General features: G+C 42.6%; 3 protein-coding genes across 4 annotated transcripts in view; 2 read left to right on the top strand and 1 right to left on the bottom strand.

Moving 5' to 3' along the window:
• The window catches only part of prkcz (protein kinase C, zeta), a 151,832-nt gene extending 133,491 nt beyond the window's left edge, over positions 1–18,341 (bottom strand). The window contains exon 1 of the mRNA XM_055930865.1: positions 18,050–18,341. Coding sequence (XP_055786840.1) covers positions 18,050–18,120 — 71 coding nt within the window. The 5' untranslated portion in view covers positions 18,121–18,341. The remainder of the gene's footprint in view (positions 1–18,049) is intronic.
• A 21,665-nt stretch (positions 18,342–40,006) lies between these two features.
• LOC129860465 (serine--tRNA ligase, cytoplasmic) lies at positions 40,007–56,133 on the top strand. Its single transcript, XM_055930861.1, has 11 exons — positions 40,007–40,223; positions 43,489–43,559; positions 43,747–43,827; positions 43,948–44,106; positions 44,279–44,422; positions 44,545–44,700; positions 47,027–47,248; positions 47,469–47,598; positions 54,550–54,707; positions 54,844–54,973; positions 55,222–56,133. Exons 1-11 carry the CDS (start codon positions 40,088–40,090, stop codon positions 55,374–55,376), a joined length of 1,542 nt encoding a protein of 513 aa, XP_055786836.1. The 5' UTR covers positions 40,007–40,087; the 3' UTR covers positions 55,377–56,133.
• Positions 56,134–56,277: 144 nt separating this feature from the next.
• Positions 56,278–65,161, top strand: LOC129860466 (PTB domain-containing engulfment adapter protein 1-like). 2 transcript variants are annotated; one of them, XM_055930862.1, is made up of 9 exons: positions 56,278–56,370; positions 56,512–56,605; positions 56,771–56,842; positions 60,587–60,685; positions 60,907–61,044; positions 61,158–61,265; positions 62,459–62,518; positions 64,776–64,890; positions 64,999–65,161. In XM_055930862.1, the coding sequence occupies exons 2-9, from the start codon at positions 56,558–56,560 to the stop codon at positions 65,067–65,069; spliced, it is 711 nt and encodes a 236-aa protein (XP_055786837.1). In that variant the 5' UTR covers positions 56,278–56,370; positions 56,512–56,557; the 3' UTR covers positions 65,070–65,161. The 2 variants fall into 2 exon arrangements, with proteins under 2 accessions (XP_055786837.1, XP_055786839.1); XM_055930864.1 differs by lacking the exon at positions 64,776–64,890.
• The last annotated feature ends 6,928 nt before the right edge of the window (positions 65,162–72,089 follow it).

The raw sequence follows: 72,089 nt of genomic DNA, 5'->3' as shown, positions 1-72,089 counted from the left end.
TCTCCTTCCAGACTCACATCACACATCTCCAATCCAAAGTTAAATCTAGAATTGGCTTCCTATTTCGCAACAAAGCATCCTTCACTCATGCTGCCAAACATACCCTCGTAAAACTGACCATCCTACCGATCCTCGACTTTGGCGATGTCATTTACAAAATAGCCTCCAATACCCTACTCAATAAATTGGATGCAGTCTATCACAGTGCCATCCGTTTTGTCACCAAAGCCCCATACACTACCCACCATTGCGACCTATATGCTCCCATTGGTTGGCCCTCGCTTCATACTCGTCGCCAAACCCAATGGCTCCAGGTCATCTACAAGACCCTGCAAGGTAAAGTCCCCCTTATCTCAGCTCACTGGTCACCATAGCAGCACCCACCTGTACCACGCGCTCCAGCAGGTATATCTCTCTGGTCAATTCCTCCTTTGGCCGCCTCTCCATCCAGTTCTCTGCTGCCAATGACCGGAACGAACTACAAAAATCTCTGAAACTGGAAACACTTATCTCCCTCACTAGTTTTATGCACCAGCTGTCAGAGCAGCTCACAGATTACTGCACCTGTACATAGCCCATCTATAATTTAGCCCAAACAACTGCCTCTTCCCCTACTGTATTTAATTATTTATTTTGCTCCTTTGCACCCCATTATTTCTGTTTCTACTTTCCACATTCTTCCACTGCAAATCTACCATTTCACTGTTTTACTTGCTATATTGTATTTACGTGATCTCAACAAAACAACTTTTTTTTCATGTCGTGATCATGAGATAATTTGTGATCTCGACAAAATTAGGATTTTATTTATTTATTGATGTGTCCTCTCTGGACTCCTCTAGGTTAGCCTAATTATAAGTGGATTGCAAATCCAGCTAACATTCATTGGCATGTGGTGAGCAGACCATTCATTATAACTCTAATGTTTCTCAGCTATTGATGTGGACACCCGTGATTGTTCTTTGTTTATGACTCCAGTCAATAGCAGGGCTGGGCTCCAAACACTTAAGAGACACACCCTCGTCCACTTACCCTGGCCTTATGCCCTTGAGGGAATCCCCGTCGCCATTTTGGAGGGTGGTCCAAATGATTAGCCAAGCTAGGGAAGTTTGCAACGTAAGCCCCTCAGCCCTCGTTTTCAGTCGGCTTTGTGAGTGTATAATTATGTTCCCTCCGGGCCTGAAACTCCCCATGATTCAATTCGAGACAATCCGCTTAGAAAAGTCCGCGAAAACTTAAAAACAACATCAATGGAGAAGTCAACATACATGTGTAGGTAAAAACAAATGCAAATAAGTAAGACATTTTGCTACTACGTAAAAAGTAAATATGTTTTTGTTTAGTTATCTTTTGGAAATTGTAGAAATAAAACATTTCCCTTCTTCAGAAGTTCCAGCTAGGCAGGCTAACGTTAGTTGGATAATTAATTTGCTAGCTATCATACAGTAGGCGTATATGAATCATTATATATTTAATATAAGTAGACATGCACTCATAATTGACTGTAGCGCATATAAAGCACCCACAAGCTACCGGTGGCTGAAAACACAATCATCACGAGATGAACGAGTGACGAATTTCCGGCCAAGGGTGGTCCATTTAAAAATCATTCCTTCCTCCCTCGCTCCTTGCCCTGCAAGTGTATACTCGTCAGACGTCATCAGAAGTGTCCACTTAATTTGAGGGCTGAGGGGATAGGGTGCATCTTTTAAGTGTTTGGACCGTAGCCCAGGACTGCTCAGGAGCCTTGTGGTTTGAGTGTCCGTCCTGCGATTTGAAGGCTGGGAGGTCGATCTCCGGCCGAGTCGGTGCGTCTCTGCTTGGCATTCAGCATTAAGGAGATAGACTAGCGTCCTGTTCAGTGGGTGTGTTTGTACATCAAGCTGCCTCACGCTACAGAAATATGAGATCGGCTCATTGGAGCCGTTCCGGCTCGCACAATGTAAACGTCTTTAGCATCCACTGAGTACTACACATACAATCCATTATTACTAATGCGGTATCTTTCCATATTGCATTTTATTATGATTTGAACTCGTGCCATTAGAACCACCTTCACCTGTCTGTCAATGACCCTGTAATACAGTGTGTGTGTTCATATTCAACATCAAGCGTCATTAGGCCAACCTAACCCCCCACTGTCTGAACCAGTTACTGTTGACAACACACAACCCCTATTCAGGATCATTCTAAGATCAGGTCCCCCCTGTCCATAATCTTCCTCATTCTGAATTGAAAGGCAAAACTGATCCTAGATCAGCCCTCTTACTCCCCTCAATAAATATGGGCAATGATCTAGTTCAGTAATTATATTTTCAGAAGATCATTTTTGGGTAGCCAGTGTTCAAATCATATAGTTGGTATTTGACCGGTTGTGGTGTGGTTTTTGGGGGTTGTTTTGTGACTCTGACTCCTCTGGGGAGGGAGACAGGAACAGCTTGGGCCTCAGCAGCAGGCACGACTCCAGTTCCCCTCACAGGGCACATCCTCTGCCAACATGGCACTCCTCCCACACTGCACCAGCAAACACACTCTCTTGTACACACGGACACACGTATACACACATATACACACACACACGCTCGCTACACAGAGACACAGACACACGTGTAAGCAAGCACGCACAAACCGTACAATACATGCATACATACGCAGATGGTTAGATGTGCATGCTGACAATGGAACATATACTGTATCAATTGTGTGGAACTGTAGAATTCAAAATGCTGCTTATATAAATGCTAATCAACTGTAGCCCAATATGGCTTGATGGTGGGTCCCACCTTATCTTGGCTTTAACCTCAGAACCTGGAACCAAATCTTGCACACGCTAAATAAATAGTTCCACATCTGTCACGAGAGATTATTTAAGCATACAAAAATGTAAAATACAATCAAGTCAATATGTCAACAATAGAAAATTCTAAACTCAATTATTTGTAGGTGGACTTCACATTTGACCTTGTCAGCATTTTCACTTTGACCTATTTTTTTGTAGCAGAAACAGCAGACACTGCTCAAGGTGATTAAAGCCCCCATGCAGTTTAAACAAAATGTGTCTATTAAATCACTGTATATATACACACAGTGCATTTGGAAAGTATTCAGACCCCTCGACTTTTCCACATGTTCTTAAGTTACAGCCTTTTTTAAATCTTTTTTTTAAATCAATCTACACACAATACCCCATAATGACAAAGTAAAAACAGGTTTTTAGACATTAACAAATCTATTAAAAATAAAACAGATATACCTTATTTACATAAGTATTCAGACCCTTTGCTATGAGACTCAAAATTGAGCTCAGGTGCATCCTGTTTCCATTTATCATCCTTGAGATGTTTCTACAGCTTGATTAGAGTCCACCTGTGGGAAATTCAATTGATTGGACATGATTTGAAAAAGGCACACACCTGTGTAAGGTCCCACAGTTGACAGTGCACGTCAGAGCAAAAACCAAGCCATGAGGTCGAAGGAATTGTTCGTAGTTCTCCGAGACAGGATTGTGTCAAGGCACAGATCTGGGGAAGGGTACCAAAACATTTATGCAGCGTTGAAGATCCCCAAGAAAACAGTGGCCTCCATCATTTTTAAATGGAAGAAGTTTGGAACCACCCAGACTCTTCCTAGAGCTGGCCACCTGGCCAAACTGAGCAATCAGGGGAGAAGGGCCTTGGTCAGGGAGGTGGCCAAGAACCCGATGGTCACTCTGACAGAGCTCTAGAGTTGCTCTGTGGAGATGGGAGAATCTTCGAGAAGGACAACCATCTCTGCAGCACTCCACCAATCAGGCCTTTATGCTAGAGTGGCCAGACGGAGGCCACTCTTCAGTAAAAAGCTGAGGATATGACAGCAACGCTTGGTCAAAAGGTACCTAAAGACTCTCAAACCATGAGAAAGAAGATTCTATGGTCTGATGAAACCAAAATTGAACTCTTTGGACTGAATGCCAAGCGTCACGTCTGGAAGAAACCTGGCACCATCGCTACGGTGAAGCATGGTGGTGGCAGCATCATGCTGTGGGGATGTTTTTCAGCAGCAGGGACTGGGAGACTCGTCAGGATCGAGGAAAGATGAACGGCGCAAAGTACAGAGAGATCCTTGATGAAAACCTGCTCAGGACCTCAGACTGGGGCGAAGGTTCACCTAACAGGACAATGACACTAAGCACACAGCCAAGACAACGCAGGAGTGGCTTCAGGACAAGTCTCAATGTCCTTGAGTGGCCCAGCCAGAGCCCAGACTTGAACCCGATCGAACATCTCTGGAGGACCCGAAAATAGCTGTGCAGTGCAAAATAGCTGTGCAATAGCTCCCCATCCACCCTGGCAGAGCTTGAGAGGATCTGCAGAGAAGAATGGGAGAAACTCCCCAAAATACAGGTGTGCCAAGCTTGTAGCGTCATACACAAGAAAACTCAAGGCTGTAATAGCTGCCAAAGGTGCTACAACAAAGTACTGGAGTAAAGGGTCTGAATAATTATGTAAATTAATATTTCCACTTGTTTCTTTTGCAAAAGTTTATAAAAAGCTGTTTTTGCTTTGTCATTACGGGGTATTATTTCAATGTCTTCATTCAGACTCAATCATAGACACTCTTACTGACAATTGTGGCTGCTTTGTATGATGTATTGTTGTATTGTCTTAACCTTTGTGTTGTTGACTTTGCCCAATGCTTGTACCATGTTTTTGTGCTGCTCCCATGTCATGTGTTGCTACCATGCTGTGTTGTCATGTGTTGCTGCCATGCTGTGTTGTCATGTGTTGCTGCCATGCTGTGTTGTCATGTGTTGCTGCCATGCTGTGTTGTCATGTGTTGCTGCCATGCTGTGTTGTCATGTGTTGCTACCATGCTGTGTTGTCATGTGTTGCTGCCATGCTGTGTTGTCATGTGTTGCTGCCATGCTGTGTTGTCATGTGTTGCTACCATGCTGTGTTGTCATGTGTTGCTGCCATGCTGTGTTGTCATGTGTTGCTACCATGCTGTGTTGTCATGTGTTGCTACCATGCTGTGTTGTCATGTGTTGCTGCCATGCTGTGTTGTCATGTGTTGCTGCCATGCTGTGTTGTCATGTGTTGCTACCATGCTGTGTTGTCATGTGTTGCTGCCATGCTGTGTTGTCATGTGTTGCTGCCATGCTGTGTTGTCATGTGTTGCTGCCATGCTGTGTTGTCATGTGTTGCTACCATGCTGTGTTGTCATGTGTTGCTGCCATGCTGTGTTGTCATGTGTTGCTACCATGCTGTGTTGTCATGTGTTGCTACCATGCTGTGTTGTCATGTGTTGCTGCCATGCTGTGTTGTCATGTGTTGCGCCATGCTGTGTTGTCATGTGTTGCTACCATGCTGTGTTGTCATGTGTTGCTGCCATGCTGTGTTGTCATGTGTTGCTACCATGCTGTGTTGTCATGTGTTGCTACCATGCTGTGTTGTCATGTGTTGCTAACATGCTGTGTTGTCATGTGTTGCTGCCATGCTGTGTTGTCATGTGTTGCTACCATGCTGTGTTGTCATGTGTTGCTACCTTGTTGTGTCTTAAGTCTCTATGTAGTGTTGTGTCTCTTTTGTTGTGATGGTGTGTTTTGTCCTATATTTATATTGTATTTATCTTTTTAAAGCCCAGGCCCCCGTCCCCGCAGGAGGCCTTTTGGTAGGCCGTCATTGTAAATAAGAATTTGTTCTTAACTGACTTGCCTAATTAAATAAAAGTATTGTGTGTAGATCCAGAAAAAAAACTATTTTATCCATTTTAGAGTAAGGCTTTAACAAGTCAAGGGGTCTGAATACTTTGTGTGGGCATGGGGATACGAATGTGAAATATTTTCATACAGCCCTGATTGGCTGATAGACTTGTCTAAAGCCCTCCCCCTTATCCCTTAAAAGAAAAACGTGACAAACTTCCAGAGGTGTGAAGGATACTTTGTTTTGTCATCAAAACAAAAAAGGCATACAGCACGCATCTTAACTTGCTATATCACTGAATTGTTTTCAATAAATCATCAGAAGATGCAGGACCAGAACAGCCTTCTCGCATGGTGGACCATCCTGGCCTATACCCTGTCTATTCATTGCAGAATGCCATGATCATCTGCTGAGCAGATTATAGGCCTCTGCATCTCAGAAGCCTAACATGGCAAGTAATACTTCACTAGCTGTGTTAGGCCTCTGAGACGCAGAGGCCCGTGATATAATCTTCAGCGTCATCAAAGTCCAAATGATCATTTTGCAAAATAGACTGATACTGGAGATGACTCATTCTAAAAAATTGAAATAAATTAACACTCTTGAATTATATCATTTGGAATGTTTGTTGCTGAAAGTAAATAAAGGAATGAGACTGCAACGTAAGGTTGTCTTGCTTCATAAATTCTTGTCAGTTATTACATAACATCCAGATCATAAACAAGGTTATAATGAAAGTCAAAATCATGGCATGTAAGTATCTTTTCAAGTTATTGTTTTACAACTCAAGCTCTGGAAGGTATAACGCACAGTAAAAGGAACTTCTATTCTGATCCTTACAAAATAAGGAACACGTGTTTTAGTGAATGATTTTTATTTTTTTTTACTCTGGAATTTTCTGTGATCAGACACTTTCTTATCCATATGGTAAATTAAACATATCTGGACCAAAACAAAAAAACAGAAACCATTGAGTCTTAAATGTGATGAGGAAATAAATACACAAGTAATATAATATTAATAAAACAATACATTTATTGAAAGATGAACATAAGGGGAATACATTGTCTCATTCAAAGATGAACACAAAAGTGCAAGTTACCTCACTATCATAATCATAAAATCATACACAACTACCTGCCCTCACATTCACACCTGGATTGTAGTGGATTGTATGTGTGCCATTCAGTGGGTGAATTGGCAAGACAAATTGTTTTTATGGAGTATGATAGTAGGTACGTATATACTGAGTATAACAAACATTAGAAACACTAATGTTTTTGCCCTCAGAACGGCCTCAATTTGTCGAGGCATGGACTCTACAAGGTGTCGAAAGCGTTCCACAGGGATGCTGGCTCATGTTGACTCCAATGCTTCCCACAGTGGTGTCAAGTTGGCTGGATGTCCTTTCGGTGGTGGACCATTCTTGATACACACGGGAAACTGTTGAGAGTGAAAACCCAGCAGCGTCGCAGTTCTTCACATAAACCGGTGTGCCTGGCACCTACTACCATACCCCGTTCAAAAGGTACTTCATTTATTTGTCTTGCCCATTCACCCTCTGAATGGCACATATACAATCCATGTCTCAATTGTCTCAAAGCTTAAGAATCCTTCTTTAACCTGTCTCCTCCCCTTCTTCTACACTGATTGAAGTGGATTTAACAAGTGACATCAATAAGGGATCATAGCTTTCACCTGGATTCACCTGGTCAGTCTGTCATGGAAAGATATACTCAGTGTATAGCCAATGCCTATGTATCAACTGCTATGGTAACATGGCATGACAACTATCCTACATTAACAGTTAACAAGACAGCATAACAAGACCAGGCTAGATCATTTCTATGACCTGCACCACCAGCTTGGTATGTACAATAGCCACCTCCACCAGAATCAACCTCGGACGGTTACGAGGGAACAAGTGCAGCTGCTTCGTTGCCAGTCGATGTTCACCCGTCTGTCCCGTGTGTGTTTGTGTCTCACACATCGTCCTCTTCTTCACAAAGTAGCTCCTCATCAAAAGCCTCCTCCTCCTCCAAGAAGTCCATGACCTCATGGTCCTCATCCTGCAGCTCCTCATCAGCGATGACCCTTCAGCACGAAATACAGGGGATCATGAATGGAGGGGAATTGTGTAGCTACAGGTTATCAACCTTCTGCAAGGTGACAAAGTTACATTTTACAATCCTAAAGTTATAATCCGAACATTTGAGAAAACATGTAACAACTTCCTATCCGACGGTCCAAAACTTAAAAACGTAAATAATATGATCATGTATGCCCGTAGCAAAGTCAAACCAGCTAGACCGCTAGCCTAAGCTTTCATTAGTCATATGATGTATCATAAAGGTTATACATTCATTCTTGCATTCAACAGCCAGAAGGCAAATTATTTTTTAGGAATCATATCACAGATAAACATACACCTATTGAGAGATCTAGCCATGTAAACGCAGCAAAAAAAAGAAACGTCCTTTTTCAGGACCCCTGTCCTTCAAAGTCAATTCGTAAAAATCCAAATAACTTCACAGATCTTCATTGTAAAGGGTTTAAACACTGTTTCCCATGCTTGTTCATTGAACCATAAACAATTCATGAACATGCATCTGTGGAGCGTTCGTTAAGACACTAACAGCTTACAGACGGTAGGCAATTAAGGTCACAGTTATGAAAACTTAGGACACGAAAGAGGCCTTTCTACTGACTCTGAAAAACACCAAAAGAAAGATGCCTAGGGTCCCTGCTCATCTGTGTGAATGTGCCGTAGGCATGCTGCTAGGAGGCATGAGGACTGCAGATGTGGCCAGGGCAATAAATTGCAATGTCCGTACTGTGAGATGCCTAAGACAGCGCTACAGGGAGACAGGACAGACAGCTGACCGTCCTCACAGTGGCAGACCACGTGTAACAACACCTGCACAGGATCGGTACATCCGAACATCACACCTGCGGGACAGGTACAGGATGCAACAACAACTTCCCGAGTTACACCAGGAATTGCCAATCTGTCCATCAGTGCTCAGACTGTCCGCAATAGGCTGAGAGAAGCAGGACTGAGGGCTTGTAGGCCTGTTGTAAGGCAGATCCTCACCAGACATCACCGGCAACAACCTCGCCTCTGGGCACAAACCAACTGTCGCTGAACCAGACAGGACTGGCAAAAAGTGCTCTTCATAGACGAGTCACAGTTGTCTCACCAGGGGTGATGGTCGGATTCGCGTTTATTGTCAAAGGAATGAGCGTTACACTGAGGCCTGTACTCTGGAGCGGGATCGATTTGGAGGTGGAGGGTCCGTCATTGTCTGGGGCAGTGTGTCACAGCATCATCAGACTGAGCTCGTTGTCATTGCAGGCAATCTCAACGCTGTGCATTACAGGGAAGACATCCTCCTCCCTCATGTGGTACCCTTCCTGCAGACTCATCCTGACATGACCCGCCAGCATGACAATACCACCAGCAATACTGCTCGTTCTGTGCGTGATTTCCTTCAAGACAGGAATGTCAGTGTTCTGCCGTGGCCAGCGAAGAGCCCGGATCTCAATCCCATTGAGCACGTCAGGGACCTGTTGGATTGGAGGGTGAGGGCTATGGCCATTCCCCCCAGAAATGTCCGGGAACTTGCAGGTGCCTTGTTGGAAGAGTGGGGTAATATCTCACAGCAATAACTGGCAAATCTGGTGCAGTCCAATAGGAGGAGATGCACTGCAGTACTTAATGCAGCTGGTGGCCACACCAGATACTGACTGTTACTTTTGACCCCCCCTCCCCCCCCTTTGTTCAGGGACACACTATTCCATTTCTGTTAGTCACATGTCTGTGGAACTTGCTCAGTTTATGTCTCAGTTGTTGAATCTTATGTTCATACATATATTTACACGTGTTAAGTTTGCTGAAAAGAAAAACGCAGTTGACAGTGAGAGGATGTTTATTTTTTTGCTGAGTTTAGATAGCTAGTAGCTACTAAGCCAATCACAAGCCAGTTTGTTTTGGCTCAAATACCTGATGGCAAGTACACTTCAATTTGTCAATTTCAGCATGTTATTTGGTACAGTCAAAGAAAACAAATCAAGTAGCCTACCTTGGTTCGTTTTGGGTAACTGACTGACTGCAGTTTGAACAGCAGACAGTTTGGCTCCCCCGTTTGTTTGTGAGCTATCAGTACCTTTATGTTTGCTAGCTAGCTAACCCATTCATAGACGTTAACTACCTTTAGCGCCTATTGACGACAGTATCTTCTGGCAGGGGGAGTTTTGTAAAGAGCCCCAGCACTCATTCTGAATGTTAAAACGCATCGCTTACGGTAAGGTTATGAAAACATACGGAATGTATCTTTCACATCAGCGAGAAATAATACATTTTTAAAAACTCAAGGTTAATTTACTAAACACCTTTATAGGGCTATTAGGGCTCTCACACAGCCATATGTCCATGTTACTGCGCTTGTTTACGGAAAACAGACTAAGACAGAGGCGTACCTGCGCTAATTAGCTATCTCCAAACACCTGTGTGTAAATGGAAGACAGACACTACAAACGTGTTGTCACTAAAACAGTACTGTCGGCTGCAACTGTGTTAAAACAGTAAGTGTATATTTTTACATTGTTTTTATGTGACATAAAAGTAGAGGACTTTGTTTCTAGAACCATAGCGTAATTGAGAATCGGTTCACGTTTACACATTTAGATGGAGTATTTGGTTGTTTTAGCTGCCAGGCTCTAAAAATAACATGTAAGGTCCTTGGACTATAAGGAGTAACTTTAGGCTCCTTTAGTTCATTATTGAGCTAGCTAGCTAAGTTAGGTAGCTAACATTACACTATAGTGGCCTGAATACAATGACATTGCTAAAGTAAGCAAATAATTAGTAGGAAAAACCTGTCATCATTATGTTGTAAAATTTACTTTGCTAGCTAATGGCAACATTGCCATCTATCTAAAGTAACGTAAACTCGTACATCGCCTTGGTCCGTACAATTGCCCTTATTTTAGCGCCCCAAAAACGTAACACTTCCAGATCAACTGTAATGTCAATACCATTGTAAAGCACAATTTCTCCCCTTTCCAACATTATCAATTACATGACCTAAACACTGCCCGTTTCTGCATAATTCAAGCAGGCAATAAGCCCCGTCGGGTACTTTTAAAAATGGCGGGTGGGGAAGCGAAACTAATGCGTGGTAGTGAGAAGGAGAGAGGTTGTGTGGGAAAATTGCTTTTTTTCACTCGATCTGTCCAACTTATCACCTTATCGCCTCTAAAATGTAAATAAAACACTATAAAGAGTTTATATAATGTGTCATTACATACCTATTTGGAGGTTTGTGTCGAATTTGAATCGGGTTTTTAGGGCGGTGCTAAAGTGATCTTAGAAGTAAACAGCGGCTTTGAGAATGATCGCATGCAATGATGACGCGGAAAATGACTAGGTATCCCCCCCTTACCCCCGTCACTGTCCATTTCTTGTTTTTAAACGATGAGAGAAGTGCTACACCTGGTGGAGAGAGAATGTAAGACAGAAATAGTTGCTTTATGCGTGCTGTACGTTACGACATGACACGATGTAACGGAGGGTCCATCTTTTCAACTTTTCTCCAATACTATAGAGCCATTACCATGTCGATCAACGCTTGAATAGAAACCTAGTTCCCACCCCCGATTTTGAAGTGAACACAGTCGCTACAGTCCCATTAGTTTTCTCTGTAGCCTCGTTTGAATGTTGCGGTTGCGCACATTTGTACGGAATGGGGTGAGTTTACGTTACGTCTAAAATAGCTGATGTTAACTAGCTAGCTACAATCTGGTCCTCCTGTCCCCTCAATCTTAGCTAGCTAGCTACATTTTTACTGTGAATACATTTTCTGGCGACATCACAATGACAAAAAGGTTTTACTGCTAATTATTCGCCTCCTTTATTAATATCATGTTTCTCAAATTCAATTTAAATAATTGCATTGAGTAGTAGAATGTTCATTCAGACATCGGCCCTGAAGATAACTTTCAAAAGAATATTGTGCAAAGCGTGAAACCCATGACTAGCATGTCCTTTACTTTTGATAATAGAAAAATAACTATCTAGACACTTACTTCATGAATGGTTGCTGCTGCCGGTTTCAAACTCCATGAGGCACAACCTTGATGGAGCTGCTGTGAAATCCACGTAAGTACCCGCTGACTAAAGTTAGTATGCATGCATCGCGTACACACGCTTGCTTATGACCGAAGGCACTTGTACAAGACGGAAGAAGTACATGGACGCAATGCATGCATATCAACTGAAGTCAGCAAGTGTTTACATGGTTTTTGCGCATGAGCCTGGTGATAGAAATTTTTACTTTAGTACCGGCGCTCTGAAAAGTCGGGTAAACAATACTTTCCTGTGGTTATTCAGTCTCATATTTCGACCATCTGAAGGACCAACACCACGGACAACCAGTCCAGTAGAGTAAGTTCAACATTGTAGCTTGTAAGGAACATTAAGATTTTGCAGTCATTAGTTTCAGGCTGTATATACCAATGAATAGTGTATTACAGCCTGATTAATCAGACTAGGACCACACATGTCTGACATAAATACAGTTGAAGTCGGAAGTTTACACAACCTAAGTGTTTCAACCACTCCACAAATTTCTAGTTAACAAACTATAGTTTTGGCAAGTCATCTACTTTGTGCATGACAAGTAATTTTTCCAACAATTGTTTACAGACAGATTATTTCACTGTATCACAATTCCAGTGTGTCAGAAGTTTACATACACTAAGTCGACTGTGCCTTTTAAACAGCTTGGAAAATTCCAGAAAATTATGTCATGGCTTTAGAAGCTTCTGATAGGCTAATTGACATCATTCGAGTCAATTGGAGGTGTACCTGTGGAGGTATTTCAAGGCCTGCCTTCAAACTCAGTGCCTCTTTGCTTGACATCATGGGAAAATCAAAAGAAAATCAGCCAAGGCCTCAGAAAAAAAATTGTAGACCACCACAAGTCTGGTTCATCCTTGGGAGCAATTTCCAAATGCCTGAAGGTACCATGTTCATCTGTACAAACAATAGTACACAACTATAAACACCATGGGACCACACGGCTGTCATAACGCTCAGGAAGGAGACGCGTTCTGCCTCCTGGAGATGAACGGACTTTGGTGCGAAAAGTGCAAATCAATCCCAGAACAACAGCAAAGTTCCTTGTGAAGATGCTGGAGGAAACAGGTACAAAAGTATCTATATCCACAGTAAAACGAGTCCTATATCGACATAACCTGAAAGGCCGCTCAGCAAGGAAGAATCCACTGCTCCAAAACCGTCATAAAAAAAGCCAGACTACGGTTTGCAACTGCACATGGGGACAAAGATTTTACTTTTTGGAGACATGTCCTCTGGTCTGATGAAACAAAAATAGAACTGTTTGGCCATAATGACCATCATTGTGTTGAGGAAAAAGGGGGACGCTTGCAAGCCGAAGAACACCATCCCAACCGTGAAGCACGGGGGTGGCAGCATCATGTTGTGGGGGTGCTTTGCTTCAGGGGGGACTGGTGCACTTCACAAAATAGATGACATCATTTGGTAGGAACACTATGTGGATATATTGAAGCAACATCAAGACATCAGTCAGGAAGTTAACGCTTGGTCGCAAATGGGTCTTCCAAATCGACAATGACCTCAAGCATACTTCCAAAGTTGTGGCAAAATGGCTTAAGGACAACAAAGTCAAGGTATTGGAGTGGCCATCACAAAACCCTGACCTCAATCCTATAGAAAATGTGTGGGTGGAACTGAAAAAGCGTGTGCGAGCAAGGAGGCCTACAAACCTGACTCAGTTACACCAGCTGTCAGGAGAAATGGGCCAAAATTCCCCCCACTTATTGGGGGAAGTTTAACCCAAGTTAAACAATTTAAACGCAATGTTACCAAATACTAATTGAGTGTTTGTAAACTTCTGGCCCACGGGGAATGTGATGAAATAAATCATTCTCTACTTTTATTCTGACATTTCATTCTTAAAATAAAGTGGTGATCCTAACTGACTTAAGACAGGGAATTTTTACTAGGATTAAATGTCAGAAATTGTGAAAAACTGAGTTTAAATGTATTTGGGTAAGGTGTATGTAAACTTCCGACTTCAACTGTAGCTCCCAACAAACTCTGGCTGAGTCCATTGTTTCAAACTGCCTTGTTGAAATGTCCATTTAGTTTGAACACAAGGGCAACATCCCTTTTGCTACTGTTAGTTCCAGTTTATGAGCTTCAGATTTGTGACCACAACAATTGTACAAGTATGTTTTAGGCCGGGTGTGGCAGCGACGCTAATAGCATTAACATGTGCAGGTGAGAAGCAGGTCTCGAACACACTTCTGCACAGTTTGCTGAGCATTCACTCAAGGGCGTTCTACACAGGGGTTCCTATTCATAAGAACATAGGCCTAGTAGTTATCAAGATGACTCTGCCTCATCTCTCCATCAAAAGGCAGTTCTGTGAACTGTTCTCCCTGACACTAAACAATTTAGCCGACTTTCTCAAGGGCATTACACCCTCATATTCCTACCTAATGTCCTGCTTAAAACAATTCACCGGCAGCTCGAGACTCATTATTGAAAGGTGTATCCTCACTGGAGAAATTCCATTAGACCCATATCGTGTCTCAGGCATGTAATTAATAAACTAGCAATTTATCAGAGAGTAAACAAACCTATTCAGATCCTAATACCATGTAAGAACTGGACGGATACAGTTGTGGGTACTTCATGATATTTAACCATTAACGGTTTGATTCATCAAAGTAATGGCTTTGATGGAATGTCCTTTGCCCCATGTAAACCCTTCCCTGGGGACCGTTCTTCAACGCAACTTCATAAGGGCACTTTGTTTTAATTGAACATGTATAGTGTGCAGGATAATTGGGTGAGAATCAAACGCTTAAAAAAGTCACAGCATGAACCTATGCATGAAGAGATTCCCAAAAGCCTGGCAATGAGCAGGGTGTAAAATGATTCACTATGACAAATCAAAGCCCTGCGAATCTCTGAGTGTATGTAGAGGCTCACAGCATGTCTCTGTGTCACTCAGACCCCATCTCAGACAGCTCAGGAGCTCCACTACACACCAGGGTCCACTGAGTAAAAGGCATATTTCACCTGAAATTAAAGTTTGCCAGACTTGTTCCATACCTTAAATGTGGTCTAAGTCAAGCTGAACCCATATACCACACCATCTGTGGTTGTAGTCCCCATATGCATTAGGAGACCTTTACAATCTCCAAACTGGAATGAAAGATATCTATTTACATAGTGGCTTACATGGTCCCCATCTTCCCTACTCATTTTGACTTCAGTGTGAACTATCCCTTTAAGGAGAACTAATATGGCTACTCATAACAGGTTGCTAGGCAACTGAAAGGATTAGGCTGTCTGTGAGCCGACACTCAGCCCACCGGGGCCATACAATATTACCTCCCCCACCCCTTTTAAATACATTAAGAATTGGGAATTACCAATGCATCCGGAGAGCTCAGAAAGAGGGTTGACTCAATTCTGGATATTGAAATACTACCTCAGTCAACTCCCCCACATAAGCACAGACTGCATCATATCCATTGCATAACTAGAAACTGTCGATCTGTAATCTTCAAAATTTGAACAGTACTTCCTACCTGTGCATGCATGCATGCACACTTCTTTATTCAAGTTCATTTGGGTTTGTAAAGTTGATGTTATACAAAAAGTAAACATTAAATACAATGAGCAAAAGAAAGGAAGGGCTATGCAAAACAACATAGCATTCAGTCCGAGAAATAAGTTATTCGATTCAATATTCAGTCTGTGCACTGTTCCGACCATTTCAACACACCGCAGGTCTGGTTAATAAGCTAAATGGGTAATGTTACGTTACTATATAAAACCAGCCCGCTTGCCTAGACCATACAGGGACACTGCCATCTTCCCTGCCTCTCTTCTTGAAACAATGATTTGTTTAGAGCAGGGAGGGACCTCCAGAGCCTAATCAAGGAGGCTGACATTTTGTATTCAAAAACGGCTTATCAAAGGTCAGAGTATATCCTGAGCTTGGCTTGACTCCCATCCGCTGTAGTGACTGATCAGGATTCTGTCATTTATGGTTGGCAAAACATTGAGGGAACGTCCTCATCACAAGGTAGCAGCCCGTCAATAACACTCAAGTCACATCCATTCAAATTGGGAAGGGATTGGTCCATTTCATTTCGATCACTTTTTGACCGCAACCCTTTTGATTTGAACAAAACTTTCCATACATATTTCCCATGGTAGAAGTGGTCAGAAAGTGCCTTTTTGGACCTGAATGCCAAAACATTCAGGAGATATAGGTGCTCAAAGTTGATACATTTTGCATACCCCACCATATGTAACAGTATAACTTTAAACCGTCCCCTCGCCCCGACACGGGCGCGAACCAGGGACCCTCTGCACACATCGACAACAGTCACCCACGAAGCAGCGTTACCCATCGCTCCACAAAAGCCACGGCCCTTGCTAAGCAAGGGGCAACACTACTTAAGTCTCAGAGCAAGTGACGTAACTGATTGAAATGCTACTAGCGCGTACCCGCTAACTAGCTAGCCATTTCACATCCGTTACACATACATACTCTGGACGGTTCTGACTTAGAATATGTGGACAACTACAAATAGCTAGGTGTCTGGTTAACTCTTTACCTGATGCATTTGCACACACACCCTTGTCACTGTCCCATATCTCCTTTCCCATTGACATTTATGATAAACATTGTCGATGGGACCAAGTGCTAAGGCTTTATGAAGCCATTATAAACCTAAATAGATGCTCCAGAAATCATTGCAAATGTCATATGAATGCTATATAAAGTGTGACAAGTTTATGCTACTTTTGACAAAGCATCGGATATAAGGACCTTTTATGCCACCCTTTATAAGTTGCAATTCGTGCGCCCATCCCAAAATTGCCTTCGAGCTACCTAAATGGCCCAAGGCTATAATGACAATTTAGACTGTTATTTCATTCACAACATTGCTTTTCCATCTGTGACAGTCAGTGTATAGCAGTTTTGAACATGTAGCATAGGCTATCAGTGTTTGGGAGGCTACTCTGAAAATATAGTTTACAAAGCTAAACAATTACTTCACACGGGAAGAAGTTGAGCTACACTACAGCTACACTAAAGTTACCCTTATAAGTATCAACACTGACTGCTTGTTTTGTCACGAACTGAAATTAGGCAAACTATTAGAATTTTAGAAACCAGGTCTGTAATGGGGATGGTTTGGGGAATTATTTAAACTAGGCAAGTGAGTTAAGAACAAATTCTTATTTACAATGAAGGCCTACCCCGGCCAAACCCTAACCCGGGCGACGCTGGGCCAATTGTGCACCGCCCTACGGGACTCCCAATCACGACCGGTTGTGATACAGCCTGGAATTGAACCAGGGTCTGTAGTGACACCTCTAGCACTGAGACACAGTGCCTTAGACTGTTGCGCCACTCGGGAGGCCACCTCAGAAATTTAACGAGGATCCTATGGAGTTATAATGATGAATTTAGCCTTAAAATACTTTTGTGAAACCGGACCCAGGTCTATTGATTTCGTATTGAAGACTGTAAACCACCTGTGGAATGTTTAAAGTTTTAATTCCCCATTCACAGCAGGTTCAGTAGTCCAGCAGAACACTTTAGTTTATAGTGTTGGAGTAATTAACTAGTTCAACTTGTAATTTAATTACATTTTACAATTGTTTGTGGTAGTTGAACTAAATTCAAATATTGTTATTGTTTTAATGTTGCATTTGATAACGCTCGTAATCTAACGCCTGCCTAGACTCGTAGAATCGCAACATTTTTTGCCCTCCCGCAACACTTTATAACCAGAAGACTAACGCTAAACAGAATCACATGGTTTATCTGCACCTCTGTAACCACGGATAACTTCAGAACAAAGTTGACTACAAATAAAGTTGCAAGTGATACAATCGACGTATACAATTTTAAACCGAGTTGAACGCATTCAAATAAGTACAGCAAACTGTAGGCCTATTTAAATGATAGAAATACATTTCATGTTCAATCGATGAAGTTGTTTTTTGCTACTTGTAGGCTGTCTAATTTGTTTCAATATATTTAATTGTGATTTAGCGCATTATTACAGGGTAAGCGTTAGAATAAGCCGCATCAATATTTACAGCTGTAGGCGATATCTTTCTAGGAGTTGATCCGTCGTCAGTATTGTGGAATAATTTAAAGGTAAGATTTGAAAGGAGAACGCTGATCCGAGAGCAGCGTTGCCTTTCTTTCGATCCTATGTTACGAATACAATCGAGTGACGGGTCGAGCCTCGAGGACAGAACCGACTTAACAAACACTCACCCGCTGTAGTGCGCTTTAATTTTCACGTACTCCGAGCCCAGGTCCATCATGGATCCGTAACTTGAATGCATTGTAATCCAGGATATAAACTACCAGGCAACTAAACAAACCTGTATCAACAGGCCTCACTTGAAGATAAAAGTTTCCATGGCACATTTGGGATTTACCAATCGATAACTACCAGGTTACGGCGGTGTGTCATGCATGAACTATCCTACTGACTGGCATGCATGGAATTCTCACGTAACATTTAAGATTCGTCATTCTGGACTCGAGCGTTTCCGATGATTGTGTTCGCTATGGTTACCGCCGGTACTGAGCGGAGAAAGCAGGGCTGACTGGCCTGGTCCAAAACACCTGTTGATGATTTAGGAGTAAAATATTCCAATTATTTGGGCCATATATAGGCTTTATGAAATTACTGCTTCAAATTCAGGAAATGCACACATTTATTCTAAGCACTCGAGTTGAAATTTGTGACTTCTGACATTGTTCTTCATTAGCCAAAATGAAACGTAAAAACAATGTGGCTTCTAGATTGAGCTGTTCGTAATCCACAATCAGAACGCTACAACTTGTTGCAGATAAAAATCAGTGGGTGATGACAGTGCACACAAAATGTACTTTTTCGCTTAAGTTTTCATGTACCGAATAAAATCTAAAGTTCAATGTGTTTCCATCGCATTTAACTCTTACGGATAGTTTTGTTGCGTTAAATACCAAATGTGTCTACTCTGCCAACTTGCAGATGCAATGCGAGAATATTTTGATTTGTCAAACATCGATCGTCATGTCACCAGAATCAGACCCTCCATGTTTAGCCTATTCGAAAGTAGCATCATGATCAGCGTGCACTGTCATCACCCTGTTACATTCATCATAAATTATTTAATCTGTAGTTTAATAAACTTAATGGTTTCCCGAGTAATAGTGAGAGGACCACTCCATACCATCGTGACTACAAATGTGAGAGCTGATGCTGTTTTTCTAACACTTTTTTGTACTTTTCTTTAATTGTTTTTTACATTTTTATTTCTATGATTCTTATTATATCAATATTTGCGCATAAAAGCATTTCCGCCGTCATTTCTAGCATAATTAATTTTGCCGACACAAAAAGATCGCGCCATGTTGAACGAACAAATTCTGTTGGCTGTCGTGATTTTTTTAGTATATAGTATGAATTTACTTGCATAAAAACTATGTATGGAAATATGGTTTGTGGCTGTAGCCTAACTGTTACACTTGTGCGCCATCTTATGGATTGACAGTGTTAATTAATGTCTGAGAATCAAAGCATTTAGGCGACTACAGAATCAGTTAACAAGTTTATGTTACATTAGTTAAAACCAACATTTTATTTGACAATTTATTAGCAAAGAAGAAGGCTATTGTGATCTGGGCCCGGTTTCCCAAACGCGTCGTTGGAACCGTAGGAGCATTGTTAAGTATCGCTCTTTCCCCAAAACCATCGTTAACGTTCCACTTGAAAAAGCTCTTAATCTAACTCCTACCTCAGACCTAAGCTGTGTTTGAATAACCATACTAACATACTGTATACTACATACTTAATGAGTATATACACTACTAGTTCATTTTAGAATACTGTAGACTTCATATTTGGTAGTACAGCCAGCCTTTGGTCAGAATAACTGGAATCAAGAACTTCCTATAACCATCAATGAGCTTCCTGCACCTCTGTACTGGCAGTTTGGCCCACTCCTCTTGTGCAAACTGCTCCAGTTCTCCCCGATTAGAAGGGTGCCTTCTCCTAACTGCTCTCCTAACTGATCTGGACTCATTGCTGGCCACTTCAGAACAGTCCAGTGTTTTGTCTTGAACCATTCCTGGGTGGTTTATGTAGTGTGTTTGGGTCATTGCCCTGCTGGAAAACCCATGACCTTCAACGGAGACCCAGCTTTCTGACACAGGGTCCGACATTGCGCTCCAAAATACCTTGGTATTTATCTGATTTCATGATACCATGCACACGTTCAAGGCACCCAGTGCCAGAGGCAGCAAGGCAACACCAAAACATCACTAAACCTCCATGTTTGACTGTAGGGAAGGTGTTATTTTCTTTGAAAGCTTAATTTTGTTATCTGTAAACATAGAAATGGTGTGCTTTACCAAAAAGCTCTAATTTGGTCTCATCTGACCACAGGACATTCTCCCAGAAGGATTTTGGCATGTTCAGGTGTATTTTGGCAAATTGCAGTCGGGCTTTCTTATGTCTTTCTCTCAGCAGTGGGCGGGGGGGGGCAGTGCCCCTGTGACAACAATTTTTGGACCCCCTTGTGGCCACCCTAAATGTGGAGTATGAAATCATTTTTACATAACTAATTTTAGCTATCTGTCTTTTTTTACATCCGTTATTAGACAGTGGCAACGCGGAACACTAATTTAACCCACACATTTTCTAGAGGAACAGCTTTAGGCGGAACACAACAGTATCGTACCACATACATCTGCAAGTGTTTTTTATTGAATGATTATGAACATGGTCTTTTGCCTGCTAATGCCTGCAATGCAGTGAAGAAAACGATATGATAACGTCTGTGACTGGCCCCTCTAGTACAACTAGCAGTACACCTAGCCCCAGCTTGGCCCCCCCCTAACTACTTCTAGAAGGTGGCAATAAATATTATCTGGGCCATTTTAGGATTTATTTTTGGAATTAGATAAGATTTAGTAAATTATTCCGATTTTTTTTGTTTTGTTCAACTGCACACCGAAGACATACATATGTGGATACCAAAATATGTTTTAATGTCAACAGTTTTCTGGAAGAAATTGTGCATTATTTGAAAAAAGTGAAAGGGTGCCAATAGTTTTGGCCACAACTGTACTTCCAGACACAAATTAGATCACTGATAATTTTACTCGCCCTAGCAGAGCTGGTTAGGCTGTTTTCATGTTATCTAGAGCATTGGTGACGAACTGTGCTGCTGGCAACAATTTAATTACACTTTTTTTGCCGACGTTTAATGACACCGGCCATATTCAACGGGTGTTGAGCGTTTGTAAATAAATTACTCTGCATTCTGGTACACAGACGAGAGTGCTCTGAAATCGGAGTAGATAGCCAGAGCGAATTTATGAAAGCACCCGAATGTCCATTGAGAAAGTACAACGACTATATCATTTAGCTAAGATTGACGGGAATAATCAAGTCAATAAACGTTGGGTAGTTAGTTAGATAGCCTATAGTTAATATACTGGCAAGTTTGATGTATAAGTAGCCAACTAACGTTAGGTAGCTAGCTAAAAACATACCAGTACATACTGCTGTAATGATATGTGGTTCGTAAAGACAGCGTAGCTAACAAATTGTCAGCCAACATTACGTGTAAGGTCATTACTTCATTACATTGCTCAGCATGTTCTTAACATTTGTCATAATTAGTTAAAGCAATTAATTTGTACTTCGTTGTACTTCGGCTGCATATTTTCCTAAATTTTCTTCAAATCTGAAAACCAATGTGAAGCCACACCCATTTCCTGAAGAATTGCATTATGGGCCCTAAAGTATGGAAATCATGTCCTCTGCGTGTCAAATCAAATCATTTTTTGGGGTCACATACACTTGCAATAACATCTGCTAACCATGTGTAATGAAATGCTTGTGCTTCTAGTTCCGACAGTGCAGCAATATCTAACAAGTAATATCTAACAGTTCCACAACAAATACCTAATACACACAAATCTAAGTAAAGGAATGGAATAAGAATACATAAATGTATGGATGAGCAATGTCAGAGCAGCATAGACTAAGATGCAATAGATAGTATAGAATACAGTATATACATATGAGATGATATGTAAGCATTATTGAAGTGGCATTATTAAACTGACTAGTGTTCCATTTATTAAAGTGGCCAATAATCTCAAGCCTGTATGTAGGCAGCAGCCTCTCTGTGCTAATGATGGCTGTTTAACAGTCTGATGGCCTTGAGATAGAAGCTGTTTTTCAGTCTCTCGGTCCCAGCTTTGATGCACCTGTACGGACATCGCCTTCTGGATGGTAGCGGGGTGAACAGGCCATGGCTCAGGTGGTTGTTGTCCTTGATCTTTTTGGCCTTCCTGTGACATTGGGTGCTGTAGGTGTCCTGGAGGGCAGGTAGTTTGCCCCCAGTGATGCGTTGTGCAGATCGCAACACCATCTGGAGAGCCCTGCGGTTGTGGGCAGTGCAGTTGCCATACCAGGCGGTGATACAGCCCGACAGGATGCTCTCAATTGTGCATCTGTAAAAGTTTGAGGGTTTTAGGTGACAAGCCACATTTCTTCAGCCTCCTGAGGTTGAGCCTCCTTCACCACACTGTCTGTGTGGGTGGACCATTTCAGTTTGTCAGTGATATGTACACCAAGAAACTTAACTTTCCACCTTCTCCACTGCTGTCCCGTCGATGTGGATAGGGGGTGCTACATCTGCTGTTTCCTGAAGTCTACAATCTTCTCCTTTGTTTTGTTGATATTGAGTGAGAGGTTATTTTCCTGACACCACACACCGAGAGCTGTCACCTCCTTCCTGTAGGCTGTCAAGACTACTACTGTTGTGTCGTCTGCAAACTTGATGATTGAGTTGGAGGCTTGTATGGCCACGCAGTCATGGGTGAACAGGGAGTACAGGAGGGGGCTGAGCACGGACCCAGTGGGGCCCCAGTGTTGAGAATCAGCGAAGTGGAGATGTTATTTCCTACCTTCACCACCTGGGGGCGGCCCGTCAGGAAGCCCAGGACCCAATTGCACATTGCGGGGTTGAGACCCAGGGCCTCAAGCATAATGATGAGTTTGGAGGGTACTATGGTGTTGTTTGCTGAGCTATAGTCAATGAACAGTATTCTTACATAGGTATTCCTCTTGTCCGGATGGTATAGGGCAATGTGCAGTGTGATGGTGACTGCATCGTCTGTGAACCTATTGGGGTGGTAAGCAAATTGAAGTGGGTCTAGGGTCACAGGTAAGGTGGAGGTGATATGATCCTTGACTAGTCTCTCAGAGCACTTCATGACGACAGAGTGAGTGCTATGTGGTGATAGTCATTTAGTTCAGTTATCTTTACATTCTTGGGCACAGGAACAATGGTGGCCATTTTGAAGCATGTGGGGGCAGCAGGCTGAGATAGGGAGAGACAGCTGGTCTGCGCATGCTCTGAGGATGCGGCTAGGGATGCCACCTGGGCCGGCAGCCTTGCGGGGGTTAATACACAGGGATAAATACACTGGGGAAAATAAGCGACACCTGGAGGGGGTGGAGACAATCACAAGGACAGGTGAAACAGATCAAGGCGTGATAACACAGAAGAAGAAGAAGAACCCCCCCAGGGGGTACCCTGTACCCTCCTGCTTCACAAGTGTTCCCGAACGTCTCGTGAAGTTGCGTCTCTGGGTTTAGAAACTCTATGGCTTGGGGTTTGAGACATCAAGATAGTCTTTCAGTCTGTTTTTTTCTTCAGTTTGATGCCTAACTAATGAACACCACCTGGAATGGCAACTTGCAGAGGAGGGAGAGGATACACATTATTACTACACGGCTAATAAGGGATACAAAATAAAAAGCTAGCTACATTGGGCTCCGTCTTTGTTGTGCCGAGACATTTATGCTGTCGATCTGTTCTGAGTGGGTTATTTAGATTTATTTCTTAGGTACTGCCGTGCTAAAAATCTTTAAATGGCTACAGTCAGAGTTGTTTACCGTTTTGTAATTATTTCCAGTGTAAAGTCCTACAATGTGATTTTCTGGATTTTTTCTTCTCATTTTGTCTGTCATAGTTGAAGTGTACCTATGATGAAAATTACAGGCCTCTCTCATATTTTTAAGTGAGAGAACTTGCACAATTGGTGGCTGACTAAATACTTTTTTGCCCCACTGTATCTGCCACGCTGATCCTCAACACGGGGGCCCCTCAGGGGTGTGTGCTTAATCCCCTGATGTACTCCTTGTTCACCCATGCATGGCCAAGCATGACTCAACACCATCATTAAGTTTGCTGACGACACAACGGTGGTAGGCCTGATCACCGACAATGATGAGACAGCCTATAGGGAGGTCAGAGACCAGGAAGTGTGATGCCAGAACAACAACCTCTCCCTCAATGTGATCAAGACAAAGGAGATGAACGTGGACTACAGGAAAAGGAGGGTCCGAGCACACCCCCATTCTTATCGACGGGGCTGTAGTGGAGCAGGTTGAGAGCTTCAAGTTCCTTGGTGTCCACATCACCGACAAACTATTATGGTCCAAACACACCAAGACAGTCGTGAAGAGGGCACGACAACACCTATTTCCCCTCAGGAGACTAAAAAGATTTGGCATGGGTCCTCAGATCCTCAAAAAGTTCTACAGCTGCACCATTGAGAGCATCCTGACTGGTTTCATCACTGCTTGGTATGGCAACTACTCTGTCTCCGACCGCAAGGCGCTACAGAAGGTAGTACTTCCTGCCATTCTGGAACTCTATACGAGGCAGTGTCAGAGGAAGGCCCTAAAAATTGCCAAAGACTCCAGCCACCCTAGTCATAGACTATTTTCTCTGCTACCGCACGGCAAGCGATACCGGAGCGCCAAGTCTGTCACTTTACCCCTATCTACTAATCTGTACCCCCGCACATTGACTAGGTACCAGTGTCCCCTGTATATTACATTTACATTTAAGTCATTTAGCAGACGCTCTTATCCAGAGCGACTTACAAATTGGTGCATTCACCTTATGACATCCAGTGGAACAGCCACTTTACAATAGTGCATTTAAATCTTTTAAGGGGGGGGGGGGGCAGAAGGATTGCTTTATCCTATCCTAGGTATTCCTTGAAGAGGTGGGGTTTCAGGTGTCTCCGGAAGGTGGTGATTGACTCCGCTGTCCTGGCGTCGTGAGGGAGTTTGTTCCACCATTGGGGTGCCAGAGCAGCGAACAGTTTTGACTGGGCTGAGCGGGAACTGTACTTCCTCAGTGGTAGGGAGGCGAGCAGGCCAGAGGTGGATGAACGCAGTGCCCTTGTTTGGGTGTAGGGCCTGATCAGAGCCTGAAGGTACTGAGGTGCCGTTCCCCTCACAGCTCCGTAGGCAAGCACCATGGTCTTGTAGCGGATGCGAGCTTCAACTGGAAGCCAGTGGAGAGAGCGGAGGAGCGGGGTGACGTGAGAGAACTTGGGAAGGTTGAACACCAGACGGGCTGCAGCGTTCTGGATGAGTTGTAGGGGTTTAATGGCACAGGCAGGGAGCCCAGCCAACAGCGAGTTGCAGTAATCCAGACGGGAGATGACAAGTGCCTGGATTAGGACCTGCGCCGCTTCCTGTGTGAGGCAGGGTCGTACTCTGCGGATGTTGTAGAGCATGAACCTACAGGAACGGGCCACCGCCTTGATGTTAGTTGAGAACGACAGGGTGTTGTCCAGGATCACGCCAAGGCTCTTAGCGCTCTGGGAGGAGGACACAATGGAGTTGTCAACCGTGATGGCGAGATCATGGAACGGGCAGTCCTTCCCCGGGAGGAAGAGCAGCTCCGTCTTGCCGAGGTTCAGCTTGAGGTGGTGATCCGTCATCCACACTGATATGTCTGCCAGACATGCAGAGATGCGATTCGCCACCTGGTCATCAGAAGGGGGAAAGGAGAAGATTAATTGTGTGTCGTCTGCATAGCAATGATAGGAGAGACCATGTGAGGTTATGACAGAGCCAAGTGACTTGGTGTATAGCGAGAATAGGAGAGGGCCTAGAACAGAGCCCTGGGGGACACCAGTGGTGAGAGCGCGTGGTGAGGAGACAGATTCTCGCCACGCCACCTGGTAGGAGCGACCTGTCAGGTAGGACGCAATCCAAGCGTGGGCCGCGCCGGAGATGCCCAACTCGGAGAGGGTGGAGAGGAGGATCTGATGGTTCACAGTATCGAAGGCAGCCGATAGGTCTAGAAGGATGAGAGCAGAGGAGAGAGAGTTAGCTTTAGCAGTGCGGAGCGCCTCCGTGATACAGAGAAGAGCAGTCTCAGTTGAGTGACTAGTCTTGAAACCTGACTGATTTGGATCAAGAAGGTCATTCTGAGAGAGATAGCAGGAGAGCTGGCCAAGGACGGCACGTTCAAGAGTTTTGGAGAGAAAAGAAAGAAGGGATACTGGTCTGTAGTTGTTGACATCGGAGGGATCGAGTGTAGGTTTTTTCAGAAGGGGTGCAACTCTCGCTCTCTTGAAGACGGAAGGGACGTAGCCAGCGGTCAAGGATGAGTTGATGAGCGAGGTGAGGTAAGGGTGAAGGTCTCCGGAAATGGTCTGGAGAAGAGAGGAGGGGATAGGGTCAAGCGGGCAGGTTGTTGGGCGGCCGGCCGTCACAAGACGCGAGATTTCATCTGGAGAGAGAGGGGAGAAAGAGGTCAGAGCACAGGGTAGGGCAGTGTGAGCAGAACCAGCGGTGTCGTTTGACTTAGCAAACGAGGATCGGATGTCGTCGACCTTCTTTTCGAAATGGTTGACGAAGTCGTCTGCAGAGAGGGAGGAGGGGGGGGGGGGGGGGATTCAGGAGGGAGGAGAAGGTGGCAAAGAGCTTCCTAGGGTTAGAGGCAGATGCTTGGAATTTAGAGTGGTAGAAAGTGGCTTTAGCAGCAGAGACAGAAGAGGAAAATGTAGAGAGGAGGGAGTGAAAGGATGCCAGGTCCGCAGGGAGGCGAGTTTTCCTCCATTTCCGCTCGGCTGCCCGGAGCCCTGTTCTGTGAGCTCGCAATGAGTCGTCGAGCCACGGAGCGGGAGGGGAGGACCGAGCCGGCCTGGAGGATAGGGGACATAGAGAGTCAAAGGATGCAGAAAGGGAGGAGAGGAGGGTTGAGGAGGCAGAATCAGGAGATAGGTTGGAGAAGGTTTGGGCAGAGGGAAGAGATGATAGGATGGAAGAGGAGAGAGTAGCGGGGGAGAGAGAGCGAAGGTTGGGACGGCGCGATACCATCCGAGTAGGGGCAGTGTGGGAAGTATATAGCCTCGCCATTGTTATTTTATTGTTGCTCTTTTAATTTTAATTTTAAATTATTTAGTAATTTATTTGTTTAGAGAGTGCCAAGAGTGTGCAAAGCTGTCATCAAGTCAAAGGGTGGCTACTTTGAAGAATCTGAAATATAAAATATATTTTGATTGATTTAATACCTTTTTTGGTTACTATATGATTCCATATGTGTTATTTCATAGTTTTGATGTCTTCACTATTATTCTACAATGTAAAAAATAGTCAAACTAAAGCAAAACCCTGGAATGAGTAGGTGTGTCCAAACTCTTGACTGGTACTGTAGATGACATTGATTTTAGTGTTGGCAAATTGGCTTAGTCTCGTAGCTAGGACCCTATAAAACGTAACTTGCTTCATAAACATATTGGGAATTCTGAAATTAAATAAATGACCAAACTATAAAACTAGCTAGTCAGTTATGGGTAACTGTAGCTGGGTCAATTTCACAAAACAGTACCATTTGGACCATGCAACATTTGACATTTTTATTTCAGAATTTGTATTCCTTTCATGTTTTACTATAAAAAGGAAATATTAGACTTGTAGAAAAACATGTTGGCCAAGCTCCAGCATTTAGTTAGGTTTTCTGTGAATCAGCCATATGATAAGTCCACCCTATTACGGACAAGCACTTAACTGTCTTTAATTACTTTCATTGGACTATTTTAGTAATATTTACATTTTCATAAAGCTATTGTGTCCCCTTGTCAACTCTGTCCATTTGGTCTGGTCACATTATAAGAACAGATGCTGCATACAATGTGTGGTTTTATACAGAACTTAATCTAATTTGCACATTATCTTTCTAAATTGAGACAGGTATTAATGATATTGTATCCAAGTTTATAATTGTGTGGTGTTGGCCATGTCTTACTCTTTAATATACATGACACAAATTCTTGATATTTGACAATGTAACTGAATTAATTTGAAAAAGATCTGCACATCATGTTTATTAACAGCCTGTGGCTCTGGCATCAGACAAATTATCTGTCCATCAGAGGACCAACAAATATCTTCCTTTGGACCTGGCCAGAAGAATTTGTTGATGCCATTCCGGTGCATGCACTTCACCTTAATGTTGTGTTCCTCTACATCCATGATGATGCCAGGGGATTCTTCATGGTCATAATTGACAACACACCACTCTCCTACGTGATTAAGTTCAATGGTGCCAGGTCGCCATGTCGTGTCAGCCTTGTCATGAGATGCAGGGAGCTGGTTAGATGCTGCAGAGTCACCCAGAGTTGCCTCTTTGAGCTGAAAACAAGGACAGTCCAACATGCCACTATCCTTCTTGCACAGAGTAATGTCCCTGTATTTGATCTGGCCTGGTGAGACACTGATAACCTGATGAATCTTCATTGTTCCTTTAATGGCATCTAAGGTAGGCATCTGAGGTGAGAAGAGATAGCATATGATAAGATATAAAGAGTAACAAACACATTATACATTTCAATACTCAACCAACTACTGTACAAGAAAAATGTATGTTCTGTATGTGTGTATGGGGAGGAAGGAGGGTTAACTCTGGTCTTGCCTCAACATCACTCTCAGTAACGAAGAACATCTCCACAGAGGAGTTAAGACCCTTTAGGACATTTTACAGGGCCTGTGAATCTGGGATATCTTTTCCATGGTGCACTGCTCTATCTGCACATCTCTTGAGGGTCCCCCCTTGCCGTGTCCGGCCTCAAATAAATTCCAGTTGACCTCTTGAAAGCCTGGTTTGTGTGGGTCTGTGGCAAGTAGGTAGAAGTTCCCTTTTTGCTTGTATTGTGTAGCCGGCCCGTCACTAAAGAAATGAAGCCGGCTGACTTCAGGGTACTTCTGCTTCAACATAGCAAGAACCGGCTTAAGGTGGGCCCAAATGGCGGGTGGATCATGTCTCTGTGATGGTGAAATGGAGCAAAAAGCATTTGGTGGTTGGTCTAAAGCAGTGTAGAGCACTCCAGTGTGGAGAGTGGCTTGATGGTGAGATCCTCCAAAATGCACGGACTGGATCTCTTGACTGTATTTGCATGAATAGTTTTCGCTGAAGTCCATGTGCAGTAAGCGTTCATTGTTCTTCAGACTCTCCCTAAGCTCCCTATAGGCCCTGTATTGCCACTTGATATTAAAGATGTTGCCTAAACTTGGCGGGCCTGTCTTAAAAACTGACTGACCAGTTCAGTTTCTGTTATTGTGACCTCCCTCTTCACGGTTATCATGGAGCACTTCTCTTCATCTTTTTGGATCTTCTCCAAGGTCCATTGTTTCAGAGGAACTTCTGCCTTCCCAGGGGGTTTCAGAGTTGGATGAGTGGTGAGGAAGCAATCCTTACATTCACCATAAGCACATAGCTTCGATTTCGGGTCACACATACTTGAGTCAACCATCACCTCAAGGTTTTTGGTGGACAAAAGCCCAAGGCTGTGAAGAGAATTTGCCATGAACTGTAAATTCTCATGGGTTTTACACTGACAAGTTTCACGATCAGTGTCATTGGGCGTAACAACCCAAAATGGCTTGAGGTGGCAGAAGGAGGTATTGGACAACTGACCTAATTCCTCAGACAGGAATTTCCTGTGCAGATTTTTCATTGTGTCAGTAAGAAGCCTCTTCTGCATTTTGTTCTTTAGTCGTGTGATGGTTTGTTTGCGGCTGGTCGTTATACGACTTACATCATCATGGAGAAAGAAATCTTTCACTTTCCTTTTGATTTCTGTTTCTGTTCTGCTTCCCTTTCTCGTCAAAAAGAGCAAATATCCCCTTTAAACTCTCTTCTTTGGAAAGCCCAACACCGTAAGAGCATACTTCTGAAGTTTATAGTTCTACAGTATTTTCACAGAGGTCACTTTTGCAATGATTTGCTTGTTCTTCTGTTTCCTTGCATTTCTATATTTTGTTTTGATATCTTTAATGAGAGATGTGTGAAAGAGAAGGTGATGTCGCATTCTGACGTCTCAGCAATGCTTTGACTGTTGAATGAGGCGATACAGATGCCTGTTCTCCCCTAATCCTTGCATACCTCTTCCTGTATTTTTCCTTTTTTTCTCCTCTCCTTTGCCACTTCTGATTTTAAAATGCTCTCTCTCTCTTTTTGGAGTCTTCTATTTGTTGTTTCTTCTAATGTGTTCCCCTTGCTGGCGTTGCCTAAAACACAAATGCATGGTTAGGATTCTCGGGGTAGAGTCAGAGATAAAGTTAAGGATAAGGGTTAGTAGATAGGGAATAGGGTTATGAGTTATGGTTGGGGGGGGGGGGGGGGGGGGTGGGACTGCAGCAACGCACTAGACTTGGCCCTGGCTCTGAGTATCCTTTTAGAATCTCTCCATTTCTTCCTTTCTGCACACTGCACTCTGTCACTGAATTCAGCTATTGCCTTCTTCTTCCATGTCTCTTTATCTTTCCTCCATTTCTCCCTCTCTTTCTCTAGATACTCTCTCCTTTCTGGGTCAGCATTACGTCGTTCTCTGTATTGCCGCTGAATGCAGACATTTACACAGATCAGACACAGACAGAGTAGGATTAGCTTGGTTTCAAGGGTGTTTATTTAAATAATAAATCAAAAAGAAAAGGATAGGTCTCCCCCATGAGACCCTCTCCGGGATACCGTCTTCTGGACTCTCCTTTCTGGGTCAGCATTACGTGGTTCTCTGTATTGCCGCTGTCTATCAGCTTGACTAAGAGGAGGTGCCATTCCTTCAGAAAGACCGTATTAAATTGATATGTATTCATTCTTAAAATACTATACATACTGTAATTATGTAATACACTTTATGAACAAAAACACATATTTTGCAACACATTACTGCAAGATATCCATTTGTCCACCCTGTTGAGCTTATGCCCAACCTGTTACGTGTACATGGATAACAGGGTGGACAATAACAGGCTGGACATTTTGAGCTAAAATTAGCAACTATGCTCCAAGTGATTGTGATGAAGCTAGGATAATGGCTGCCACTTGAAAATGAATTTGCATTGTTTGACAAATATATTTTTTAAATTCGATTTACGTCTTTTGTATTTTTGCTTAACAGGGTGGACATGTTATGCTTTCCCACATCCCCAACATTTAATGATGAAATTGTAATAGTATGAAATCTAGTAACTCACCAGGTTCACCACAGTTGTTTTTCCGCCAAGGAAGTGACATAATTTCCTGTTTGTGATGTCATTGTTTAATATATATACATAATTTTTTTTATTTAAGTGCCAGTAACCACAATGTAACAGGGTGGACAACGACTTTGAGGACATTCAAAAAATTGTCAATATTCTTATAAAAAGTGTAGCATTTAACAAAAAAAGACTATACATAAGATAACATTTAATGAAGAAAATTTGAACATTTTTGAAATATTTTTTTTAATGTGTAATTTTATTCCTAGTTGTTCTCGTTGAAGTTGATTGAGCAGCACTTGGGACATTGACAAATTGCCCCCTTCCACTGAAATAAAATAGTCTAAAATGTATAAAATTTACTTTGAAGTCTGTCATTATGTTTCTATTATTGTGAAGGCATTACACACAAGGATCCTTATGAAAAACAATTTGGAATGATTTATCTTGAGGACAAAAAAATAACACTTTTAGGGATATTGCTTGCTAGCTATCCTAGCTTGCTAGGTACATTCATAGCTTTACGTTGGTTGTTTTTAAGCTCAATTTGAAGATTTCCACCAAGGACGTTGCCTCTCCAGTCATCACTCTCCCTCGCTTTGGCAAGGGACATTTAACGTACACTCGGATGTGAGGATGTAAAACGTAATTCAAGGGCTGAGGGCTTAGGGCCGAGGGCTGTCGACTTTGAATTTGAACTGCAGCCCAGATCTTTTATTTCTGAGCTCCGTATCCGTGCGCGCGCACATTTTCGTGGGAATTTGGGACCACTCATTTTCTCGTGCCGAAACCGGATTAGATACATAGTGTGGCAGACCAGGGGGTTTGGTAAAGACATTTACACAGATCAGACACAGACAGAGTAGGATTAGCTCGGTTTTAAGGGTGTTTATTTAAATAATGAATCAAAAAGAAAAGGATAGGTCTCCCCCATAAGACCCTCTCCGGGATACCGTCTTCTGGGCTCCGGGTCTTGCTGTATCCTGTCGGGATCAAAACTGCACTCACTCCTGTTACCTCTGTAACCGTTCCCAACTATACGGGAGTCCTCTCTTCCCCCACTCTCTCTGTGTGTGCTGCCCTTCTGGCAGCTCTATGGGCCTTGCACAGCTGGTGAGCAATCAGCCCTTGATTACTCACCAACTTCCAATCAGCCCCAATTAGTCCTGGCCAGAGAACCCGTCGAGACCTGACACGTCCGGCAGATGGAGCCATCGTCTCGTGATGTATACACCGTCTGTCACCAGGCCTCGACGAGTCTCCCCCTGGTGGCTGACTTGCTGTATGCCACAATAGCTAGTTAAATAAGAGTTTAAAAAATATATAATATTCTCAATGTCACTAAGCAAAAAAAAAACAACCAAAACAACAATAGCCACTACAATGTCAAAACATGATTTTGTCATCAGTTCAGTTTACTTGATTTTGCGGACCCACAACTGATGTATCATCATTACATCAGTTGTGGCTCTGACATTAGCAGTGACGCCAATGTTAGGTAACTAGCTAGCAATCTCTAGTCTTGTCCAATGGAAACCGATGCAACCCTGCTGGTTACGTGGCTAGCTAGATGAACAGTGATGACCATATGATATTCACGGCACCAATAAGTGCTATCGTACAGAAATAGCAAAGAAAATACTGATTGATGAGCTAGCTAAGTTAGCTAAAAATGTATACCAGTTCTCAAAGAGGATACTAAATGGAAACCCTGATGTTGTGTATTTTCCACTATATATGTTTGGTCTACATGAAGCATCTTGACACAATGACAGAGGATGAGACAAAGAAACAGAGACAGCATTCATCTGATGAAGATTATTTTATTCTCATCACTAATGCCCAAAGGTCACAAGGTACAGGGGAGCTGGATGGATACCTTGCCTGTGTATCAGACAAAATGGACTTGCTTCATTCCTTTCCATACATAAAGAAGCTGTTCCTCAAACTGAACAAATGCCTGCCTGCCTATGCCGCCTGTGAACTTCTTTTTCGCTGTGTTGGACTGCTCTTCACTGCGAAACAGCCAGGATAGACTCGATTCACATTGAAAATCAGCGCCTGCTGAAACTGAACAGCAAGTTCAGAGAGAAATTAAAGCCTTAGAACAGAACTCCTTTGTTTTTGCTCATGGAACACTACATAACCTAATGTACTCTGTACATGTAGCCTATGAAGACTGTGTACAAAACATTTGGACCACCTGCTCTTTCCATGACATAGACTAACCAGGTGAATCCAGGTGAAAGCTATGATCCCTTATTGATGCTAAATCCACTTCAATCAGTGTAGATGAAGGGGAGGTTAAAGAATAATGGTTAAGCCTCGAGACAATTGAGACATGGATTGTGTATGTGTGCCATTCAGAGGATGAATGGGCAAGATATAGTACCCGTCAAAAGTTTGGACACACCTCATTCCAGGGTTTTCTTTATTTTTTACTATTTTCTACATTGTAGAATAATAGTAAAGACATGTAAGGGCAATTTCCTTACTGATGCTTGTATACTCACACATTTTTTCTTAAACTTAGTTGCTTAGGCATTAAGGTTGAGATTGTTTAAGAAACTAGATCATATAAGATAGAAGTGTGTGTGTGCAGTTCTAACTTGTTTTGTGTGTGTGCAGTATAGGAACCTAACTAGGGAAGTAAGCCCACATTGTTCGTTCTGGCGCACAGCCAAGCGCTGACCGGTGCGACCTATGCAACATTCCCGTTAGTCAGAAGAGAAAGAACTGGTTCCTCTTAATCTACTGAAATCAGAGCAAAGTGGTGTATCTCGTGTATCTCGTGTACCATTGATAAAGCTGTTGTCCTGGTATTAGCCTGTTGCTGGGAGAAAGATTCATGCTTGTGTATGTGTAGGTGTGTGGGTGTGAAATCTTCTATCATCTTGACAGACAGCAAAAGGTGCTTGTTGGCTAATTTATGAAGAACTATGTCTGGAGTGAACTCCTGTTGCTCTGACACCTATTGTTCTTTGTCCTCACTAGAAAATTAGAATAACCAACAGTTGCTACAGGACGAGACAACCAAATTCTGTACCTTTTACCCCAGTTTTGTCCTGTTTCTCCCTATACGTACACATACCAAGATCATGTGTTTTGTATATGCTTGCATAAGACTGACTATATAAGGTTCCTGCGTTTCATGTGTCATTTGAGCTCTCACCGTCCACCTAGGAGTGTAGGGTCGACCAGCTCCATTATTGCAATTCTTATTAATAAAGATTGCTTGTTTGAAGAAATAACAAAGACTCTCCTGATTGGTTAGAACTTCCAAAACAGACATCAAAACTATGAAATAACACACATGGAATCATGCAGTAACCAAAAAAGTGTGAAACAAATCAATCTATTTTATATTTGAGATTCTTCAAAGTAGCCACCCTTTGCCTTGATGACAGCTTTGCACGCTCTTGGAATTCTCTCAACCAGCTTCATGAGGTAGTCACCTGGAATCCATTTCAATTAAGAGGTGTGCCTTGTTAAAAGTAAATTTGTGGAATTTCTTTACTTCTTAATGCATTTGAGCCAATCAGTTAAATTGTGACAAGGTAGGGGTGGTATACAGAAGATAGCCCTATTTGGTAAAAGACAAAGTCCATATTATGGCAAGAACAGCTTAAATTGAAGTTTTTTAAAATACAGTCGCAATTACCATTATGTGCTATGATGAAACTGAAGATTCCAAATGTGAGATTTTTTGTTCCAACCGCTGTGTCTTGGTGAGATGCAGAGTAGGTGAACGGATGATCTACGCATGTGTGGTTCCCACCGTGAAGCATGGAGGAGGTGGTGTGATGGTGTGGGGGTGCTTTGCTGGTGACACTGTTTGATTTATTTGGAACACTTAACTGCCATGGCTACCACAGCATTCTGTAGCGATACGTCATCCCATCTGGTTTGCACTTAGCGGGACTACCATTTGTTTTTGAACAGGACAATGACCCAAAACAAACCTCCAGGCTGTGTGATGGAGTGCTGCATCAGATGACCTGGCCTCCATAATCACCCGATTTCAACCCAATTGAGATGGTTTGGGATGAGTTTGACCGCAGAGTGAAGGAAAAGCAGCCAACAAGTGCTCAGCATATGTGGGAACTCCTTCAATACTGTTGGAAAAGGTTGAGACAATGCCAAGAGTGTTCAAAGCTGTCATCAAGGCAAAGGGTGGCTACTTTGAAGAATCTAATATACAAAATATATTTTGATTTAACACTTTTTTGGTTACTACATGATTCCATATGTGTTATTTCATAGTTTTGATGTCTTCACTATTATTCTACAATGTAGAAAATAGTAAAAATAAAGAAAACCCTGAAATGAGTATGTGTGTCCAAACTTTTGACTGGAACTGTAAGTGCCTTTGAACGGAGTATGGTAGTAGGTGCCAGGCACATCGGTTTGAGTGTGTCAAGAACTGCAACACTGCTGGGTTTTTCACGCACAAGTGTTCCTAATGTTTTGTACACTCAGTGTATAGTTATATATACAGCAGCTTTGTTTACAAATTTGCAGGTCATATTTCTCCAGGTAATTATGATGAATAGGCCAATTGATCATTTTTATCACGCATGTTGTATCTGTTGCGCTGATGCATCCATGACTACAGCAACGCCAACAATACAAAAATAGGCCTATCTATATCCTTATCATCATAAACACGACTCATCATAAATGAGAGTTGAGTGATACAGAGTAAAAGTGTAATTTAGCTGACAAATGGGTGCGGTAACAGTTTAAATTGGCTCCTAGCTGTCAGTTCGTATGTCTACACTTTTTTGGGATGTAGTCCGCTATAAATCCCACAAAAGAACAATAATAATGAAAGCCTGTGCTAGCTGTCTACTGGTAAGTGAAAACCAGTGTAAGCTGGAGGGAGGCGCTATAGGAGGATGGGCTCATTGTAATGGCTGGAACGGAGTCAAATGTGGTTCCCATATGTTTGATGTGTTTGATACTGTTCCATCTATTCCATTCCAGCTAATACAATGAGCTCTTCCTCATATAGCTCCTCCCACCAACTAGTTAGTTATCTAGCTAATTTAGTTGGCTATCAAACAGCTGTCAACAGATTATCACATGCAAAATGTATCAGACTGTAACGAGTGCGCTGGGAGTCGGGAAGCAAGTAAAGTACAGAGAGTGAGTGCTTTAATAAATAAACGCAACATAATACAAAATAAGAAACAGGAACAACGCACAGACATGACACAGGAGCAGAAACAATAATGCCTGGGGAAGGAACCAAAGGAAGTGACATATATAGGGAAGGTAATCAGGGAAGTGATGGAGTTCAGGTGAGTCTGATGACACGCAGCTGCGCGTAAAGATGGTGACAGGTGTGCGCCATAACGAGCAGCCTGGAGACCTAGAGGCCGGAGAGGGAGCACAGGTGACACAGACCCAGACAGTTTGAATCAAGGATGTTTATTACAAAACGGGGCAGGCAAATGACAGGTCAAGGGCAGGCAAAGGTCAGTAATCCAGGGCAGTGTCAGTAAAGGTACAGAATGGCAGACAGGGTCAGGGCAGGCAGAATGGTCAGAAATCCAGAAAACAGGAGACAAAGGGCTGTGAGACGGGTTTAATTCTAGATACATGGAAAGTGGGATGTATACGGAGAGTGCGGGGCAACAGAAGGCGTACAGCAGAGGGGCTAAGGACCTTAGAGATGGGGAAAGGGCCAATAAAATGGGGGGAAAGTTTGCAGGACTTCACCCGGAGGAGCAGATCCCGAGTGGACAGCCATACCCTCTGCCCGAGACGATAGCGGGGAGCAGGGGTCCGGTGGTAGTCCGCCTGTCGCCGATACCTGGAGGTGTTCTTGAGGAGGGTGGACCGGGCTCTCTTCCAGGTACGGCGACAGCGGCAGACAAACATCTGGGCAGAGGGTATGCGGACCTCTTCCTCTTGCTCAGGGAAGGGCGGAGGCTGATAACCCATGGAACACTCGAACGGCGAGAGACCAGTGGCCGAGCAAGGAAGGGTGTTGTGTGTGTATACCACCCACACAAGTTGCTGGCTCCAGGCGGTGGGCTTGGCGAAGACGAGGCAACAAAAACTCGTCCAGGTCATGATTGGCTCGCTCTGACTGGCCGTTAGATTGGGGGTGAAAACCAGAGGACAGGCTGGCCGATGCCCCAATGAGGGTGCAAAACGCCTTCCAGAACCGGGACGAGAATGAGGACCGCGGTTGGAGACCATGTCCGCCGGAAGTCCATGGATCCGGAAGACGTGCTGCACCATGAGCTGGTACGTTTCCTTGGCTGAGGGTAACTTGGGAAGGGGAATGAAATGGGAAGCTTTGGAAAACCTATCCACCATTGAAAGGAGAGTGATATTGCCATCTGATGGAGGGAGACCCAATGACGAAGTCCAGGGATATATGGGACCAGGGGGCGGTGAGGAACGGGAAGAGGTTGAAGGAGGCCAGCCGGAGCTTGCAGTGGAGTCTTATTCTGGGAACACACAGTGCAGGCAGCGACAAATCCGGAGACGTTGGGAACCAAGGTGGGCCACTAAAAAAGTTGTAGTACAAAGCCCAGGATCCGACGGGAGCCAGATAGGCAGGCCAGTCGGGAGGAATGAGCCCATTCCAGCACCGGGGAATGGGCTGAGTCCGGGACAAACATCCGGTTAGCCACCCAATTGAGTGAATAGCAGGGCCCATCGAGCTTGCCTGGAGTTGAGGCGCTTGGTGGTGTGGAGATATTCCAGATTCTTGTGATCTGTCCATACTATGAATGGGTGTTCCGCCCCCCTCTAATCAGTGCCTCCACTCCTCCAACTCCATCTTCACCGTGAGTAGTTCTCGGTTACCCGCGTCGTAATTCTTTTCCATGATGTTGAGACTGAGAGAGGACAACGCAGGGATGCAGCTTTTGGGCAATTGGAGGTGTCCAGACTTGTGACAGCGAGGCAGTCGTGTGTGCATCTTGCATATGCAATGTCCACAGGAAATGTAACATTGCCCATGCAATGCAAGTATGGAGGTATGAATACCATGCACTACATCACTTGTAGGCTCACCAGACAACAACCTCTGTCATACAACCTCTGAATATTGTTCAGCCATATGGTCAAGTGCTGCAAAGAAAGACCTAGTTAAGCTGCAGCTGGCCCAGAACAGAGCCACACTTCATTGTAATCAGAGGGCTAATATTAATACTATGCATGCATGTCTCTCTTGGCTGAGAGTTGAGGAAAGACTGACTGCTCACTTCTTGTCTTTATAAGAAACAATGTATTGGAAATTCCAAATTGTTTGCATAGTCAACTTACACACAGCACTGACACACACATTTACTCCACCAGACATGCCATAAGGGGTATTTTCACAGTCCCCGGGTCCAGAACAAATTCAAGGAAACATACAGTATTATACAGAGCCATGAGTGCACAGAACTCCCTTCCATCTTATATAGGGCAAGTGAACAGCAAACATGTTTTTAAAAAACAAATAAAGCAACACCTCATGGCGCAACGCCTCTCCCCCATGTGACCTACTTGTTGTGTGTATGTACTGACATGTATGTGTAACTGATAGATGCACACACACACACTATATGTTAATGTTTAAAAAATATTTTTTTGGTCTGTAATGTATTTTGTTATGTGTCGGATGCCAATAAGACTAGCTATTGCCGTTGGCTAATGGGGATCCTAATAAATCAAATAAAATAGTTGTTCTTAACATGTTATTTATGTTTCCCCATCTAGGCTGATGGATTTGTGCAGAAACTGCCGAATGGGTTCAGGTGGGTGTTGACAGTTATCCTGACCTTGCCTTTCTGCCAAATAAACCTGTCTGTTCCCCCAGCCTCCTCTACCATATCAAAGAGAAGACAACATGTTAAGCTTGTATTAATTAGGATGTCATAATGTGAAAGGTCATATACTTGACCAGAAAAAAAGTTGTGAGTTTCATCTCCCAGTTGAATGTGGGTCTTTCCACAGTACTATTAGTATTTTTTTTCTATCCAAATCTACTAATTATATGCATATTCTAGCTTTTGGGCCTGAGTAGCAGGCAGTTTACTCTGGGCACATTATTCATCCAAGCTACTCAATACTGCCCCCAGTCCCAAAGAAGTTAAAGGGTCAAAACTCTTAAATAAATGTGATATTTCATTTTTGTTATTTTTTATAAATTTGCTAAACATTCTAAAATACAGTTTTTGCTTTGTCATTATGGGGTATTATGTGTAGATTGATGAGGGAATTTTTTTTTTGAAGCACCTTTGGCAGTGATTACAGCCTATTTTCAGGTCTTTCCAGAGATGTTTGTGATAAGTTTAGTCCGGTCTCTGCCACTCAAGGGCATTCAGAGACATGTCCCAATGACACTCCTGCGTTGTCTTGGCTGTCTGCTTCAGGCTGTTGTCCTGTTAATTTTAATACATTTGCAAACATTCGTAAAAACCTTTTTTTTTTTTTTACGTAAAAAAATAATAATAATTACAATGATAACTTAACATGTCAAAAAAGTCAAGGGGTCTGAATACTTTCCGAATGCACTGGATATTATTCAGCTTGTGCAATCTGTGTGTCTCTTCATTGGCCTGGGCTAATGTTTATTTGAATTCAAGACCAGACTGATCTCAATTTGTCAGTGTCAGAGCAGCCACTCATTTTGGTCATTTGTGTCATATTAAAAAAGATTCAGCTAATGTCTTCTGTCATGTAATAGTATTTTTTCATTAATTTTTATTTGTTTTCATCAATAATTTATTGCCTTTTCTTGTTGGTACAATACAATTGCCCATTGATAGAAATTCTATAGCTTTTGAATGAGTTATCCACATTGCAAGGTTTCGTAATGCGGGCTTTTATTTTGAAGGATTTGTCATTAGCATACGAATGTGACGTCATCATTTGGGCTTCTTGCAGAATACTACTAGTCCGGTTGCAGATCATTGCAGTTGAGGAAGCTTAGTATCAGCATGGTGCTCGATTTGGACCAATTTAGAGCCGATAAAGGCGGTGATCCTGAAGTAATCAGAGAGACGCAAAGGAAAAGGTTCAAAGACGTGTCACTTGTGGATAAACTGGTACACGCAGACACAGAATGGAGAAAATGTAAGTTCCGCCTTCTTACTAGCTATTTGCATTCATTTAATAGGATGCCTGTTGGTGTCCAAATTGCTTGCTAGTTTCGTGCATTAATAAGCAGTACTCAAAAGCCGACCTTGTAGTCACCCAAACAGAAATTGAGAAATGCAAGCATGATACGCCAGTTCACTATTAATATTCTCAGCTAAAGCCTAACTAGTTGGTAGCCTGTGCTAGCTAGGTAGCTAGCTAGTTAGCCACCAGGAGTTAGTAAATGGCTACGTAGCTAGCCAGTTTAGCTAGCTGTGCTAGCCACCTGGGATACAACCAACAATCTCCTTTCCCATGTCTAACTAGGCATATCTGACATGTAGGTGATTCATGTTTAACATAGCTAGCTAACTAGCAATGTATGGTTTAGTAGTTGAACTATCGAGAAACTCAAACGATACGTCCTCCTATTCACACTGACTGTACAATCTGACGCAATCCCCACCCAGTATGTGTAAACCCGATAGGCATCTAAATCTCCCACAGATGTTATTGGGACTAGATTTAAAATTACGTTGATGCAGATTTGACTGAGTTTTAACATGTAGACTACTCAGCTACATTGTTATGGTATGGTGGTCGCTTCAAGGCCAGGCACCACAGGCTAATAGGGATTTGTTTTTCTTTACTCTCATCAGACTGAAACTTTAGTAGTTGGAAGTATACAATAATATCTTGTATTTATGTATTCTAAGTTTTATTTTTAAATTAAAATATGCAAATTAGGCAACCCCTCCTTTAAATATGTGCTCATTTGCATATTATGAGAATTCGTTTTAACACATTGCTTCAAGGCAGAATGTTTTTGTTTCGTGATAAGACACTCAATTGTCAGACTTACAGATCAGTTTATACAAATATTGTAATTTCATGGAATTCTTTTTTTTAAAACACTGATGGATGCATATTTTGCAAATATTTAAACAAAATTTCACTTAAAATCAAAATGACACAAGATATGTGTGTGTGTGTGTGTGTGTGTATATAGATACACATACGTATGTGTGTGTGTGTATATATATTTAAAAAAAATAACGCCTCTGTAAAAGTCTGACTAAGACCTAAGAACCTGTGTGGAATAATGTCACTGTCTTTTGAAGACTGAAGGGTGTCATTTTGAGAAAATTGCCTATTAAAAATAGGCTAATATGCAGTTTTGTGCAAATTCTCATATCACTTTGCCAAATTTGTATGGCTGTTGAAATGTGTTAATTAATCAGCAATGCCTGCCCCATATGTAAGCCCCTCTTTGAGTTGTTGCTGGTGCCGCTTTTACTTTCTTGACGGTGTCATGTGACATGCGCCTACGCTTGGCACACTCCATTGAAGCAGCATCAGCTCTCACAACTCCTCTCTGATTGCTTCCAGTGTCACCAAAGTGCTGTCAAGCCACAATTTGTTCATCACATTTTGATGTAGCAGTGGATCCCTCATTGAACGTGGCTACTGCCAGTATGGCTGCTCCGTCAATGTGGCTTTTGCCCAAGAAGACAGTTTTGGGGCATCGCGACCATATTACAGAGTTCAGACATTCATTTGCGTTCTGGGTTCCTTCGTGCTACATTCTTTTGAGGAAGTTATCATTTGACATCCTATGATATACAGGTACCATTTTTTGTGCAACCTCTATTAAAAAATGTATGCCCTTCAAGGTTTTTGACAGGGTGGATCTTCATCATTTTCTAGGGCTCGCTGGTACCAGCACAAATGCACACACCTATCCCGTAGTTGGAAGGGAATCCTCTCTTGTGCCAAGTGCGAAGGATACATGAATGTCTATGATGGTATCCTCATCCTCCTTCAGAAACTCTGCTCTGTCTGGTCTATATCTGTGTATGCTCTTCTAATTATCTTTGCAGCACTTTCCATTTACTGTAGCCCTCTGAATCTGCAACTAAAGTGGGGTCCTTATTATGTATGTCAACATTAGTCATAACTGCAGGACTAAATATCAGCATGTTACCCTATGTAAATATTAGCATATTTACTTTATGTAAAGCTAATTTCTCACTAATCACATTAGGCTACAGCCCTATGACACTGTTGGTCAATGTGACAGTCTCATTGTATAGTTATGTTTTCCTGTCACTCGGTTTTATTCACTTTGAATACATTTAGCTGGAGCAAGGAAATGAATATTATTTATACACAGCAAGTCACCTGACAATGGGCTACTCTCCCTTTTTTATTTACCTGTCATTCTCCTGTCATGTCTCTGATATGAGCTGAGACGCAAGGAGGGAATCCCTAGGACTTTGCTTATTTTCTTAAGAGCGGCGTAACCAAGTCCAAGTTCGTGGGCTAGATGAACCATCCTCACATTTTTATCAAATGCCACCTCCCTTGGAGCACTCCTGCAGCCTGGACAGAATTACAGAATCCCTGGTTGGTGTGGTCTATGGTGATTTCCAGTCCAGTGTTTAGACACCTAGGGCAAATCAAATCATGTACAAATTGGTTTATTTGTGACGTGGAATAAAAGCCACTGTTGGCTGGCTGCTGTCTGGTTGATCGCTGCTAGTTGTCATCTTCATCTCAACTAATTTGCGCCTGGATGCGTTGTCGCCGGGTTACCTTCTTTTCCCATACATGTATTGCCACTGCCTCGATCAGGCACTCCCCCCCCCCCCCCCCCCCCCCTCTATTTTTCAAGATTCTATCTTTTTTTTTCTCTCTTTATGTGGATTCCTCGCGGGAGATATTTTCAAACAAGGAAGTGCTGCGTGGCACGTGAGGCGTTTTAACCAATCAGGTTGTCGGTAAGGGCCTCAACGCCAGTAACCGATCGGATGTCAGGATATTACTCCTCTTTAAGCACATGGCGCTACGCCTAGAAAGGATATAGCCATGTATGGACTAGCTAATGATATATCCCGGAAAACAAGCTTTTGAATGATATGTAATTCAACATGGAGAGTTTTAAAAATAGCGTTTGAAGTTCTACATGAAACATGCTATCAAGAACGACATTCATGGTACGTCTGGTTGACGGAGTTGGGATACAATGATACAAATAAAGTATTATTTTTTTTGTACATTTTATTACAGTATGGAAGTTATAGTTACAAAATATCCCAAAATCTGAAAATGTACAAATGGAAGCAAAATCCCAATTTTTGCCTGTAGTGTCTGGCCTTAATGTCTCCTGTCAGTGTCACTAACATCAATGTCAGCTACCTGCCATGACACACCATTTATTGATGCGTGTAATGTCGACCCTTGTCTTTTCAATGCTCACCAGGTCGTTTTACTGCCGACAACCTCAACAAGGCGAAGAATTTATGCAGCAAAACCGTTGGAGAGAAAATGAAGGTATAGGGGACATCCTGTGATGCTGGTGAACAATCCAGCCACCCCTCAGTCGTTTACATAACCTAATGTTACATGGCTACCTGTCCCCCCCCCCCCCTCATTCTGAAAGCATGTCATGTTCTATTCTATGTGCAGATAGTGTTTCTTTCTAACCGTTCACCCTGTTCCTGGGCTTTTCTGTATACAGAAGAAAGAGCCAATTGGGGAGGATGATTCTCTCCCAGGAGACGCCCAGAACTTGGAGGCCCTAACAGCAGACACACTAGCGGTAGGTCAACTCGCTAGCTAGCACTTCATCGAAATGCTGATTGGCGTCTTTATGGAAGATTCTATTGGACTTGTGGGTGCCATACCATGAGTATTTTTCATTTCTCTTTCCTCCCTTTAGCCCCTCACGGTCACCCAGATCAAGAAGGTCCGTCTGCTTGTGGATGAGGCCGTGCAGAAATCTGACAGTGAGAGGGTAAAGCTGGAGGAGGAGCGCTTTCAATACCTGCGGGAGATCGGAAACCTCTTGCATCCGTCTGTGCCCATAAGTAATGATGAGGTGGGTGTCAAGGAATTGTAATTCCCATCACCAGCAATAAGGAGATGGATGGAAGTAAACATTGCTTCTGGAAGAAAACACTAAGTCCGCTGTCTCTGTCTCATGCATTTTGTTTTGCCTCTTTTTGTTTACTTTTCTACTCTCTAATTTCCCTTCGCTATCTCCCTGGCAGGATGCTGATAACAAAGTGGAGCGCACTTGGGGAGACTGTACTGTGCAGAAGAAGTATTCCCACGTGGACCTGGTAGTCATGATCGATGGCTACGACGGAGAGAAAGGAGCTATAGTGGCAGGGAGCCGTGGCTACTTCCTCAAGGCAAGTTCTTAGTCACGCACTGTCACATGTAGCCAATACTCACAGGCCTGATTCAAACCAGGTGTAATTCCATTCAACTATGATCGTTATCCTTACTGACTCTTCCCCTTTTCTGTTTTTAGGGGCCACTAGTTTTCCTGGAGCAGGCATTGATCAACTATGCTCTGCGGATGCTCCACAGCAAGAGCTACCAAATGCTCTACACCCCCTTCTTCATGAGGAAAGAAGTCATGCAGGAGGTGGCCCAGCTCAGCCAGTTTGATGATGAACTTTACAAGGTATGATGTATTTCAAATTAATCTTCCTTCCATTTCTATTGCAGGATAGGGCTGATGTACAGTTATTTTTCATGGCTTTTAGCTTTAATGTTTACACAGATGTAGATTTGATGTTCATTTTCTTAGAGAGCAACTAGTCATCGCAGCAGTGGGTGGCGCAGCAGTGGGTGACTCAGGGCTGCTCATTTCTCTTAAGTGGAGATTTTTGCTTTTATCTCTCACCTCATCTCCTCATTTGAGTTCCATACTTGTCCACTCAAGCTTATCAGTGTTGCCAACTATTGCCCACCAGGTGCCCTTGGAGTTCCTCAATGAGCTGATTTCCTGACGATGGCTCACCGCTCGTCGTACTTGGCAACTTCAACCTCCCGAAGTCTGCCTTAGATTCACTTCTTTCCAACTGTATTTCCCCTCTTTGTCTCTTTTGACCTCGCCCTTTCCCAAAAACGAGGCATATTAAACTTCCCGGAGGACCGATCAGCCTTCCATTCTCTACCTTCTCTTCTGTATGTGCTGCTAAAGCCACTTTCTATCACACTAAATTTCAAGCTTCTGCCTCTAACCCTAGGAAACTATTTTCCACTTTCTCCTCCCTCCATAATCCTCCACCCCCTCCCTCTCTGCGGACGACTTTGTCAACCACGTTGAAAAGAAGGTTGATCTGCTCCTCATTCACTCAGCCTATTGAGTCCATTGGTCCCACTCACACAGAATTACGCTATGCCTTCACTTCTTTCTTCCCTCTCTCTCCATATGAAATCCTGCGACTAGTGAGGTCTGGTCGCTCGACCCCATCCTCTCTTCGCCAGACGATCTCTTGAGACCTTCTCACTTCCCTCATCAACTCATCTCTGACCACTGACTGTGTCCCCTCTGACTTCAAAATGACCCGAGTCGCTCCCCTCAAGAAACCAACACTCAACTCCTCTGACCTCAACTATAGAACTTTTTTCCTTTCTTTCCAAACACATGAGCGTGCGGTCTCTGACCAGTTCTGTCGCTATCTTTCTCAGAATGATTTTCTTGACCCTAACCAGTCAGGCTGAAAGACTGGTCATTCAAGCAAGACTGCTCTTCTTTGTGTCACGGAGGCTCTCCGCACTGCCAAAGCTGACTCACTCTCTCTGTTCGCATGTCCTAGATCTATCTGCTGCCTTCGATGCCATGAACCATCTGATCCTCCTCCCCACCCTCTCAGAGTTGGGCGTCTCAGGCTCTGCACACACTTGGATTGCATTCTACCTGACAGCCCGCTCTTACCAGGTGACGCGGAGAGGATCGGTGTCTGCACCACACTCTCACGACTGGTGTCCCCCTGGGCTCCGTTCTAGGCCCTCTATACATCAGTCACTCGGCTCAACTATGTGGATGACACTCGACTACTTTTCTCCTTCTGACACCCAGGTGGCAACATGCTTCTCTGTGTGTCTGGCAGATATCTCAGCTTAAATGTCAGCCCAAAACCTCAAGCTCAATATCGAGAAGATGGAGCTGCTCATCTTCTCGAAAGGCCTGCCCGCTCAAAGACCTTTCCATGACTGTTGACAACTCCATGGTCCCCCCCCCCCCCTCCTCCCAGAATGCAAAGAACCTTGGCGTGACCCTGGACAACACCCTGTCATTCTCTGCAAGCGTCAAAGCAGTGACTCGCTCCTGCAGGTTCATGCTTTAAAACCTCCGTAGAGTACGACCTTGCCTCACATCTGGACTACTACAACTCTGTTGGCTGGGCTCCCCGCTTGTACCACGAAACCCCTGCAACTTATCCAGAACGCTGTAGCCCACCTGGTTCAACCATTCTGAGTTTTCCCATGTTACCCCACTCCTCCACTGGCTTCCAGTCGAGGCTCACATCCACTACAAGACCATGGTACTTGCCTACAGAGCTGCAAGAGGAACCGCCCCTCCCTACCTTTAGGCTATGCTCAAACCAAACACTCCAACCCGAGGACTCCAGCTCTCACCCCTACGGGAGGGCAGCTCCCGCTCGGCCCAGTCAAAGCTTTTCTCTGTCCTGGCACCTTAATGGTGGAACCAGATTCCCCCTGAAGCTAAGACAGTCTCTGACCATCTCCCGAAAACATCTGAAACCCTACCTCTTCAAAGAGTTAAATATACTTAAATCCCACAGCCTCACCCCACCCCCTTTTATTTAGGATGAATTTATTTACTGTGTGTGGTTGGCCCACTTAGCACAGTAATCTTAAGATAGCTAACCTTAAGTCGCTCTGGATAAGAGTGTCTGTTAAATGACAAAAGTAAAATATACTGATTTTTATTTTATTTTATTATTTACTCTGTGCCCTCCCTGCTTGTTGTCTCTCAGGTGATTGGGAAGAGCAGTGAGAAGTCTGAGGACACGGCCATTGACGAGAAGTATCTGATTGCTACCTCGGAGCAGCCTATTGCAGCCTTCTTGAGAGACGAGTGGCTGAAGCCAGAGGAGCTGCCCATTCGCTACGCCGGCCTCTCCACCTGCTTCAGACAGGAAGTGGGCTCCCACGGCCGTGACACCCGAGGCATCTTCCGGGTGCACCAGTTTGAGAAGGTCAGTGGACATGGGTGTGTCATGGTCAATGCAGAAAAGGCCACAGCTTTGTTGGAGTACATTGCATTTTATAGGCCTAATTGAAGAAGGATGAAGTCCTGTTATTGATCATTTACAGATCATGTCAAGCGATAGACATTTTTCAGAGGAGAACATTGTTTTTTTTAATAGGGCCTCAGCTAGTGATGGCCAAATACTAATCAACACTCTCTCCATTCAGATTGAGCAGTTTGTATTTGCCTCTCCTCATGACAACAAGTCCTGGGAGATGATGGATGAGATGATTGGAACTGCTGAGGAGTTCTACCAGACACTAGGGATCCCCTACCGCATCGTTAACATAGTGTCAGGTAGGTGCTGCAGATAGTACTACCCAACACACCTGTTCCTCTCTGGGACGGAGACGTAATGGTCACTGGCCAATTCCATAGGAGATTGGCCAAAAGATGTTATGAATCTTTCTGAAATTAAATCCATAGATGTATGGATTTTGGGGGAAGGATGCCTAGCAGATCTTTTGAAGTCAGTATCCAAAATGATTATTGAGAAATAATTGGTTAAAGTTTGGAAATTTGATATTTTGACCATTCCCAGGGCTTTTGTGAGACACTACAACAATGAGTCTGTAGATGCTACAAAGCCAGTCATTTGAAACCTGAAATATACAGTGCCTTCGGAAAGAATTCAGACCCCTTAACTTTTTTCACGTTGTTATAAAACTGATTCAATATTTTTTTCCCCCTTAATCTACATACAATACCCCATAATGACAAAGCGAAGACAGGTTTTTAGAAACTGTTCATTTATTTTAAAAAACATACCTTATTCAGACCCTTTGCAATGAGACTTGAAATTGAGCTCAGGTACATCCTGTTTCCATTGATCATTCTTGAGATGTATCTACAACTTGATTGGAGTCCTGTGTGAAATTCAATGGATTGGACATGATTTGGAAAGGCACACCTGTCTATATAAGGTCTCACAGTTGACGGTGCATGTCAGAGCAAAAACCAAGCCATGAGGTTGAAGGAATTGTCCGTAGAGCTCCGAGACAGGATTGTGTCAAGGTGCAGATCTGGGGAAGGGTACCAAAAATATTTTCCAGCATTGAAGGTCACCAAGAACACAGTGGCATCCATTATTCTTAAATGGAATAAGTTTGGAACCACCAAGACTCTTCCTAGAGCTGGCCACCCAGCCAAACTGAGCAATCGGGGGAGAAGGGCCTTGGTCAGGGAGGTGACCAAGAACGATATTCACCCTGACAGATGGAAAACACTGCAGCTAATGCTCCCAGGTGATATGTATTAACAACGTTTCAACCCTTAGGTCTTCATTAGGCATCCATATCCCAGGTGGGTGTGGAAGGTCCTATACAGTGCCTTGCAAAAGTATTCATCCGCCTGGCGTTTTTCATATTTTGTTGCATTACAACCTGTAATTTTATTTGGATTTCATGTAATGGAGATACACAAAATAGTCCAAATTAGTAAAGTGAAAAGAAAAAAACATTTCAATTTTTTTTCCTGAAAAATGGTGCGTGCATACATAATTATTTGAAGTCCACCTGTGTGCAATATATTTAAGTGTCACATGATCTCTCTCTCTCTGTGTGTATTGTGGTAAACCGTTGGGTTGAGCGTGCAGAGATTGACACAGACAGGGAGGCTTTAGTCAGAAAAACAACTTTGCTTAAGACAGAAAATAAATGTATCAAAGGTTTTGCTTGGTCTTCCTTCTCTCTCTTAACTGGTGTCCGTCTCTCTCCCGCGGTGTGTCATTGTGCTCCTTTTATTTAGCTTCCACGGCTGGTTGGCATTTTCCTCTAATTAGCTGTCTGTGTCGATGCCCAGGTCCCGTATTCCCAGCAGAGGGAGCCAACATCGCCTAACGTACCTCCCCTCTATTACCATCCCCCGGGGTAGACCTCCGTGTGTGTGTGTGTGTATATATATATATATATACACACACACACACACACACACACACACATCTTAGCTTAAATCACAACTTTGAACATCACACGGAGCACCATTAACCTGTCTAAGATCAGCGTGGCGCCAGCGGCACCCCCCCCCCCACTGAAAAACCAGTGCCGCGAAATTCAAAAAAAATATTTTTTTAAAATATTTAACTTTCACACATTAAAGTCCAATACAGCTAATGAAAGACACAGATCTTGTGAATCCAGTCAACATGTCCGATTTTTAAAATGTTTTACAGGGAAGACACAATATGTAAAGATGTACATCTATTACCTAAAAACACATTAGCATAATCCACCATCTTTTATTTGTCCACCAACACCAGTAGCCATCACCAATTCGGCTAAACTAAGATATTTATAGCCCCTAACCAACAAAAAAACTCATTAGATGACAGTCTGATAACATATTTATGGTATGGGATAGGTTTTGTTAGAAAAAAGTGCATATTTCAGGTAGATGGCATAGGTTACAATTGCACCCACCGTCACAAATGGAATAGAAAAACTACTTAGAGCAACGTGTTTACCTACTTACTAATCATCAAACATTTCGTAAAAATACACAGCATACACGAATCGAAAGACACAGATCCTGTGAATACAGACAATATTTCAGATTTTCTAAGTGTCTTACAGCGAAAACACAATAAATCGTTATATTAGCATAGCACATACCACATAGCAGCCCAGCATTGATTCTAGCCAAAGTGAGCGATAACGTCAACATCGCCAAAAGATATTAATTTTTTCACTAACCTTCTCAGAATTCTTCCGATGACACTCCTGTAACATCACATTACAACATGCATATACAGTTTGATCGAAAATGTTTATATTTAGCCCCCAAAATCATGGTTAGACAATGTGAAATGTAGCTCAGTTGGTCAGAAAATGTCCTTGCGCCACTTAGACAGTGATCTACTCTTATACATAAATACTCATAAACGTGACTAAAAAATATAGGGTGGACAGGGATTGATAGACAATTTAATTCCTAATACAATTGCGGTATTACATTTTTTAATTTATCCTTACTTTTCAATACAGTTTGCGCCAAGCGAAGCTACGTCAAAAAACATGGCGTCCTAAGCCACTAAAATGTTTCGACAGAAACACGATTTATCATAATAAAAATGTCCTACCTTGAGCTGTTCTTCCATCAGTATCTTGGGCAAAGGATCCTTTCTTGGGAGGAATCGTCTTTTGGTGGAAAGCTGTCCTCTTGCCATGTGGAAATGCCAACTGCGTTCGGGATGAACTGAAAGCGTGCCCACCTATTCACAGCGTTAAAGAAATAAATGTCCCAAAATCGCACTAAACGGATATAAATTGCTATAAAACGCTTTAAATTAACTACCTTATGATGTTTTTAACTCCTATAACGAGTGAAAAGATGACCGGAGAAATATAACAGGCTAAACTAACGCTTGGAACAGGAGAGGGTCGGTGTCCTCCACGCGCGTGACGCACCAAGAAAAGACTTGCTAGCTACAGGGTTTTTTGATTTATAGGGCCTGTGAACGCGCAATCGACCCCATTGGAATCGTCATCACGTAAAGGCATCCAGGGGAAGACGTAAGAAGTGTCCGTACAGTCATAGCAATATCAGTGCCTTTTTAACTGACTTCAGAACAGTGGCCAACATTTCTGAAATCTGAATCCATGTCAGGGAAATTGCTGTAGAATGGGCTCTGTTCCACTTAGAGACAAAATTTCAACTCCTATAGAAACTATAGACTGTTTTCTATCCAATAATAATAATAATATGCATATTGTACGATCAAGGATTTTGTGGGAAGCCGTTTCAAAAATTACCCAATTAGCATAAATAGTCTAAACAGCGCCCCCATCCCCAACAGGTTAAATCCATTATTAGAAAAATGGAAAGAATACCACAACAAACCTGCCAAGAGGGCTGTCCACCAAAACTCACAGACCATGCAAGGAGTGCATTAATCAGAGTGGCAACAAAGAGACCAAAGATGACCCTGAAGGAGATGCAAAGCTCCACAGTGGAGATTGGAGTATCTGTACATAGTACCACTTTAAGCCGTATGTTACGCACGTCTCTGAAGAGGGAACGCAACACCCTGCTACAACTCAACTCCCCGTGAAGTGAAAGAGGTATGGGACTGTAGGTGTGAGAAAGGATGACAAAAGGCAGAATTGACCGTTTACTAGGATTTTATTCCTTTACACGGTAATATGGGTAAAGGGGGCTGGACGGAACCAAAGAAAGTAAATGTCAAAGCCCCCCCCTCTCCTATCTAACCTGCCTACCCACTACTTACCTAACTTAGCACCACCTGGTGCCCTAACCAAAATACAGGGGGTGGTCTGCCCAGGTCTTACCTAGTGTGCCTAGACAGTGAATATACTACGGGTATATGTATGCCCGCGGGCCTCTTGCCTAAGCACTCCCTAGGTGCCTCCCCCCCTGGGAACAAAATGAAACAGAATAACAATTACTCAAACAAACTAAGAAACGAAGGACATCAAATAAGCTCTATCTGAAAATGCAACAAATTAACACAGTACATACCAAATCGCTTTCTGATAAATAACCAACACTATATAACCCTCAGCTCCCTGAAAAACGACCAACACAGCTCTCGGCAATTGAATTCCCTATATCACAATCAAACTCTCTGCATTCTCTCTCAGCAAAAATCTCTCTTCCCTCTGAACAACAGAACACTGGCTTTTATAGCTTCAGAAGGCATTGGTAATTGGAGACAGCTGCGTCCTGAAGAGGGGGCAGGGTCAGCTCTCCAATCATCAATTGGGGCCGACCAATCAGCTGCTTGGGAAGAATTCAGGAAGCCATCTCCTGAAACACACACACTCAAATACAAACTACAACACAGAAACTGGGGAACGTAACACCGTACACTCCACAGAGCTGGGCATTACGGAAGAGTGGCCAGAAAAAAATAAGCAAAATCTGCAAAAACTCCCCAAACAACATATGGAAGAAGGTACTCTGGTCAGATGAGAATAAATTGAGCTTTTTGGCCATCAAGGAAAACGCTACGTCTGGTGCAAACCCAACACCTCATCACCCTGAGAATACCTTCCCCACAGTGAAGCATCGTGGTGGCAGCATCATGCTGTGTGTTTTTCATCAGCAGGGACTGGGAAACTGGTCAGAATTGAAGGAATGATGGATGGCGCTAAATACGGGCAAATTCTTGAGGGAAACCTGTTTGTATTCCAGAGATTTGAGACTGGGACGGAGGTTAACCTTCCAGCAGGACAATGACCCAAAGCATACTGCTAAAGCAACACTTGAGTGGTTTAAGGGGAAACATTTACATTTCTTGGAATGGCCTAGTCAAAGCCCAGACCTCAAACAAATTGAGAATATGTGGTATGACTTAACCCATCCAACTTGAAGGAGCTGAAGCAGTTTTGCCTTAAAGAATGGGCAAAGATCTCAGTGGCTGGATGTGCCAAGCTTATAGAGACATACACCAAGAGACTTGCAGCTGTAATTGCTGCAAAAGGTGGCTCTACAAAGCATTGCCTTTGGGTGGTGAATAGTTAGGCAACAAAATAAGAAAAATGCCAAGGGGGTGAATACATTCGCAAGCCACTGTATATGGGGGCAGTACTCTGTTAAGAGAATTATGTTCTCACTGTTCATAAACTGAACTTCAATTAAAAAACTCTGACTGTTACCAAGAATATGTAAGGTTCTTGTTGAAATGAAACAGAGGCCAGTCTACAATAGTCAGAATGTTTGTTTATTTACGAGAGCTCTCCTTATAATTTCCTGTACATTGGTTTATTTACCTCTCATTTCGTCATAAATGTCCTTCTCAGACAATATAGTTCACAAGTCTTCTCCTACTCATACATTGCCTGCCACATGTTATACAATCTACTACAAGCCCAAGGTCTCTCCCCTCCCTGGGTGGGGAGACTTCCTTCCCTGTTATCAGTTTCACAGTGGTCACAAGTTGTCTGCCACAGTTCCTCTTCTCTTATGGACAAACATTCTCCATCATTATACAGAGACAGAGTAGAATTCTGTTAGTTATAGTTCTACGTTAAATGTATACATCATTTAGTCATTATTCATGAAATTCATAACATACTCAGTGACATCACCTTCCTGAAACAGGATGTAAAATAAAATGTGAACATAGGTTCTTGGTCAGGGAGGTGACCAAGAACCCGATGGTCACTCTGACAGATCTCCAGAGTTCCTCTGTGGAGATGGGATAACCTTCAAGGAAGACAACCATCTCTGCAGCACTCTACCAATCAGGCCTTTATGGTAGTGGCCAGATGGAAGCCACTCTTCAGTAAAAGGCACAGGACAGCCTGCTTGAATTTTGCCAAAAGGCACTTAAAGGTCTATCACACCATGAGAAACAAGTTTCTCTGGCTTGATGAAACCAATATTGAACTCTTTGGCCTGAATGTCACGTCTGGAGGAAACCTGGCACCATCCCTACGGTGAAGCATGGTGGTGGCAGCTTCATGCTATGGGGATGTTTTTCAGCGGCAGGGATTAGGAATCTCGTCAGGATCGAGGGGAAAGATGAACTGCGCAAAGTACACAGATCCTTGATTTAAAACCTGCTCCAGAATGCTCAGGACCTCAGACTCGGGCAAATGATCACCTTCCAACAGGACAACCCTAAGCCCACAGCCAAGACCATGCAGGAGTAGCTTCGGGCCAAGTCTCTGAATGTCCTTGAGTGGCCCAGCCAGAGCCTGGACTTAAACCTGATCGAACATCTCTGGAGAGACCTGAAAATAGCTGTGCAGTGACGCTCCCCATCCAACCTGACAGAGCTTGAGAGGATCTGCAGATAAGAATGGAAGAAACTCCCCAAATACAGGTGTGCCAAGCATGTAGCGTCATATCCAAGAAGACTCAAGGCTGTAATCACTGCTAAAGGTACTTCAACTAAGTAAAGGGCCTGAATAGTTATGTATATTTGCTATTTAAGTTTCTTTTTATTTTTCATTATGGGTTATTGTGTGTAGACTAAGGGGGGGAACTGTTTTGTCCATTCTAATAAGGCTAAACTAACAATGTGGAAAAATTCAAGGGGTCTGAGTTCTTTTCGAACGCGCTGTAAGTAATGTTTGATCAATAATACAGTTTCTTTACCCACTCATGACAATAACCATAACTTGTATGCGTTAACTTGATGTTCAATAATAACCTTCACATTTTATCCTGCGTGATTTACATTTGACACAACGGACATTTCCCATGGGAGCAGTTTGAGTCTCTTACTATCCACGTTTTCTAGCTGGTTTGTCTGAGCCTTGGTGTCTGTCTGCTCCCACCCAGGTGCTCTGAACCATGCAGCCAGTAAGAAGCTGGACTTGGAGGCCTGGTTCCCAGGGTCCGCAGCCTTCAGAGAGCTGGTCTCCTGCTCCAACTGTCTAGACTACCAGGCTCGTCGGCTGCGTATCCGCTACGGACAGACCAAAAAGATGATGGACAAGGTGAGAGTACCCAGTCTTTCCATAGAAAACTCTCCCATTATAACGTTGATAGTTCTGGATTTGCTTCCATAATCAAAAAGTCACATTTGAGGGGAGTATTTGAACCAGTTCACATGACTCTTCCTGTGTTCTTTAGGCCGACTATGTGCATATGCTCAACGCGACCATGTGTGCCACCACACGTGTAATGTGTGCTATCCTGGAGACGTACCAGACGGAAGACGGTATCATTATTCCAGAGGTACTCCGGAACTTCATGCCTCCAGGTGAGCCACAGTTTTTTTTATTTTATTTTTTATTTTATTATTTACAGGGTTTGTGAAGGGGCGTGCAATACGTGTGCCATATGCATGGAAGGTAGTGAGAAGAAACAAGCTTTCATGATCGCAGAGTACTTAAACATATATAGATTTACCTCTATGCATATTTGATGACTAGTATTGCCATGAAAGCCGTTTGTGTGTGTGTATACTGAATGTGTACACCTTCATTCCTATTCTATACATTTTCTTAGGTATGACAGAGATGCTGAAGTTTGTAAAGCCTGCCCCTATTGATGTGGAGATGTCCAAGAAGCAGAAGAAACAGCAGGATGGAGGGAAGAAGAAGCAGGGAAGTGGAGACCAGCTCCAGAACCAAGTGGAGAACATGTCTGTCAACGATTCCTAGACCCCATCATCCCCATTCTTACACTCCCTTCACTCTCACCACATCTGAAAATGGACTCCTCCATCCTATCACCAATACATCTATCTCATTGTGCTCTGGGTCTAGTGACCAGTCTCCTCTCCCAGAGAAAAGGTTCAGCCTAAAACAGACAGTTATCATGACCCCTTTTCTACTGTATGAACAGAATACATACTGAAAGGTTAATTATGAAAGGGAAAGGCCAAAGTATTGCTAGTTAGTGGGAAAGGGGCTGTTAACAGTTTTGGGGCAATAGTAATGTTAGGTCTGCTGCTTGCAATTATCGTAACTGTGTAAGATCCAAACAATATCAAGTCTGAATTCTGTGAAATTTCGTTTGAGGCTCGTTATTTCAAAATGTTTTCAAAGTAAGGTGACGTGAACAATCAATCAACGTCTTGAGTCGGGCACAGCGGTGTGTGTGTGTGTGTAGGATGCTTTTAGTTATACAGTTGCTTTGAAGTTCTTAACTACATTTTAATTGTCTGAATGAATATCACCATAAATCACAACTATCCTCTGTAAATTCAGAAGGGCTGGGGTCATGAGACATCTGGACTCTCTTGTTTGGGCTTTTTGTGACACTGCTCTCCCCAAACTCAATAGGAGTTTTCCAACATTGTTGCTTGAGATCATTTGCTTCTAGTGCTTGTCAGGATAATACGATGTCTATGTACTCGTGTAAGACGAGGCATTGATGAAGTGGCACCACTCTAACAATAAATAATATGAAAAATGACTTTCCTAGAGTATTTTTCCTAATGATATGAAATGTCAGTGACTGCAGAAGGTTGCGGTTGATACAGATATTGCTATCAGATAGCATCTTGACTCTGAACTGAAGGACAGCCGATGAAGAGCAATAAGGAAGAATTTCATTTTGGTTAGTCATTAACTCCGCTAGACTTTACACCCAAAGCAAGCTCACCATCTGAAGTCGTATAACTACAACCGTGTGGATAGTTACTGAAAAAAGGTAAGACCACAAATTTACCACAGTTTTGAAATTGAGTTAAGGGGCCTTACACATGTAATTTACACCCAGGCATCATGAGAACCAGTTGATTTAGTGGTGTAATATCCTGAAATACTATACTTGAATCGTTTGTTTTTCCAGGATCACATCCCTGTCATAGCCGGATACATTTTTTTTCAGTGTAAAGATGAGTGATATCTCTGACGATGATAATGAGATCTCTTTCGCAGTTAAAGTAAGTGCACACTAATGTCAAGGCAGCATGAATAGTGTTATATTCATCAATATATTTCCTAATATAATACATATTAGGGACCATATTGTTGTTATGGCTTAGGGGGACAATTAGATTTTGTGAATGTTATTGTCCTCTGTGACGGTCTCTCTTGATCTTCATAAGTTTCTGGGGCGTGTTGCGGTGGTCCGTTCTGAGGGCATGCAGATCCTGAATGAGGCTCTTCAGAGCCTGAAGGTAAACATCCATAACAGCTGTCCCAACCATTTCTCTCTGCCTAATGTTAGTTGACAATGGGTGCGTTCAGCAGGACTCAACGTTTTGGAATGTTCAGATAGAAATGTGCTACGTAGAACAATCATTCCTTTCTGACATGTAGAATAAGGAATCACATTGGCTCTATTTCTAGCATTTCTATATAAACTTCCCTTTTTCAGGACCCTGTCTTTCAAAGACAATTTGTAAAAATCCAAATAACTTCACAGATCTTAATTGTAATGGGTTTAAACACTGTTTCCCATGCTTGTTCAATAAACCATGAACAAATAATGAACATGCACCTGTGGAACGGTCGTTAAGACACTAACAGCTTACAGGTGGTAGGCAATTAAGGTCACAGTTATGAAAAATTAGGACACTAAAGAGGCCTTTCTACTGACTCTGAAAAACACTAAAAGAAAGATGCCCAGGGTCCCTGCTCATCTGCGTGAACGTGCCTTAGGCATGCTTCAAGAAGGCATTAGGACTGTAGATGTGGCCAGGGCAATAAAATTGCAATCTCCATACTGTGAGACGCCTAAGACAGCGCTACAGGGAGATAGGACAGACAGCTGATCGTCCTCGCAGTGGCAGACCACGTGTAACAACACCTGCACAGTATCGGTACATCCAAACATAACACCTGCGGGACAGGTACAGGATGGCAACAACTGCCCGAGTTACACCAGGAACGCACAATCCCTCCATCAGTGCTTAGACTGTCCGCAATAGGCTGAGAGAGGCTGGACTGAGGGCTTGTAGGCCTGTTGTAAGGCAGGTCCACACCAAACATCACCGGCAACAACGTCGCCTATGGGCACAAACCAACTGTCGCTGGACCAGACGGGACTGGCAAAAAAGTGCTTTTCACTGACAAGTCGCGGTTTTGTCTCACCAGGGGTGATGGTCGGAGTCGCGTTTATTGTCGAAGGAATGAGCGTTACACCGATGCCTGTACTCTGGAGAGGGATCGATTTGGAGGTGGAGGGTCCGTCATGGTCTGGGGCGGTGTGTCACAGCATCATCGGACTGAGCTTGTTGTCATTGCAGGCAATCTCAACGCTGTGCGCTATAGGGAATACAGGCTCATCCTGACATGACCCTCCAGCATGACAATGCCACCAGTCATACTGCTCGGTCTGTGGCGTGATTTCCTGCAAGACAGGATTGTCAGTGGTCTGCCGTGGCCCGCGAAGAGCCCGGATCTCAACCCCATTGAGCACGTCTGGGTCCTGTTGGATCGGAGGGTGAGGGCTAGGGCCATTCCCCCCAGAAATGTCTTGCAGGTGCCTTGGTGGAAGAGGAGGGTAACTTCTCACAGCAAGAACTGGCAAATCTGGTGCAGTCCATGAGGCGGAGATGCACTGCAGTACTTTTTATTTTATTTTTTTTTTATTTTTATCCCATTTTCTCCCCAATTTTTCGTGGTATCCAATCGCTAGTAATTACTACCTTGTCTCATCGCTACAACTCCCGTACGGGCTCGGGAGAGACGAAGGTCGAAAGCCATGCGTCCTCCGAAGCACAACCCAACCAGCCGTACTGCTTCTTAACACAGTGCGCCTCCAACCCGGAAGCCAGCCGCACCAATGTATCGGAGGAAACACCGTGTACCTGGCCCCCCTTGGTTGGCGCGCACTGCGCCCGGCCCGCCACAGGAGTCGCTGGAGCGCGATGAGACAAGGATATCCCTACCGGCCAAACCCTCCCTACCCTGGACGACGCTATGCCAATTGTGCGTCGCCCCACGGACCTCCCGGTCGCGGCCGGCTGCGACAGAGCCTGGGCGCGAACCCAGAGACTCTGGTGGCGCAGTTAGCACTGCGATGCAGTGCCCTAGACCACTGCGCCACCCGGGAGGCCTGCACTGCAGTTCTGAATGCAGCTGGTGGCCACACCAGATACTGACTGTTACTTTTGATTTTGACCATCCCTTTGTTGAGGGACACATTATTCCATTTCTGTTAGTCACATGTCTGTGGAACTTGCTCAGTTTATGTCTCAGTTGTTGAATTTTATGTTTATACAAATATTTACACATGTTAATTTCTAGCCCAGGAGTTCCGCTAGCGGAACACCCACAACATTCCGCTGAAAAGGCAGCGTGCAAAATTCAAAGCTATTTTTTAGAAATATGTAACTTTCGCACATTAACAAGTCCAATACAGCAAATGAAAGATAAACATCTTGTTAATCTACCCATCGTGTCCGATTTTTTTAAATGTTTTACAGCTTAAACACAACATATATTTATGTTAGATCACCCCCAAATCCAAAAAACACACAGCCATTTTTCCCAGCCAAAGATAGTCACACAAAAGCAGAAAGAGATAAAATGAATCACTAACCTTTGATAATCTTCTTCAGATGACACTCATAGGACATCATGTTACACAATACATTTATGTTTTGTTCGATAATGTGCATATTTATATCCACAAATCTCGGTTTACATTAGTGCCATGTTCAGAAATGCCTCCAAAATATTCGGAGTAATTACAGAGAGCCACGTCAAATAACAGAAATACTCATCATAAACTTTGATGAAAGATAGATGTTTTACATATAATTAGAGATACACTGGTTATTAATGCAACCCTGTGTCCGAATTTTTTAAAACTTTAGGAAAAAGCATACCATGCAATAATCTGAGACGGCGCTCAGAAATACACAACATTTCTCCGCCATGTTGGAGTCAACAGAAATACGAAATTACATCATAAATATTCCCTTACCTTTGATGATCTTTCATCAGAATGCAGTGCCAGGAATCCTAGTTCCACAATAAATCGTTGTTTTGTTCGATAATGTCCATTACTAGTGTCCAATTAGCTACTTTTGCTAGCACTTTTAGTTCACATGTCCAAACGCTGGCGCCGGTCCAGGCGAACTCGGACGAAAACTTCAAAAAGTTATATTCCAGGTCGAATAAACTGGTCAAATTAAGTAGAGAATCAATCTTCGGGATGTTGTTATCATATATATCCAATAACGTTTCTTCATGTCTGTATAAGTAATGGAAGACATGGCCATATCATGACTAGCGTGCGTGACCAGGAACTAGCATTCTGCCAGACCACTGACTCATTCCCCTCCCATCCGGCCCCACATCACACTAGCGGCTTCATTCCACGTTCTACAGACTGTTGACATCTAGTGGAAGGTGTAGGAAGTGCAAACAGATCCATATCTTACAGGGAATTGAATAGGCGATGACTTTAACATCGACCCTTCTCAGAATTCTCACTTCCTGTTTGGAAGTTTGCCTGCCATATGAGTTCTGTTATACTCATAGACATAATTCAAACAGTTTTAGAAACTTCAGAGTGTTTTCTATCCAATAGTAATAATAATATGCATATATTAGCATCTGGGACAGAGTAGGAGGCAGTTCACTATCCCAAACAGGTTATTATACTTGCTGAAAATAAATGCAGTTGACAGTGAGAGGACGTTTCTTTTTTTGCTGAGTTTACAAGTTTCAACAATGTTTGACTACTGAACGTAGCCGAGGTGTGCCCTTGAAGTATGACTTTACAAAGTGTTATTGGTTGGCTTTGTAGGTAGATGCAACATTTTCAAGGCACATAAAACACATTTCAATCATATCAGCATTTGTAACTGACATGGTTTCAATGAACAGTTTTTTGTTTTAAAGATCATATTGATTGAAATACTCTAAATCAGTGGTTGCTCAAGTCCCTGTCCTTTGCCCTCCATTAGATGCCTGACAAAGAGTCAGCAGAAAAGCTGCAGAAGAAGAACAAGGTGTCTTTGTTTTTGTCCATGAGCGGGATTGACATTTTGGAGCACAAAACCAAGGTGAGAGCCTAAGGTCCAACTCCAACGGAAGATGTGGGGGAACTGCTTCAGTATGATGAAATCTAAAAAGGTTAACAGAAATATATGGGCCCCTTACATGTTTATGGGTTTCTATACTGCTGCATTACACAACACCTGCACACTCCTCTCCTTCCTCTTCCAATAATCGTTCTTTCTCCTCCTATTATCATGCATTCTCACTCCCCTCTTGTCTTTTCCAGTTCATGCTGTACACATGCCCCCTCTCCTCCGTGTCCTTCTGTGCAGTCATCCCGACCACACCCAAAGTCTTTGGCTTTGTGGCCAAACACCCAGCTGCAGACATGTACCACTGTTATCTGTTCCAGAGCAAGAAATTTGTGAGTACAGTGCAATCATTCAATCTTGATTTTAGGGTACATCACTAAAAACACATCTAAGGGTTTTAAGTTGCCAATCTCTACCTTTTCTATTTTCTTGCTCCTCTCCTCAGTCTCATCTGCTGGTGTCCATTATCGGAGATGCATTTCGAGCCACAAAGAGAGAGGCAAGCCTCAGAGGAGGCGGACGGGATCTGATTGTGGAGGCACTGAGGCACAAGGTTGGATTAAAGTGATTTACAGTGTGTTTGGAAAGTATTCAGACCCCTTTACTTTTTTCACAGTTTGTTACAACTTTATTCCAAAATGGATGAAATCATTTTTTCCCTCATCAATTTACACACACTACCCAATAATGACAAAGCAAAAACTGGTTGGGATGGTGCCAGGTTTCCTCCAGACATGACACTTGGCATTCAGGCCAAAGAGTTCAATCTTGGTTTCATCAGACCAGAGAATCTTGTTTCTCATGGTGTGATAGTCCTTTAGGTGCCTTTTGGCAAACTCCAAGTGGGCTGTCATGTGTCTTTTACTGAGGAGTGGCTTCCATCTGGCCACTCTACCATAAAGGCCTGATTGGTAGAGTGCTGCAGAGATGGTTGTCCTTCTGGAAGGTTCTCCCATCTTCACAGAGGAACTCTAGAGCTATGTCAGAGTGACCTTTGGGTTCTTGTTCACATCCCTGCCCAAGGCCCTTCTCCTCCAATTGCTCAGTTTGGCCAGGTGGCCAGCTCTAGGAAGAGTCTAGGTGGTTCCAAACTTCTTCCATTTAAGAATGATGGATGCCACTGTGTTCTTGGGGACCTTCAATGCTGCAGAATTGTTTTGGTACCCTTCCCCAGTTCTGTGCCTCAACACAATCCTGTCTCGGGGGTTTACGGACAATTCCTTCGACCTCATGGCTTGGTTTTTGCTCTGACATGCACTGTCAACTGTGGGACCATATATAAACAGGTGTGTGTCTTTCCAAATCATGTCCAATCAATTTAATTTATTACAGGTGGACTCCAGTAAAGTTGTAGAAACATCTCAAGGATGATCAATGGAAACAGGATGCACCTGAGCTCAATTTCGAGACTCATAGCAAAGGGTCTGAATACCAATGTACATAAAGTATTTTTTATACATTTGCAAAATTTCTAAAAAGCTGTTTTCGCTTTGTCATAATGGGGTATTGTGTGTACATTGATGAGTAAAATTTTTTTTTTAAATCTATTTTAGAATAAGGCTGTAACTTAACGAAATGTGGAAAAAGTCAAGGGGTCTGAATACTTTCCGAATCCACTGTAGTTGGTTTAAAACTAATAACAGTTTTGTGGTTGTGTCAACTGTTTATGGGTTCTTGTGTTTTGCATTGTATGGTGTAATTCACAATTTAATATTTCTAACTACTTTTCTGCCCTTTTTCTTTTAGAATAAAGTCCTGCAGAGGGAGAATGCCGAGCTGAGAATGAGACTCAGTGCATCCGGAGATGTGAGTGAGGAAGCTGTAGCCCCCACACACACACACACATCTTCCATTGTTTTTTGGAAATGAGGTCTGTGTAACCAGGGTTGTCTAGGTTACTTTCTAAATGTAATCCTTTACTAGTTACCTGACCAAAATTGTAATCAGCAACGTCATTTATGGATTACCCAAACTCAGTAAAGTAATCTGATTACTTTCCCTTTAAGAGGCAATAGAAGAACACAACAATTATGTTGCATTTTACTTTATGGGTTATGTAGGCTTCTAACCCATAGATTTCAATACAAATAATAATACGATTAGGTTATATATTTGCATGAGAAACCAGTCAGATTTCCACTCATTCCTATTAATTAAATACCCCCTGATCTTCAAGAATAGGAAATATAGATGAATCAAATTGTTTTACCTGAGCATAACCCAAAAACAAAGGACTTCTTAGCCTACTCTATTGTTAATGTATTTTTTTGTCATGGAGGACTGATTAGGCTCATTGTTTTACTTTGAAAAAGAAATGCTGCTCTCATTGAAGGGTATGTTTTGAGCACTATCGAAAGTGCTATTTGCGTGCGAAAAAATGAATGCCATATGTCACATTTGCTAAAGGCCTATTGTTTACATTTTTGTTGGTGACACTGATATCTTGAAAATGTGCAGTTGTTTACATGGCCACGGGAAGAGGTTTTGGGTTGGGTTTTTCTCTGCTTTCTCCAAATAAATAAATATATAATATACAATGCATTTGGAAAGTATTCAGACCGCTTCACTTTTTCGATATTTTGTTACGTTACAGCCTTATTCTAAAATGGATGAAAATATTTTTTTTATTCATCAATTTACACACTACCTCATTATGACAAAGCGAAAACAGGTTTTTAAATTGTTTTGCAAAAAAAAGAAATACCTTATGTACATAAGTATTCAAACCCTTTGCTATGAGACTTGAAATTGAGCTCAGGTGCATCTTGTTTCCATTGATCATCCTTGAGATGTTTCTACAACTTGATTAGAGTCCACCTGTGGTAAATTCAATTGATTGAAGAAATTGTCCGTAGAGCTCCACAGGGAGTTTAGAAGGGAGGAACTCCCTCAAACATTTATTCCAAAGGCTGGGATCCGCACTATGCAGGGGTTGCAAGAGCATGTTTTTCACTGGCTGTCCACTGGTCGCAAAAACAATGATTGATAGGCAGCTTAAACCATTATTTGGTTAAAATACACCTAGACATTTGTGAACAGCCATCTACAACAACCACAATACATTAGGCGCAAATAAATGAGAGAGCAGCATGATTCACATCATTCCGCTATATGAGTAAACCAAACATTAGGAACACCTTCCTAATATTGAGTTGCACCCCCAGCCTCAGATCGTCAGGTCATGGACTCTACAAGGTGTTGAAAGCATTCCACAAGGATGCTGGCCCATGTTGACTCCAATGCTTCCCACAGTTGTGTCAAGTTGGCTGGATGTCCTTTGGGTTGTGGACCATTGTCGATACACAGGAAACTGTTCAGTGTGAAAAACCCAGCAGTGTTGCAGTTGTTGACACAAACCGGTGCACCTGGCACCTAATACCATACCTCATTCAAAGGCACTTAAATACTTTGTCTTGCACATTCATCCTCTGGATGGTACACATACACAAAACCCTTCTTTAACCTGTTTCCTCACCCTTCATCTACACTGATTGAAGTGGATTTAACAAGTGACATCAGTAAGGGATCCTAGCTTTCACTTGGGTTCACCTGGTCAGTCTGTCATGGAAAGAGTAAGTGTTCTTCATGTTTAGCACACTTGTGTGTAAATATCAAGTGATATCTTTGTCGCCTGCAGAGTACACCACTGCTGTCGTCCTTACTTCCAAGCATTTATTCAAGGTGGATGTATAGGCTAATCTTTGGATGCCAACAGCATTCGCACCACATTGGAATACATAATGTAGCTTGGACTGTAGCCTACAAAAGCCTATTCCTGCTCTCTTTCCGTGATCTATCAAACGCTCACTCAGGCGGAACAAACTTAAACTTGTTCTTTTTTTTTTTAATGCTGATTTCAATGTCATAAAGATTTTTTTCACAAACACCCTTTCTGAATTTAAAAGTAATCTGATTACAATATTTTTGCTGGTACTGTATTCGAGTTCTTTTTTTTGTAATCAGTTACATGTAACTAACTCCCCAACCTTGTGTGTAACATGGCATGATGGAGAAGAAGTCTCCTATGCCATGCCAACTCTGCTCTCTGTGCTTTTTATCACAGGGGACAGACAGGGCTGCTAGAACCACAAACAGACATCAAATTGCCCTCACAAGGTCCCAAACAAAGCAAACAGAAGCACAGAAATTCTCACACTTAGACTTGTATCCTCACAAAAGTGAGTACTTTTACTTATAGCAGCAATACAGCTATGCTGTCATCACACCCAAACTGAATTCTGTTTAAAATCTAGTATTAACAATGATGTATTTTTCATCTTTTCCAGTAACGTTTCACTGCAGTGATGACACAGCACCTCTACTGAGAACACAGGAACTGAACATGACAGATGTTTGAAGAGGAATGGCCATGTCAAATGTACTGTAATGCATGTTGATGATACATGACTCTAACTAAACTATAATGTCTGAATAAAACAATGAACAATAGCTAGATATGTTCGAGTCTTTCTTTAATATACTTTTATATTCCAAGGATCATGCAGTTTCTCTGGACATTTAGTCAATGGATATAGATTACATTCAAAACATTATTTTTGTTATGTAGGCATGTGCAAAACTGAAACTTCTAACAATATAAAGAAAAAATACTTGCAAGTTAAAATGTGTTCTTCATGTCTAAATGAACGTCTCAAACCCCCCATATCACACATTCACGAACGGAAAATATATGTGTGTACATTGTACAATCAATCGGTGAGAGAGCGCCTCATATCACATGCATTTGTACATATCCACTGTATACATGAATTGTGCAAAGTTGGTTCCTCTTTCAGTCACGTCTTTGGTCATGTTCGGGTAGGTCAAACAAAAACACCCTAATGATTTGTTGACAATAGAGCCTCCCACAATGCAGGATGAAGTTGCTGAAGAGCGACTGCAGAAACTTGCAGCTGACTGCAGTGAAAACTCCATGATCAGTTGATTTTTGTCAATTTCATGTAGGCGCAAGTCGGACTATGTTTTACCCATAATCAGAGTTATGTTCTGTGGGTGTCACTAGTCTGATACCCCATTGCATGGGTCCCAATCCAAAGGTTATGCGGTACAGTTCAAATAAGTATGCCTCCCAATGCAATTCTGAAGTCTACATGCACAGTGCGGTTTCAACTGAGTTTTACTTATATTTTTAAATCAAATTAACTGATTTGTCTTTTGTTGAATTTATATAATAACATTCCAAAGTTGTTTAGTATTATCTAACCCAATTGTGGAATGATAGCACTATTTTTATCCGTTTAGGTCAGTTTCAATGTGGTACTTTTATTTTGAAGGCAACCCGATTCAACTATTGTTGAATACTCTGTTAACTACACACTGGTACTAGAACGGCAACGCGTGAATGTCACAAGCTTCAACACTATCAATAACTTGATAATCAGGCTTTAATGTTATCAGAAATATCATCAACTAAATAACTTGTAAACTCACTTTTGAGAAAATGGCCTTTGAATGTTTTGGTACCTACTGGAGAGCTCTCCTCTACACCCATTCAGCATTGTTCACACCCTCTTAAGCCAGTCCCACCCATCTCTTTAAGGATTCACATGTGAGGTCATGTGCGAAACAGTGAGTAGTGTAGTAAAGATTAAGACTAAATGTGGTAAAAGTAGTAGCCTACAATAAGGACAAATTCAGGGTAAACAGAAAGTGTCCAGATAAAAATATTTTATAAATATTAAATGACGCTTACCCAGACACACTTGTCTAAATTGTTGGGTCATGTGAAAGAAATTCTATAACCAATCCCCAGCCACATCTTGCCAAGTGGATGGGTCTCTACAGAAGGTGTAAATGGTACAGCCAAATGGTTACTTGCATATAACCAATATCAGAAATAGATACTGTCAAAATAAATAAAATAATATACAGTATGTACAAGAACAATATCAATATCAGTGATAGATGAGGTAGTTATATGCATACAATCAGGGGTAAAGTGGCTGAGCAGCAGGATAAAAAAATAAATAGAAGCAGCAACGTATTAGGAGAGAGTGATTTGAATAGAGGCACTGCAGATAGTGCTGATGACTGGTCTGTCCGAACAACGCATGAACAAGGGAATCTATATTGGGAGATCCTGTTTCTGTCCTGCCTTTGACTTTTGGTGCAGGGCATGTGATGTCCATAGCCTCTTCGTCACAAAACTCCCTGATCTTCTCAAAGAGATAAGTTTGTCTAGCTGTGTCCAGTCCAGGTGGTGCTTCTACAGGCAGACCATCTATGGGAGGAAGGATGTCAGCGTTGTGCAGCAGCTGAAACCTGGTCCCGACTGAGTTTGAACGCTCCTTGGTGACAACAACACCAGTCTCCAGAGCATCGAAGCTGTAAAACAGGAAGTAACAAGAAAAATTGAAGACATTAAAACCTTGCACAACATCAACTGAACTCCCAAATGTATATAAGAATAATAACCTCATACAATGCAATGAAAATGATATTCACCTGAAGTGCTGGTACTGCTTGAACTGTGGCAGCGGCCTGAAGTACGGAGTCAGGTGTTGTTGCCAACCATAGCTTTCCACCAGCATCGTACCATCCTCCAGTCCAACCAGCTGTGGGATGTTGACCCCTGTCACAGTGCTGTCTTTCACAGCACCAGCAATCTCAGACAAAGTGTTCACTCCGGTCTTTCTGAAGCGCTGCTTGATGAGGCTGAAGCACCAGTCGGGGGCGAACTTGGTGTGGCCTGTGATCAGGAAGTGATGGTCCAGACTGTGGTGGAGCTTGTGCTTGTTCTTGTTTTGATCTCTGCAGTTCAAAAGTACATGGGACCTGGCTGCATAGGGTCAGAAGGATAGTGCACCTGCAAACAACAAAAGACCATTAAGATAAGTCAATGAAAAGAAAATGTAACGTACAACTTAATCTACTTTTTTTATGCATCATTGTCAGGTAAGTTTCACTTACCTACAAATATGCAGGGCAGCAGCATTTTAAAGATTTCAACAACAAAAAAAATCTCTATTAATTTAGGGTGGAAATGTATGAGTGGGACATACGGACCAAAAACATGAAGAAAGATTTTTTAAATTGTATTATATTATGGCTTATAGTTCTTGTGGAAGTTGATAAATAACACCTGGGGGCAAAAACTCCTACATCCACTGACAAAAACTGCCACCGCATTGTACGACTGACCCAGCTACCACCATAGCACAGAACATTTGCTAAGTGTGTCTTTGATGCCTGTGTCGATACTGATAGGATCGAAAGAAAAGCAGCACTTGTTCTCGGATCATGATTTCTCCATTCAAATCTTACTTTCACATGATTATTCCACAATAGTAACGACAGATCAACCAATGGTTGCAAATATTGAGGCGACTTATTCTGATACTTGCCCTATAATATATCTATTTCACAGCGGTTTAGATGGTACAATGATTCTCTACACTATACTTGCTTCTTTTGTCACATAAACTGAAATTAGGCAAACTGTTAGAATTTTAGCAAACAGGAAATGGTGGAGCGATTTCTGCATAGTGCATCTAATGGAGTCTTCTCGGTTTTCATTTAAAGCATATTTCTATCCTTTGATTGTTCGTAACAATTGCAAAGACATTGTAGTATTTGTAGTCAACTTTGTGGTGAAGTAATCAGCGGTCACAGAGAGACAGATAAACATATTGATTCTACAGTTGAAGTCGGAAGTTTACAGACACTTAGGTTGGAGTCATTAAAACCTGTTTTTCAACCACTCCTCAAATTTCATGTTAACAAACTATAGTTTTGGCAAGTCGGTTAGGACATCTACTTTGTGCATGACACAAGTAATTTTTCCAACAATTGTTTACAGACAGATTATTTCACTTACAATTCACTGTATCACAATTCCAGTGGGTCAGAGGTTTACATACACTAAGTTGACTGTGCCTTTAAACAGCTTGAAAAATTCCAGAAAATTACATCATGGCTTTAGAAGTTTCTGATAGGCTAATTGACATCATTTGAGTCAATTGGAGGTGTACCTGTGGATGTATTTCAAGGCCTACCTTCAAACTCAGTGCCACTTTGCTTGACATCATGGGAAAATCAAAAGAAATCAGCCAAGATCTCAGAAAACAATTGTACACCTCCACAAGTCTGGTTCATCCTTGTGAGCAATTTCCAAATGCCTGAAGGTACCACATTCATCTGTACAAACAATAGACGCAAGTATAAACACCATGGGACCATGCCGCCATTATACCACTCAGGAAGGAGACACGTTCTGTTTCCTGGAGATTAACTTACATTGGTGCGAAAAATGCAAATCATTCCTAGAACAACAGCAAAGGACCTTGTGAAGATGCTGGAGGAAACAGGTACAAAAGTGTCTATATCCACAGTTAAACGAGTCCTATATCGACATAACCTGAAAGGCCGCTCAGCAAGGAGACGCCACTGCTCCAAAACCTCCATAAAAATACAGACTATGGTTTGCAATTGCACATGGGGACAAAGATTGTACTTTTTGGAGAAATGTCCTCTGGTCTGATGAAACAAAAATAGAACTGTTTGGCCATAATGACTATCGTTATGTTTGGAAGAAAAAGGGGGAGGCTTGCAGGCTGAAGAACACCATCCCAACCATGAAGCACGGGGGTGGCAGCATCATGTGGGGGTGCTTTGCTGCAGGAGGGACTGGTGCACTTCACAAAATAGATGGCATCATGAGGTAGGAAAATTATGTGGATATATTGAACCAACATCTCAAGACATCAGTCAGGAAGTTAAAGCTTGGTCACAAATGGGTCTTCCTAATTGACAATGACCCCAAGCATACTTCCAAAGTTGTGGCAAAATGGCTTAAGGACAACAAAGTCAAGGTATTGGAGTGGACATTCCAAAACCCTGACCTCAATCCCATAGAAAATTTGTGGGCAGAACTGAAAAAGCGTGTGCGAGCAAGTAGGCCTACAAACCTGACTCCGTTACACCAGCTCTGTCAGCATGAATGTGCCAAAATTCACCCAAATTATTGTGGGAAGCTTGTGGAAGGCTAATTGAGTGTATGTAAACTTCTGTCCCACTGGGAATGTGATGAAAGAAATAAAAGCTGAAATAAATCATTCTCTCTACTATTATTCTGACATTTCACATTCTTAAAATAAAGTGGTGATCCTAACTGACCTAAGACAGGGAATTCATACTTGGATTAAATAACAGGAATTGTGAAAAACTGAGTTTAAATGTATTTGGCTAAGGTGTATGTAAACTTCCGACATCAACTGTACTTGTTACAGTGTATATGTAACGGCTGTCGTCGGGAGAAGGAGAAGAGGACCAACGTGCCGCGTGGTAAGTGCTCATATTAGTTTTAATAAAATACGAAACATTTTACGAAACAATAAAACGACAAACGAACAGTCCTGTAAGGTGAACACACAAAACAGAAAATAACCACCCACAAACACAGGTGGGAACAGGCTACCTAAGTATGATTCTCAATCAGAGACAACGATAGACAGCTGCCTCTGATTGGGAACCATACCAGGTCAAACACATAGAAATACAAAACAAGGACAACATAGAACACCAGACATAGAATGCCCACCCAAACTCACGCCCTGACCAAACCAAAATAGAGACATAAAAAGGATCTCTACGGCCAGGGCGTGACAGTATACAAGAACCGGAGCACATGACTTGACAAGTCATTTACCGTTTTTGACAAATCACAAATCACATCACATCAAATACAAGCTTACTGCCTAGCCTAACCGTAGCGCAAAAGCTAAACATGGATGAAACCATTTTAGGGGGGTTGGTGGGGGGTATCATTTCATTTGTTGGGGTATGGTGGAAATTAGAAGGTTATGTTATAATGCTGTTATTGGATCAAATGGTTGTTTTAAGCAAACAGAATACAGGGTTGTTAGAATGCTCATCTGTGTGTGTTCTACTGAGGATGGGCCTCTGGAAGATTTACCATGTCTTTGGGGATACCGCATTCCAGAGCATGAGTTAATGATTCTGTTCTATACGGTACCAGGGAGACATGGCTCCAGTATGGAGTTGGGGGGGCCAGACACTGGTCTCTACACAATGAGTTCTCATGTTTTTACAGCAGATACTGTCTGCTGTGAATTATAAGTATCTTTCATACAAATCTTAACATTGTGACCCATTCCATACATATGTTGTGTGTCATGTAGACTGAAGGAGGATGGACTTTGCTATAAAATGCTGTGGCTCAAATCAGCTCGTTGAGTTCTCAGTAATCACCTCCAGGGGTGATTACCGACCAGCGACATTACTGCAGTAATTAAATAATAAAGTTTGATTGTTTTGAAGAAATCTAAAAGTCTCTTCTTTTGATTACAATAATTCCCCCACTGGGGGTTTTCAAGTCCGTGGGGGGTAGAAATGTGGGAAGGTATCGTGGGGGGACATGACGCAGGAAGTACTACTATGATGGGGGATATATCAATAAATCACAAGAGATGCTAAATAAAAATAAACCCCCTGGAAAGTGGGGTATGAGCTGGCAACCCTGAGGTACCAAAGTTACAATCTGATGCCGCATTCAAGACAAGTGGGAACTCTGTATTTAAAAAAAATATATAACGTTTTGGACGGTCATCCAATTCGGGATTCCAACTCGGGAACTCGGGCCTCTTTTTAGAGCTCTGACTTTCCGACCTGAAGATAATTGACGTCCTGATTTTACCTAGTATTCTTCCGAGTTCACAGTTGTCTTAAATGCACCATAAGTCAGTCGCATGAACTATCCCTTGTTATAACATCTTTGGTCTGATAGACGCTAACGTGACAAACAGAATGCATTGTATGATGTCACCAAACATGGCGCCACACAAGGCCAGCAAATAGCCTAGCATTAGCTCATCATAATCAGTACAACATTCAAGTATTTTACACACATCATATGTGTCCATTACAATCTATGCAAGAATCGGAATGCATGTTTTGTCACCAGTACTTGAAAACATGTTAATAAAACAGTAAATACATTATGATCCATACATACATACGGTGTGCTACAGCAGAAACAACAACACGATATACAGAAAATAAGCCACTTACTTTGATAGGAACGCACACATGTCCAAAGTCCAATTTGTAAGACAAATATCTATGAAGGCAATGCGGGCACCAGCCAGAACATGTGCTGGGGGAAAACGTTTGTGCAAGGCCTGTTCTGACTAGAGATGCGCAATGTCTTCATCCTTCATCTGGGGAAACACTCGGGAAGTGCTTTGGCTCATGTTGAAGAGAGAAGTTTGTCCTCCCAGTAAAGTCTCAAACATAAATTGTCCGCAAGAGTGAAATGGGCTACTTCTTATGCAAATTAACAAGGAGGTGGAACACACAATTCAAACTGTTGTTAGAAAATAAAACTTGTTAGAAAATC

Source organism: Salvelinus fontinalis, chromosome 8, assembly GCF_029448725.1.
Source record: "Salvelinus fontinalis isolate EN_2023a chromosome 8, ASM2944872v1, whole genome shotgun sequence".
NCBI lineage: Eukaryota > Metazoa > Chordata > Actinopteri > Salmoniformes > Salmonidae > Salvelinus > Salvelinus fontinalis.
Note: the sequence above shows the minus strand (reverse complement) of the source record. Positions and strands in the feature narration are given on the sequence as shown.

Coding starts and splice junctions, on each gene's coding strand:
- LOC129860465 (XM_055930861.1), top strand. CDS start 40,088: ATGGTGCTCGATTTGGACCAATTTAGAGCCGATAAAGGCGGTGATCCT. Junction 40,224..43,488: donor AGACACAGAATGGAGAAAAT/GTAAGTTCCGCC, acceptor AATGCTCACCAG/GTCGTTTTACTGCCGACAAC. Junction 43,560..43,746: donor CCGTTGGAGAGAAAATGAAG/GTATAGGGGACA, acceptor TTCTGTATACAG/AAGAAAGAGCCAATTGGGGA.
- LOC129860466 (XM_055930862.1), top strand. CDS start 56,558: ATGAGTGATATCTCTGACGATGATAATGAGATCTCTTTCGCAGTTAAA. Junction 61,045..61,157: donor TGTTCCAGAGCAAGAAATTT/GTGAGTACAGTG, acceptor TCCTCTCCTCAG/TCTCATCTGCTGGTGTCCAT. Junction 62,519..64,775: donor GACTCAGTGCATCCGGAGAT/GTGAGTGAGGAA, acceptor TTTTTATCACAG/GGGACAGACAGGGCTGCTAG.